This window comes from Ctenopharyngodon idella, chromosome 5 (genome assembly GCF_019924925.1).
Source record: "Ctenopharyngodon idella isolate HZGC_01 chromosome 5, HZGC01, whole genome shotgun sequence".
In the NCBI taxonomy this organism is placed as follows: domain Eukaryota; kingdom Metazoa; phylum Chordata; class Actinopteri; order Cypriniformes; family Xenocyprididae; genus Ctenopharyngodon; species Ctenopharyngodon idella.
The window spans coordinates 27689601-27760456 of NC_067224.1; the positions used below are offsets into that span (position 1 = coordinate 27689601).

Genomic DNA, 70856 nt, shown 5'->3' on the forward strand with positions numbered 1-70856 from the left:
CCTGTCCTGAGGCACACAGTGCAGTGTTTAACCTCCCTGGATGTTCCAGTGATTACAATTAAGCAGCTCTTATCCCTGGACATAATCAAGTCAGGGTTAATCCACACACACCATGACATCCACCGCAGGACAAGTCCCACCAGCCTGCTTGGACGGTGTCACTGGAACAGGGTCAAGTATGACAGGAAGCGTCTCCTCAGCCAAGTAGGATGTGGAGCGAGTGACGGGAGACAGGGTTGGGAAATGAGAAGGGCATTGGGAATTGACTGGAAATTTCCACCAGATCACATTTTCATAAATCAAGCGCTTGTCCCAGCACAGTGCAGAGCAGAAGGGATTGGGAAAAGAGGATTAGTTGGGTGCAGCCCAAACACAGGAGTTAAAATGTTATCCAATATCATTCATACGAGAACGTGAGGACAGATGGACGGATACTTTGCTGTGCAAGAGCAGAACTGTGAACCTGGGAAAGTCTAAAATGAAAATGCTATTCAGAACAGTATTCTTTTGAATAGAAAGTTACCTGCAATATCAAATATATGATGCATTTTTAAAGAATGCATTTTTAAAGAATCTCTCTGTATTATCTTATAGCTTAACAGCAAGACACCACTGAGTCAATAAATTACATAATCAGATTATGTCCACCATCATATCTAGTTCAGGAGAGGTAAAGGCAAATTTTGTGCTATCGAGGGAAGGTCTATGGTGAAAAACAACAATCTGAATACATGTAACATCCCATGTTCATTGGTAACACACAAGTGCATCATCTCAACGGTTAACGAGGATAGTTTATTTGTATTTGTTCAGAATGAAGAATCTGAACATTTTAACTCCCAGCAAACACATCACTGTGCCACAGATTAAAGATAAAGTGTGTAATTTTTCAATATTTTCTCCTGTACCAGCTTAAAATTCAGAAACAACTGTAAGTATGCTATTTGTATGTTGATTTCACTCCTGTCCTGTCCAGTGCCAACATTATAGCTCCAATGCTGTGTGTTTGTGTCTAATTATTTGCTTGACCAACAGAAAATGGGGGAGTGTTGGGAAACTTGTTTAAAAAGAATCATAATTTTTCGTGACATTACTTGCAATAAAATTACACAATTTGGCTTTAAACAGTGTAAATAGCTGCATCGCTGCTCTACACACTACAAAGGAAACAGTACAGTTAACCATCTGTACAAAGGTAATTTATAACATAATTCTTGTGTAAGGTGAATTCTCGTAAGCTAAAATGTCACTAATGTGACTAAGAAACTAATGTGGGACATCTTTTTCAAATCAACTTTGGCAGAGGACTGAAGGAAGCCAATGCCCTTTTAGCAAAGGATACAAATAATTTTACAACAAATTACTAAGACTAGTACCACAATGGGGGTCGACCTGATGACATTCGAGCTGAAAACTAAGCTCAGGCCTATTTTCTGATGCATTGTGATGCTGATGACATAAAATCTTAAAATAGCTTACCTTTGACCATTGCATGAGCAATGAAAACTCTCAATTTGAAGACATAGAAGCAAAATTTATGCCCGCACCAGTCCTCAAACTGAAGTGGGCCTGACATTTCTTAGACCTTCTCAATCAAACAAACAGTCCCACAGCAGCACAAACAAAAGAAATGTGTGCTCTACATACTAATTTCCTGTTCCCTGAAAATGTGTACAAACTCTTACATGATTTATGAGTTGATAAATCTAGATTAATGCTATTTAGGACAATGAAACATCGATTCTCTGCTCTGAAATGTCACCAAAAAAGGCTATTTTTCAGGAAGGATTATTCAGAGCAGGTGCCACAAACTGTGCCAAGGAGAGTCAGTATCGCCCAGTCGTGGATTTTTGCAGCATACCAAATGGCTTGGGAGAGACGGGGCAAGCAAAGCTATCAAGCAGGTGTGTGGCCATAAAGAGTCATTCACCCTCACAGGGAAACCTCTCACTGTCCCTTCTTTTCATCCTATGACTGTTTCACTCAAAGGTGGTCAAACAAACCGACAAAACTATTCACTGTTGTCATGCCGGATCACGATGTACGTATAACAATGAAGTCATTGTTAGGTACGATTATTGCCACAGCTACAATTTGCTTACGATTTGCTGCCATACAACAAAAGCTGATTGAAAAGAGTCAGATTTGAAATGACATTCATCTATTTTAGGAAATCCATTTTTTTTTTTAATTGTAAAATCTCGGTCTAAATAGCCGGATCAGTTTCAAGTAGCTGTTTTAGTGTCCAATATTGTTCATGGCTGTCCAAATACACTGATTCTTTGCTCACTGTGTAACAAACTATGTAGTGAATAGTCAATGACTGAACGAGTCAGTGGTTTTAGACACAGTATACACACGAGTGTGCAAAATGCCTCCGTCGCTTATGTTCTCTCATGCATCTTGGTTCAGCACTGAGGTGAAATGGCATGATAAGCAGAGCAGTTTTCTCTTTGCACACTCTCGGCATCGCGACACTTACATCATACTATAGCAACCAATGTAGACACACCAGATATTAACTAGTATACTGTCTAAACAAGCGGATCAGATCACATGTAAAATGACAGTGAGGACCATCAGACCTGAAGATCAAATTTGAAAACCTAAAATTAAGGCCCTATGATTTCCGTTATGCAGATGGATTTGTGGAATCCAGTCACAAAAACAGAATTTACTGTATAATGCGAAATGTCACGGAATTTGTCAAATTTTTGATGAATAAATAAAAAGTAGGTCAGTCAGTACACTTAAATCAAATTGTGATATAGACTAGTGTCTGTGAATATTAAACCACAAAAAGACTATTTAAATATGAATCCTGCATGTTATGTGTGTCTCTGTGTGAATGAATGGCGAAGACATGCGATTTCATTTACCACGCACACACACACTGAAGCACGTGTGACACTGGTGGTGTTTTCAGCCTCTGCCATCTCACTATGAGGACATGAATGCATGAACTTCATCTCCAGAGCCGCTCTGAGGGTCACTTCATGAGCATTTTACCATTTTGAGAAAAGCTATCTTCATATAATAAACACACAGAAACTCATGGCAACCCATTAAAAAATAAAAGTTTAACTTAAAGTAATAGTGACAGAAATATATTACTGTTGTACAGTAGAATTTAGCTACGTCTCAATATAATAATAATAATACTAACATTATTATTAATAATAATAATAATAATAATAATAATAATAAATTGTTACTAAAACTTTATTTTTTTTTTAAGGAATAGTCATTCATTTTCATAGTCATTATTTTTTCTTCCATGTTTTAATTTTAACAGTAAAGCTCTGCTGTGCAGCACTTTGTTTGACAAAAAAAAAGTTTGTTTAATTTCATATGATTAAAAGATAAATTAATGTTTTATGCCTTCATTTGATTGCCAGAAAAATTAAAATACACAACACAGAATTTCTGAAAAAACAAAAAATTTCATAGAAATGAACTAAAAAAAAAGAAAGTGAATACATTTTGTTGTTTTTATGAATTCAATTAATTAGACATTCTTTTTATTACAATTTAATTAAACTATCAAAATGGAATCCAGACAACTTAAAACAGAAAACAGAGCATTTGGTAAAAAACATATTTTACATATCGTAAAATATGTAATTTTTGTTAAACTTTTAATAAATTGTTGTTAAATTGTATACGTTTCATGATTTCAATTAATTAGACATGCTTTTTGATTACTAAAATTTAATTTAACCATTAAAATGGAGTCCAAAAAAGTTAAATGGAATCCCAAAAAACAGAATTTGGGAAAAAATAAAACATTTCACAGGGCCCTATAAAATGAATTTGTGTGCACTGTGAACAAAGCCTTAGTGTACGAGTGTACAACACAGAACCAGGCCTGAAATGAGATTCAGTAAGAGAAAAGCTTACATAATGAAGACACTTCATTAACATATGAAATGAGATCCAGGCAGCAGGCACTGAGGAACTTACATTCCATAGTTATTGTTCCAAAGAACAGGGGCCTGACAGTCAAGCCCAAGACAATGATGAAAAAGATATGGCGAGAGAAAAAGAGAAGCTTTAGAGACTACCCATCAAAGTAGCTCAAACTCTAAAACTTCACAATGATTTCCATAGTCTAAAAGTGAGATACGAAAAGTTGATTAAAAAAAAAAAAAAAAAAACACTTTATTAACAGATCTTTCACACAATCCCTCTCATGCATCCCAAAGGCAACTGACCACCCAGGCAAAATAAAATATATAGAAGTCTCTGCAACATAGATATAGATATAGAAGTCCCAATCCATATGACTCAACTCTTTATCACTTTTAATTTTATCCAAATTCCATGTCTTCTGGTGGTCTAAAATGACTGATTACGTCCAATAATGCAATATAATATATTGTTCACTTGATCCCCAAACACTTTACGCTGCCCTTCAGACTGAGAATATACACTCCCTAATATGGAATCTCACTTATGATGGACGAATAACCCTGTGAAGTCCACTTTGCAGGGAGCTACCAGCCAATGGGAACGCACCCTGAGGCTTCTTCTCTGTACCAGAGTCCTTTTTGCAGACTCAAGCTCAGCTCTGTCAGCTCTCATCCATCTGACTGAAGCAACTTCACAATGTGATGAACTGCAAAATGCTGAAGAGCAATAAAAACACAAGCATATGTTCCCCACTGGCCTGCTTTGCAACACGGTTTTGTTGCTTTTATGAATCTCTATAAACACACCAAAGTCTCTCCTCCTGATGCAAGAAGCAACAAAATGACTTTGACAACAACCATCTTTGAATCACATTAAACAAAGTTTTCAAAAACATGTACGACTTATTTAAATTATAAAATGGAACAAAGGGTAGCTCTTTGCATAGATCTTAAATTCTCCTGACAAGCAAAGCTGCTCAGTGTGCCATGAATGACAGCACTGCCTAATTTAACAAGCTCCCCATCTCAACTGGGGTAAAAGAGTTTTTAAAGAAACAGAAAAACTTAAATAGATCACAGAATTGTGTTAACATGTTATCAATATGACACTGAGCCTTGCCAATAAAACAGTACAGCTAGTAAAGTTAAAGTCAAGTAAAGTTGAGTATTAATTAGCCAACATGCAAAGTTTGTACAGTTATACATCACATCAAGCCTGACGAAAGGATGAAAGGATAATGAAACTTGCTCATGCACCTACTAGTCTGATTTGCACATTGATTAATAAATGAAAGCATCTCCTTAAAGGTAGGGTAGGCAATTTTTTATAAACACTTTTTGTTATGGTGGTTGAAACTCTCTTCTATATTTGGAATCAGCAATTTTCAGCTGATGAACGATTAAATAATATTGACAGCCAATCAAAATTCACCCGACTTTAACACGCGCGCGCTGCAATTGTATTCACACAGAATATTCACGCGCGTGTTTATTATAAACATAATTTTATCATTCTTTGGCGTGGACACTATACTTATCATTATAGTTATCATATCGTTCTTGTTGTGAACAACAGGCCATACCTTAACAATGGGTTACGAGGTAGCATCGAATTGCAGGGTCAAAGGTATATAGCGTGAAATATTCCGGTTACAGTGACTTGTATAACATCAGCCACCCAATCATAAACTAAACATGGCTTACCTCATTAAAAATGCATGCGTTTTGTACATTAGCAGAAACTTCTAAACGCTGTTTAGATTCAGCGTCTACATTTCGCATTCTACCAAACAAGCGGTTACCAAAACAGGTCGCGTGCACGTTGTACGCTGCGTTCGTCCAATCAACGTCACCGACCTCATGAATATGCAAATAAAACGTTATTTTACTGTTTACAAATATTCAGTACAGTGTGAAATTTTAAAACTTGACTGCCCATGATTTATTAATAATGCAGGCTAAAGTGTGGAAAACCCCCGTGATTAGGCCTACGTAAACACAGGGTTACAGCCCTGGGTTACAATGTCACAAGTGAAAAGTCCTTAAATGTAAGAAAAAAGCAATGTCGGTAATTTCAATCAAACAGGGCGATCCCCAAGAAAACACTTGCCCAGACAAGTCCCAATAATTTATAATTTATTTTAATAATGATTTAGGCCTATTTTAATACATTAATACAAAAAGCAGTTCTAAAAGCATAAAACAGAACAAAAACAACTCTTCTAGTAGAATGGTATCTTTGCTACACCTGAAATCGCGCCATATGCATTGACACCAGGAATCCCCTTTCTGACAGATGCAAAGCCTTAAAATGCAATTCAGTTCTCATAACCAAACCAAAAACACTTTATTCATATCTGTTCGCATAATTCCAAATAATTCCCTTTAATTTGATGCTCTGGGTGTGAGAACACTGATAAACGATTCCTCGTGCATCATAATCATAATCAAAAACGATCACGGTCAAATTAAAGGGCTGCATTTCACTAGCGCGCGTGTTACTATCAAGCATGACGCGCTGCCTCAAAACAACAAAGATAAATACCGAGTGATACATCTTCAAATGCTTGAAAGTAAGCTATCAAGAATTCATGATGAGATATCTACAAACGCACAAAAACAAAAAAAAATGTATGTAATGTAACTGTAATTAGAGCTGAGCAACTGCTCTCAATTGATAGACAGTAAATACGCGAATCGCTCGATCAGTTGAGATACACATACACGCGAATTGAGCAGTACACAGATATAACCTATTGGGTTTGTGAAGTAAGTTTCTAAATGTCGAGCTTAAATGGTCATAGATAAAGAATATAGCGGAGCAAAAGAACTAATCTTACCTGTCTCCTCTCTGTGAGTGAGTTGTGTAGGGACAGCAGCAGCAGCAGCAGCAGCACACTCGTTCAACTTGTCAACAGTATCAGCGGATGATTCCACGATTAGCTTCACGCATCTCCGCGAGAAAACTCCCTGCTTACTTTTTCGAATTAATCGTGTTGTTATTATTCAAAGGATATGTCTCATCGTATATGTAAATAGTGGACGTGTAAAATGCCACGATGCTTTCCATCTAGACAACAAAAACCCTGTCAGTGTTATTGGATTCTTCCGAGGCTGGCTTTGCACACTACTACAAGTGCGCTGAGTACAGACCTATCTCTTTCTGATGCAGACTCTACAGAGATAATGCAACGTTTTTAAAAAGACAGATCCGTGTATTATGAAGGACTAAACCTGCAAAGATAAATAAATGTATATAAATAAACGAAAAATAATAAAATGTGATATTGTAAAAATAAATAGCTAAATCTAATAGGGCAAACGTAATCTAGAGCTGAACTGTGATTTTATATATATATATATATATATATATATATATATATATATATATATATATATATAATCAACTCATTTATTTGTTAATTGCTATTATCTAAAATAATTATTCTTTAATTTATTTCGACTTCCAGTATGATAATGAGGGGGGTGGTCAGTTAACTCCTATTGGTTGGTTTGGTTTGGCGTTCCGTATGTTTTGCCAGCCTTACTGCTGATTGCGCCACCAATACACGTGACCACACCTGAGAGTCAGTTTTAATAGCAACATAATAAAGAGTTTCATTACTATTTGAAATGTTCTAATTCAATCTCGCTTTCAGTATGTCTTTGGGGAAAACATTTAAGTTGTCCCTATTTATTGGTGAATTCCTACGATTGTTAATAATCACATTTAATTAATAATCGATTTGAATTTTGGAATTCAAATCGATGGCCAAAAACAATGCAAACTTACTATTTGTAATACATTTTATACTTTTAACATAATATTTTATAATTATATTATTTAATATTATGAGAATATTTAATAAACAATTTCATATGGTAAATTAAATTCACTGAATTAAAGTAGTCCAACAGAGCGCGATAAAGATTCTGATCTGGGTTCAGTTAGGGTTAGGGTTCTTTTAAACTCTAAATGTGATTACATTTTAAAGGCCACCTAAACGCTGTTCCCTAAACAGTTGCGATGCTGTGGGCGGTCCAGTTATCCAGTTTCAGCCAATCAGAGACAGATTTCTCGGCAGACGTCAAAGCGGAGGTTGGTTTAGCCCTTTGTACAGTGAAGAATTAGCCTGTGCTCAAAGTTAGCTTTCACAGTAGCGGCACAATGAATTGTGATCATTGACAATACATGGATCCGTAAGTGACATATCATATCTGTTATAAACTAAAGAGAAAACAAATTCAAATGTTTATTCGTTATTGTTCGCTGTCTTCAAGTTATCCGACCAGTTAGCAAGCTTGTTATGCTACTGCTAGCCTGCTGTCAGTTCAGCTTCTCTCACTTGACACAAGCCTGACATTAAACCTACTGGAGCGTTCTCAATGAATAAAGCACACAAAGACAGCAGTTTAAAGGTGTCTGTGTCTAGCGGAATACATTTACACACCTAATAATAATATCTTAAAACGCTTATTGTTACTTACTCTGAACTCAAACTGTCAGAATATACCAGAAAGTGTAAGATTCGATTTGTGAAGTGATTGTTTATGGCAGTTTTCATGTATAGATGGATGCAGATGTGTTCAAGATAAAGGGTCTGGATTGTACTATGTTGTACTAATGATGATTACTTTCACATTAAAACAAATGTGTATTTCATGTCTTGATTGCTGTTCAGCACAATGTCTTGTAAAGCAAGTAACATAGGAGACCATGGTTGTAGTGTTATCCTGTGGTCTTAAATATTTATAGCTGCACTGTCTGTCTAATCGATACCTACTTATTTTATTTATCTTCAGAGTGAGGTTTGGTCGATTTAAGTGAGAATTGTTGCTAGAATAATGTTTGACTGTTACCCTCCAAGGCTTTCCTCTGGCTTACTAGCACAGCTTTTTGTCTCCTCTTATCCAAAATTCATTGTCTCATACTTTTATCCATCTCTTCCTCTAGCACATAGCACTTTCCAGCTCTGACCCCTGACCTCACTGTGATTGAAAACTCTTGCCATCAGTGACCTCCTCATGTGCATCATCTTCTTGAAGTTTGACCCTCGGCCTGCATCCAAAAATGCCTACAGGTAGTGTACCTGTTCCCATAAGCTTTATTGTGTAATGTGTATGTGTTAAATGCAAGTAGGGATATGAAAAGTTCTTGCACATGTGTGTGAGAACAAGGTGTTATTTGATACTGATATTTACATTTTGAAAATAGTATGAAGTGTTCAAGTACATCTAAACCAAAACACAATCTTTGGCCCATATTTCAGATTTTAAAGGTGCACTTATCACCCTCCATTGGATGCTGTATCATGCAAAGCAAACATTTTCAGTTACCCATGACATTGTATAAATGCTCGCAGTGAGCTATGATTAACTTTTCACAGGCAAATGTTAAATTTATTCCACAGGCAAAAGTGTCCACGAAAAGAGGGGGTATTATACAGCATGTATACATGTAATCTCAACATGTCGGTCCCGCTCCATGTACAATAAAACAGCTTTTATTATTACATTTGTCATAAATAATGTTCATTTCTGTGATGTGTAAAACTTTCTAACATTTTATTTTGCTGTTTATACACGTTCAAAAGTTGGGGTCGGTGAGATTTTTTTCAAATGTTTTTGAAAGAAGTCTCTTATAATCATCATTCTGTGTTTATTTAATCACAAAACAGTAATACTGTGAAATATTATAACAATTAATTGTTTAAATATATATTGAAATGTAATTGATTCCTGTGATGGCAAAGCTGGATTTTCAGCAGTCATTTATCCAGTCTTCAGTTCCACATGATCCTTTAGAAATCATTTTAATATGCTGATTTGGTGCTCAAGAAACATTTCTTATTATGATCAATGTTGAAAACAGTTGTGCTGATTAATATTTTTGTGGAAACCTTGATAACATTTTTCAGGATTCTTTGATAAATAGAAAGTTCAAAAGAACAGCATTTATTTGAAATAAATCTCTTTGGTAAAAATAAAAATCTTACTGACAAACTTTTGAACGGTAGTGTACATTTTTTTTTTTTTACATTAAATCCCATTTTACTTTTACATTAAAACTTCATTTTATCATGCATATTTATTTAGTCTAAATCTCTAATTTATGGTGTGTGCTCAACGTACAATGCCATAAAAGCAGTGAATGTGCAGGACTACAGTAGTGTGGATCAAGCTGGTCCTGCCGACCACTACCACTGTTTTAAGCTCTCAGTCCCAAAAGGAAATGTCCCTAGGTCAGGGTTTGCTGAATGTGAGGAGTCTCTAAAGAGGTAGAGAGAGCCAAGTCAGTTTTTTTTTTTTTTTTTATAAAGTTATTGCCTGGTGAGCTCTGAATCGTGTGCATGGTATCAGTTTGCATGTTCTGCATGTCTTCATTCCCCTTCACTACAGAGAGGTTACCACCGTTAATACTGTCAGATTGTAACATGCTACGCTAATCAGGATTATTGCCCAGCAAGCTGTAATTTGATTATCTAATATTGAGTCAGTCACAGTGGTTCAGCGTCACAGATGACTCAACCCAGGATGTACAGTCTAATCAATGATGCTGTGTCTTGAAGGTTGTCTTGCGCTGCATTGGTTCCTCTGATTTAGGGTAGCATCACCTTGTTTACAAAACAGCACCGGTATGTACTATAATTAAGATCGGGTAAATGTGTAAACAGTATTACAGAATAAACAGATGTTTATAGAGTGCACTTCTGCTTGTTTTGCATCCTGTAACCTAGCAACATTGCAACTTGCTTGGATCCGTTTAGCGATGATTCCCAACAAGGGGTATGCATACCCTAGAGCAGGGCTATTCAATTGGCGGCCTGTGGACCAAATCCGGCCCCCCAGTCATCTCCATCCGGCCAGAGGGCGCCCCCACCTCCCTCCCCCTCTTTTCCTGGCGGCGCGGCTAAATTTGGTTAGATACGTGGCCGCAGTGGCACCTGCAGCTGTACGGCTGTACGCACTGTGCATACCATGAGCGCTCCGGCTAACCTGAGAAACTTTTTCCATTTAAATATTTCAAGCAGTTATTGCGTGTGTGACCCTTATTTCTGTTGACTGATCCGATTCCAATCATTTGTGAATTAATTCTTTTGAGTCGATAGAAAGTTCAAAAGAACAGCATTTATTATTGTAGCACTGTAAATATATTCACTGTAACTTTTTATCTATTTAATGCATCATTGCTTGATAAAAGTATTATTTTCTTTGAAAAAATCTTACTGACCCCAAACTTCTGAATGGTGGTTTTTTTTTTTATCTTTTTAGTACTTTTAGCAACAGTGCTCTTTTGCACAGTAAAACCCTCTCTTGATAGTCTTTAAAGTCATCCTCTGGTACATCCATACACATTCAGCCATACATCTTTGGCCAACAAATTACATCTCACACTGTTTTTTGAGTGTCCCGCCTGCATCTATAATATGCCATGTCAATTCATTAAAAGTTCATCTTAATAGACCAAAATGCATCTTGCGACACTGCATTCTGCCTGTTCTGTTGCGCTTTGTATGTTTTTGAACCCAAGAATGCATCTTGTGTAAAATCTCTCTAAGAATCGTGTCCATTTCTGGTCAGGTGAGCCAAAACCATCCTAATTATATACAGGGTTTTCATGACCAATTGGTCACCACGTTGCTCAAGCAACCAACTGACTACTTGATTTTGAAAATATGTAGTTTTACATATCCCTATCCCTAATATCAAATTTGATATTGATGATGGTACTGGAGCCTTACTGATGGGGTATATATGTGGGTACTTAAGATAAAAAGATTGGAAAAACACTGACATACTGTAGCTATATCAGTAATGTCATATCATTAGCACTGACCTGCGAGTGTATTTTACTGACAGAGGATACAATTTGGCTTAAAAAAAAAAAAACTATCATTAGCCCTCTTGCTCTATGATTCACCCCATTCAGGTCAGTTGCATTAATCCAGCGTAAAAACAGAAATGCCTTTAAGATTAATGAGGGTTTCTGCCTTAATACCCAGAAAAGGTGTTCAGTTATTGCAAAGTTCATTACAGTTCAAAACCAACCTGCCTCCCATCGCACACGGCTTGTGGGAATAAACGCCTCTTTTTGGAGCCATTTAATCTTCTTTATGTTAACTTCTGACCTCACATTCCCAACCAGCAGCTCTGAAATCCCTTTGAGAGAAAACAGGCCGGAGGTCTGTGTCAGTTTACTTGTATGTGGCCATGATGACTTTGATGTCACTGAAATGGATCCACTTAGCGCTAATATTTTATATTTGGAACAGATGGAACCTGTCAGAGATGCTGCAAGTCTCTGAAATACAGCGTTGTCTAAAATTTAAGCTAGAAATAATTTGGATAAAACGAAACTACTTGTAAATTTTGTTTCTGCTAGTATTGAGCTGTTAGAGACAGTATAACCTACAGCTGACATACAGCATTCAGTTTTAAATCATCTAAAACTCCCACCTTTGACATTTTAGCAGTGCCATAGTACCCATTCCTTGATGACTTGGATGTAAAAAAATATTATTTGTTGATGACCTGCTGCCTCCAAACTGACATGAAATATAGGACAAACACTGAACTTGATAAGGACATCAGTGTATGTGTGTGTGTAAAGGAAGATGTGTGTGAGTGTGCAATGCAATTCATGACATGAAAAGATTAATTTGAAATACAGTATACTTGGCCTTTACCACTAAAATGTGGTGTGTCTTTTTTTTATGTTAAAATGCCTATGTCTGCTAAAAATCAGCATTAATTACTGTTCTTAATCCATTTTACTTACATAATGTAACAACATACACTACCTTTCAAAAGTTTGGAGTCAGTAAAATAAAAAAATTAAAAAGTTAATACTTATAATTAGCAAGGTTGCATGAAATTTATCAAAAGTGACAGTAAAGACTTTTACACTGTTACCAAAAAAAAAACATTGAACTTTCTATTCATCAAAAAATCTTGCATTACAGTTTCTACCAAAATATACGATTATACGATAGAAAAGTTGTTTTAAATTGTAATAGCATTTCACAATATTCATGTTTTTACTATATTTTTGAACAAGTAAATGCAGCCTTGTGAGCAAAAAAGACTTCTTTCAAAAACAGTTTAAAAATCTTACTGACCCCAAACCGTAGTGTATTTCAGAATGAAATAAGATATTCACTGAGAAAAAATTTAGGGAGGGAGTCGAGACTTGATTTTATCCAAAAGGGATTTGAACGTCCAACACAACACTAATTTTTTGTCACTCTCCATATCTGTCACATACAGAAAGAGTTTGTTTGTCTGTCTGTATCACTCAGACACTGCACTCTGCTCTCCCAAAACTGCCTCTTGATCTACCCTTGACTTCTTTTCAGCTTCCTCTTTGTCCAGTCATCTTTTTGCCATTTTTCTGTTTCAGCGAGAATGAATATCTCTCCATTTGGGCTGACAAAGAGGGTGATAACCTTGCCCAAGGTCTGGCGTAATTGACATTGTCAAGCCAGTAAGTTGTTTTGAGATTGAGAGGAGCTTTTCTGCTTTGCAAGCTGTCTCCAGTACAGAGCACATATTCCTGGGGTGCATCAACCATTGCAGATCAATCTGTGAAGCCCTCAGGATATTGCATCACTTTTTGTCTCTCTGCTTTTCTTCTTCTCTGTCAGCCCATCAGTTCCCACAAGCTGGAAGTCCAGTGGACGTGTGACTCTCCATGCTGTTGTTAAGCAGTTAGTGCAAGTTTTATCTTTGCTGTAAGCATGGCCAAGAAGGCAGAAAAAAACCTGTGCACACTGAAAAATGAATTTTGCAGTAAAATATCCAAAAACCACTAGGCCAGTGTTATATATTTTGTTCACTTGAGTACTTACAATATCCCAAATGTTTCCATCTATTTGTAAATCTTGAAAAAAATTGCAGTTTTAACCAAGGCTGCGGGACATGTGAGGAGTCGCCTGTCAATTGCGTCATATCTGCATTACCCTCGGTTTCCGGTTTTATTTTGTAGAAACCATGGAAACACCAAAGATGCTTTAATATATTACGTTTTAATAGACAAGGGAACAACTGTTTTGACATATTTAGACAGAAAACTAATTGTTATATAGCTCAACATGTTTAGTCTTATTGTTTAAATCTAATTTTCTTGATTTTTTTTTTTTTTTTTTTTTTTTGAGAGTACCATGCTTTACCATGCCTCAGAGAAAAACACTATTTTGTCAAGTAGCTAACATAGCATAATCAGATGCAGCTTTATTTTTAGTAACAGTAATACAGCATTTTCTCAATCATACAAAATGTTTTAAAATGAATTCCATGCCATTTATCAACACAAGCCATCCAACATTTATTATTATGATATTCTAAAGTCGATCTAGTTTACTGCAGTGTGTAACAATGTCTCACAGCAGCCACCGAGCGAACGCACAGAGTAATGTTATAACATAATTTTTAACACACTCAAATGTATCTAATATGATAAACAGAGCTGTGATACCTCGTACTCATGACCGGAAAAGCGGAAGCGGCGCTGGCGACTGCGGCATAATGAAAGTTCCGCTGCTTGCGAGACATGTTGCTCCAGCAGCCTCGTTCAGCTCCCACAACACTCGGTCCTGCTCTGCTTCATACTACAGTAATGTTAATAATCGCATCCATGAACATGATTTCTCCCCAAGTCCTATCCTGATTATTTTCCACCGGCTTGTGAGTTGAAGACCACATGTCCCAAGATTCTGCGCTCAAACTTGGCGTCATCAAGCTTCGCCTTTGTTTTGAATAGGTCTCTAGCGACCTCTAGCGGACAGAAAATTTTACATATTGCACCTTTTAATGCACAGATCTTTTGACTCATGTTTTTCTATGTCCTGAAAGTTTATTTCTCTCAACCAACTGTGTTTGGTTAATGACTCAACGAGATGAGTTTGACAGAACTTTGAAGGAGACATTGTTGAGAGAGTTTTGGGCGAGTGCTGCTTCATCACTGAAAATTTGACATTCATTGATCTTGTACATGCATATTTATGCTTTGCAAACTTAAACATTTTTTTTCTGTGATGTTTTCTGCATTGTCATTGCAAATTCAGCTGATTTGTCATTAAGATAATGTAATCTAGCGGGATAACATAAATGATTTGTGATAGCCTTGAAAGTAACATTACGATGATGTTTAAAGCTACAAACAGTAATATTCTGCATCATATGCCAATAATTTTCCAGTAAAGGTTTATGAATTTATTAGGTTTATATTAGAACTGTTTTATTAGGAGTGTCACAAAAGACTGTATTGATCATAACTGTGATATATAAAAAATGAAATATTTACATCATGTAAATAATATATACTACACATATACGATAATATTGAAATTATCCAGCAACTATCAGGTTGACACTACAATTGACAATCCAGTTTGCCGCTATGGCATATTTGTGTCATCCTGTTTATTTTATAGGTTTATTTTTTTTATTATAAAATTAAAAAAAAAAAAAAAATTCATATTGATTCATTTAAAAATATCCTTAATCCTCCAAGGTTTATAATGGTTGTGAATGGGTGGCCACATTTTGAAGACAAAAAAAAATGCATCCATCCATAAAAAAAAAAAGAATCCAGGGGGTTAATTAAGTCCTTCTGAAGCGAATCAATGTGTTTGTGTAAGACAAATATCCTTATTTAAAATTTTATAAAGTAAAATAACAAGTTTCCGGCGCGACAGCCATATGCATTCGATGTACGTCCAAAAACAAACGTTCTACACTACGCCATTATTTACTTTATTTAAATTAAATATTATGATATCATGGTAACACTTTATAATGAAAAATACAACTAACTGTTCATTGTTAGTTCAAGTCCATTAAATAATATTAACAAAGACAACTTTAAATTTTAATAATGTATTAGTAAATTGTTGAAAGTAACATTAAGATTAATAAATGCTGTAGAAGTATTGTTCATTGTTAGTTCATGTTAACTAATGTAATTAACTAATGTTAACAAATGAAATCTTACTGTAATGCGTTACCACCTGTCTAAAATATTGGCCATCAAAAAAATCAATATTGATTGACCACTACTGAAAAGTTTTTACCTGAAACTTACAGTCCTTTCACCTGGTTTCCTGTTGATTTATTCTTTTAATGTTTGTTTAAAAAATTGCAGAATGTGTGGTTGACATATCACAGCTTCCTGACATCTCATAGACCCCAAATTACTTTAACATGCTAAGATATAAACGAATATTCCATAACACTGGATATTAATTGCAGAGAGGCATCTACTGAGCATCAGGCCCAAGCAGGGACAATAAAGCCACACACAGCAGCTTTAAGCATCACAGCTGAGCCTTCTCTGGGCCTTAGGTGTGTAGCTGGCACAGCAGTCAGCACTCTCCTGGGATCAGCGCGAGATAAACACATTTAGGTGCACATGTGACCTCTGAGCCCATTTAGTGCCAGCCTCCATCTCTCTCTCTCTAACAGAAGGTCTGGCTGAAAATCAGCCCTTTATTGGTTAACACAATGCCCATTATCCATGAGTAGCAAATTACAAAGCACAGCATGACATTTATGAGACTTTATGGTTGATTCTAAAGGTGGTCTGTTATAGAGATGTTTAATATAGAAATGATATGTTATTAGTATGATTGTATAGTAAGGATACTGTGAAAGAGATTGTGTGTCACCTTTTTTTTATCTTTTTATGCAGGCTTATTCTGGCTGCTAACAGAGATGAGGTCTACAGCAGACCGTCCAAGGCTGCAGACTTCTGGGGCAGCAACAGTGAGATCCTCAGCGGTAAAGATCATTCTTATTATTCAAATAATAGCGAAATATTTAATATCCAAAGTCCAGCTTTATCTCACCAATATTTGAGACTTTGTTGACTTTGCTGTGTCACTTAGAAATTCAGTTGTTTTCAATTTCAACAGAGTTTGTCTGAACTGAATTGAGAAGTTTTTGAGGTCCTACATTTTAGGATGAAAAAGAGTTTCTTCAAGAGTCTCTTGCTTGGAGTCAACCTCTTTTTTTCATATAGCGAGACATTTGACTATCTTCTTTCAGGCGAACATAATCGGAGATATATTTAAAAATATCCTTAGTCCTCCAATTTTTATAATGGTTGTGAATGGGTGGCCACATTTTGAAGACAAAAATGCAGCCATCCATAAATAAAGGTTAATAAAGTCCTTCTGAAGCGAAATAATGTGTTTGTGTAAGACAAATATCCTTATCTAAAATTTTATAAAGTAAAATAACGAGCTTCCGGCGCAACAGCCATACGCATTCGATGTACATCCAAAAAGCGTTAACTTCCGCCACATAGTACACAGTGCCATGACGTTCTACACTACACCATGACGTACTACACTATGTCCTACGCTATAACGTGGGATATCATGGGATAATTTTCATTTTTGGGTGAACTATCCCTTTAAGTAACTAAGCACAGATTTTTTATGTGCCATTTAGGGGCAGGGATGGATTAGCATGAGTATTTGTCCACTATCCAACTAGTTGAGCAGCTTGTTTGGCTTGTTTATAGTTTGGCTCATTTTTTTATTTAATTTTAGCTTTAATACTTTGACTATTTTTCAACTAACCAGCTAGTCAAGTAGTGTGGTTGACATGTTTATCTAGAATTTTTTCCTATTTTTTTATTTTAGCTTTTTGAACCATTTTTGAACTCAAGAGGCAGATCTTGCACTATTTAGCCTTATTTAGAGGCTAACTATTAATTCAGAAAATATGAGAAAATTCTGCTTGTGGATATCTAGATTTACTACTATATGTTTTACATTTCAAAGATTTGATGCCACCGGAAAATGGCAAAATCCCATTCCTCAAACTACTTCATGCTAGTTTAAACTGCATCATCCAGTGTGTCAGTGATTGTTACATGTCAGAATGTTCAGTGTAGAGAGAAACATTGAAGATTAATTTCCTGAGGAAACCACTGCTTGAGTCTCTTGCATCATGCCTCAGTAGTTGGAATTCAGTCATAATCAAACATGAATGATTACCTTTTCCTCTCTTAATGTCACATTGATTAAGTGTCCATTGTCAGGATCCAACTGACCACCCTCAAAGAGAGAACTGTTCAATTGACTGATGACCCACAGTCTTTAAAACAATACATCTCAGAACAGAAATCATTCATTCCCCTATAGCTACAGAAGATCATGAAGCTTTTTTGTTTGTATGTTTGTTTTTCCTGTCCATTTACTCCCCCTTAAATAGCTCCAAACCTGTATAAATTTCTTTGTTCTGCTGAACACAAAGGAAGATATTTGGAAGAATGTCAGTAACCAAACAGATCTCTTCCCCCATTGACTACCATAGTATTTATTTTTCCTACTATGGTAGTAAATGGGGGGTGAGATCTGTTTGGTTACTGACATTCTTCCAAATATCTTCCTTTGTGTTCAGCAGAACAACGAAGTTCATACAGGTTTGGAACTACTTGAGGGTGAGTAAATGATGACAGAATTTTCATTTTTGGATGAGCTATCCCTTTATGTCTTTGGGTGATGATGACAAGGCCAGGCATTTCTGAGGAGGCTTTGGGGGTTGTTGTCCTATGAATTGATGCTAATAGTTACCAAATATGAATCAGTCTGTGGTATTTGTTGAATTTCTGAGAATTCATTTTTTAATTTCTCATTTTTTCAAAGCACTAGTCTGTTCTAGACAGATCAGTATGCTTGGGCCTATAAAGTTCAGTTTTCTTTCAGTATCAAGATGAAAAATATTTTGTACCTTCAGTCTAGGTCATTCTCACTGAACATTCCTGAGCTGTTCATTACATCAAAATCTTATTTCTGCTGGTTTTATTATTATAGCCAGCAGACAAGATTTAATGTCACTTTGACATTAAATAACAATGTGAGTTTTTGTTTTCTGTCCTTAGGTCTGGACATGGAAGAGGGGAAGGAAGGTGGTTCATGGCTGGGAATTAGCAAACGAGGAAAACTGGCAGCACTGACCAATTACCTGGAAGCCCGGCAAAATCCAGATGCCCAGGGGAGAGGTAGTGCAGATCTTTCACCCATTTGTATTAATGTACTGCTATTACTGAGCAGTTGACTAGGCACACTTAATCAATGTATTATTCTGACAAATGACTCTTAATAGTAAGATAATTCACCTTTAAAAAGCCTTCATCATCCATGTACTTTCTCTTCAAATAAGCAGGCATCCAGAAATTGTTTTTCTGTATTTTTATATAAAAAGAGCTCAAGTAGATCATGTCTCTCAAAACTTTTGCTATGTGCAAAAATATATCATAGACTAACATTCTGAACAGGGAGTCTTATGATGGCAGGATACATCTCAGTACCTCTATACATGTACAGTGTAAAGCTGAAACTAATTTTTACCTAAAACAGAAGTGCTGAGAAAGTAAAAACACCTCCAAGGAGCTTGTAAAAACTACTTTTCCACAAATAAAAAATAAATTAGATTTTCAAATCAGCAGAAGAAATAATACCAGTAACTAGATTTTTACATTTTTCTCAAGAAAATGTGAGTGGTGCTTGCCTGTGCAAAACACATGCACAATGCTAGAAATGGCCACACTCATCACATTTTCCTATAATAGTCTTACAATATCTCTGTAACATTCTAGATATGGCTGGAGACTGGACTGCAATTTTTGTCTGTCTTATCAAGGTGTTGCTATGCATTGCTAAGGCCTTCTGAATTGTTTTTAGCTTGTTGCTATGTGGTAATTAGGGAATTCTGTGTGATTGGACATTGCTAAGTGGTTCTAGTGTCTTCTGGGTGGTTGCTAGATGGTCTAATTCAAAAGTCTCTGGTCCCTAGATAGACTCAGTTTCGTATGTATGTCTGTAGGGACTTTTTAAGTCATGGCACACTTCACTGTTCAATTAAAACTGTTATTTGAGGTATCATTCATCAGAGGTTTAGAGCAAACTTCTAACCCAGAGCAATACTTGTTTTTGCAACTGTAACATGTATGCTCTGTGTTTTCTATGTTTTGGTTCTATCATGTTTGTCTGTGTGCCCTGCTGTCTGACTCAGTTTCCCAATGTGTTTGATTAGTTATCCCATTCACCAGTTCAGTTAAAGGTAGGGTAGGTAATTTTTAGAGAGGCAAGCAATAGCAAACTAGCTTTGAAAGCATAAGATCCCACCCTCCCTTCAGAGCGCTCTACAAAGCCACGCCTCTTCCAAAACACATGAACGCGTACAGCAAGGAGCAAACAAAAGCGTCACGAGAGACAGCGTTAAACTACCTCATGTCCCAAAGCACATAACATTACAATAATAATGAATGTAAGCAACTTAAACATCACTGACCTGTACCACCTGACTGCTGCAGATTCATTTTGGTGTTGATAGTGCCATTGAAGCGCATAAATTCGAGTCACTAACTGCTACAAGTATAATGTCACAGGTTTCCATCTTTTCCAAATTACTGTAGTTATGGCGTGAAAGCAGCATAAGCTTGTTGTTTTGGTTCAGGAGGAACTGTAAAAGGTGGCTGCTGTATAGGTTGTGGTGCTTGGTGACTGACATCTGCATAGTATGAACTCTGCATAGTATGAAATGCGCTGATGACGTGTGATGTCTGCACAAGCAGGGAGTGTGGAGGCATGGAAATACATACGCTGGCAGGCAGGTAGGACATCAAATGTTTGTACAAACATTTTATGGTCCTACGCCTTCCACAGACGATATATATAAAATATAAATACATTTAGACCACTTGACATAGTGACTGCTATCAGGATCAGACTTTCAACCAGCATAACAAAAAATGTTTTTGGAACAAATCACCTACCCTGCCTTTAATTATCTTTTTGGTTCTCCTGATTATTTAAGCTCTGAGTTCTCCTCTATTCTAGTCCATTCACATTTGAGATAGTTTGGTAGTATTTCTCTGTTCTTCTGAGCATTCGTTATTAAACACTGTTTATCTGATTCTCCTTCGTTGTGTGATTTATATATTGCAACCAACCGTAAGTGAAGAACAGAACAATACCAAAAATGGACTTGCCCTCAGTCCAGCTGCTATGCCTGGAGTAGAGGCTGCAGAGCCTTCGAGGATCACACTCATGGATTTCTTCATCTGGCGAGCCTTATAGAATATCCAGATTGCTCCCTGTGCGTGTTTTATTATGCCAGCCTCATTGAGCACACAAAGGCTCGACTGCCTGGTGTCAGTTCTCAGGGGTCTTTTGCCGAATTTGTTGAGTGGGTGTTGGTGAGCAACGACTTCCTGTACACCATCTGCCCTTCCGAAGAGGAAGCCACCAGCCCCACTCTGAACACACATCCAAAGACCAGCCATCCACCACATCCACCACAATATGCCTGCGAGCTGCAAGATGGATTCGCTAAAGCCCACCGCTGACTATGGAGTTCGGCCTGCCGCGATGGACAAGCCTGAGCCTGCAGTGAGGACAGGAAAGGACATCGCCCTGGAGCCTGAACCCTACGGAAAGTCTAAGCAGGTGTGTGAGCTGGCAGCACCGTGCATCGCTGAGGGAGTGTTAGTGGAGTTCGAGGGCATGGAGGCCCACAACCCCGCCACTGTGGATATTAATAACATGGCCTCTGGAAATTATTTGGAGGATTTGTTGGAGGTATTTGAGGAGGCAATACCTTTTTAATCTCCAGTTTCCACTGGTCCCACCCAGTTCAGAGCTTCCTGTGTCTCCCGAGTTTCCTGTATCGCCAGTGTGCCCACTCAGCCTCCCTCTCCCACCTCCTCTAACATCCAGTTCCTCAGCCCCACCTCTGCTGGTTACCTTCAGCCCCTCTGCATCTCCTACACCATTCAGCTTCAGATCACCAGCTCTGCCCAGTATGAAGGATCCCCTGGCTCCACCTCCAGCCTCAAGACCCATCACTCCACCTCAGCCTGTTGACCCATCATCTCTGCCTTGGCTCCTCCCCCCTCCCCCAGAAATCATCGTCCTGTCTGGCTCCCTGGTTACATCTCAGAAGCTTGTCACCACTGCTCTACCTAGGTCTCCAGTGCCATCAATGTCACCTGGCCCCTCCTGCTCCTGGCTCCCCCTTGGCTCCTTCCAGCCTCCACTCCTACATGGACTTATTTGTCTGACCTAGTTTTGTCTTGCCCTCCTCCAGATCCCCCGCCTCCCTCCTCAGTTGGACTATTTACGGTGCGAGGACACACCTTTTTGGGAGGGGACGTACTGTAATGTATGCTCTGTGTTTACACCTACATTTTAAAGGTTCTATCATGTTTGCCTGTGTGCCCTGCCGTCTGACCAAGTTTCCCAATGTGTTTGATTAGTTATCCCATTCATCTGTTCAGTTAATTATCTTATTAGTTCTGATAATTTAAGCCCTGAGTTCTCCTCTATTCTTTGTTTGTTCTCATTTAAGATAGTTTGGTTGTATTTCTCTGTTCTCCTGAGTGTTCATTATTATTAGACTGTTTATCTGATTCTCCATTATCTTCTATATTTTTTATATATGATTATCAAGAATCTTCTTGAAAAGAAGAAAGTTCTATTCACATGTGCCCCCAGAGTACTTTGATGTTTAATAGATATTTCTTTGGATCAGTTGAGATTAAAATGACCCGTTTCAACACATCATTGCAGATTATATATATATATACTGCAGTGGTTGGCAATAGGCGGCCTGCGGGCCAGAACTGGTAAATATATCTGGCCCGCGCCAGATAGCGGCTGGTTCTGAAATAGATCTGTCTGCAGAGTGCAGTTCATGGTTGCATAGCAACGACAGACGCCACGGGAGCGCAAGCGCCCTTGGAAAGGAGGAGAAAGAGGCGCGGGTGCGCTTTCCACGCATTTTTAGACGCGACATGTGAACGGCCCTTAATATTATATTCTTTGCAAACAGCGACAACTTCGTTGCAGATAAAACACACCGGCTTTGCATTCACAAAACCAGGTAGGATGAACGCATAGTTGTCTTTCCATTCTTCTTTGTATGCCCTATTTTCGCTGTCAACTCTCCTCTTTAGACTCTTTGATAGTGCCATTTTCTCTCACCAGAGCTTAAATGTTAACATCACTCTGCACACGATGTAATAGCGTACCTACAGCACGCAAACAATTTTTAAAAATGCAGTTTAGTACGTGAGGATGCCAAGGAATAATTCTGAGTGTAAAAGTAGGCTAGGTCAAATAATTATTATAATTATAATAAGTTAGGCTCCATTGTGTAACAAGCAAATTAAAATGATACACATTTATTATTCACAATATGGAAAGAGGAAATAAAACATAGTTCTTTAAGAGCATGACTCAAACATGCCATTAATGGGCTTATTCAAGTCTCCTTTGACTATGTTCTGGCCTGCCACTTAGTGGCAACATTTTTTTTTTTTTTTTTGGCCCAATGCCAAACTTAATTGCCGACCCCCAATATACTGTATATATATTCACCCACCGTTTCAGTGCTCTAAGATGAACCTTATTCTAATTATATAGTTTTTGTCTGTATACTGTGTTAAAATTCTTGCTGGAAGGTCTTATAACCCACAATGCTGATGAAGTTAATCTGAATATTAAGTAGGGATGGCTAAATTGTGTGATTCTTAATGATTGCTGATATGTTCACATAAACACGTGCATATTGTTGGGAAGGCCGGAGACGCGAGCAGCTGTTCATTGCAGACCTACACTCAGCTGAACTAGACTCTTCACTGTCATCACTCCAATGTCTGTTTAGGTTCTTCAAGGCCTCTTTATAGGCTGACACCTCACTAGTACTTACCATCAAAAGCATGTATAACACACCCCACCCCTCTGTTCCCAAGCCATGTCACTAAATATAATGCATATATCTCAGCTGTTGTGTGGATGGTTGTACACAACAGCTGTTTGTAAGACCTGGAGTAATATGGCTCAGTACATGTTGTTCAACAAGTTGTATTAATTTACATTTACATTTTTTTTTGTTTACACTTAATCATTTAGCGTACGCTTTTATCCACTTACAAATGAGGAGAACAATAGAAGCAATCAAATCAACGATAGGGCAACAATATGCAAGTGCTGTGACAAGTCCCTGTTAGTCTAGCACAGTACATGTTGTTTTTTTTTTTTTTTTTTTTATTAAAAAAATAAATAGATAGATTAGAATTATAATAGAATAGTTAGTGTTAGTATTAACGGGTCAAGTGTTGATGAAAATGATGCGTCTTAAGCCGTTTCTTCAAAGTGACTAAAGACTCAGTTTGCTCAGGTTTAGTTAGGCAGGTCATTCCACCAGCAGGGAACAACAGTCCAGGTAAAGGTCAGTGAAAAGTGATTTTGTGCCTCTTTGGGATGGCACCACAAGGTGCCGTTCACTTGCAAAAGCAAGCTTCTGGAGGGCAGTAGTGAAGAAGTGAGTTTAGGTATGGGGGTGCAGAGCCAGTGGTTGTTCCGTAAGCAAACATCAGTGCCTTGAATTTGATGCGAGCAGCTATTGGCAACCAGTGCAAATTGATGAAGAGAGGTGTGATGTGCGCTCTCTTTGGCTCGTTAAAGACGATAGGAAGGGCCTCATCTTCCTAATGTTGCATAAGGCAAATATAAAGGACTGGGCCGTTCTAGCAATGTGGTCTGTGAATTTTCACTGATTACCAATCACAACTCCAAGGCTCCTGGCTGTCCAGGAAGCAGTTTTGGATGATGAACCTAGCTGAATGGAGAAGTTGTGATGAAGTGTTAGGTTGGCCGAGAACACAAGCAGTTCTGTCTTTGCAAGTTTGAGTTGAAGGTGGTCCTTCATTCAGTCCAAAATGTCTGTCAGGGAGGCTGAGTTGCGAGCAGCTACCATCAGATGATCTGGCTGAAATGAGAGGTAGAGTTGTGTGTCTTCATCATAGCAGTGTTAGGAAAAGCCATGTTTCTGAATGACAGATCCTAGTGATGTCATGTAGATGGAGAAGAGAAGTGGTCCAAGCACTAAGCCCTGAGGCACCCCAGTAGCTAAACGTTGTGACTTAGACTCCTCATCTATCCAAGACACCCTGAAGAACCTACCTGAAAGGTATGACTTCAACCACTGGAGTGCGGTTCCTGAGATGCCCATTGTCATGAGGGTTGACAGGAGGATCTGGTGGTTAACCGTGTCAAAAGCAGCAGACAGATCCAGCAAGATGAGTACTGATGATTTGTAAGCTGCTCTTGCCAGTCTGAGCTTCAAAAACAGAGAACAAGGCAGTATCGGTTGACCCTGACTGGTTGTTGTCCAGGAGGTTGTTCTGTGTGAGAAAGGTAGAGACTTGGTTAAACACAACTCGCTCAAGTGTCTTAGCAACAGAGCATGTGAGCGAAGCGGAGCGGTTTGACGTGGTTGTTTGTGGAGTGGAGAATTGGCCGCTGATGTTTGTTGTTTCATCCTCAGCTCTTCATCGTCAGTCGTCAGCTGTTGGAGTTTAGGAAGGAGGGGGTGGACAAAGAAGAGAGGAAAAGGTTTTTAAAAGTGTGCAAGGGTCAGAAGAATTGTTTATTTTGTTGTGGTTGAATGTTGTTTTAGCAGCGGAGACATTTTCAGAGAAGGAAGAGAGAAGTGACTGATTCAAACTAAGGTCAGTGGGATCTTTCGATTTGCGCCACTTCCTTTCTGCTGCCCTGAGCTTAGAATGATGCTCGCGGAGAACATCAAATAGCCAGGGAGTGGCACAGGCTGACCTAAATAAAAGGGGACAAAAGTTGTCTAAACAAGCTGTTAGAGTGGAGCAAAGAGCATCAGTAGCACTGTTAGAGGATAGGCGGGAGGGTGAGAGTGAACGTAGGTTACGCCGAAAGGTGACCTGTGGAGGAGTGTGTGTTATGTCAGGAGCCAGGTTGAGGTTAAGTGTGAGGAGGAATTTCAGCAATTAGTTCTCAAACTCTGACAAAAATCTAAAACATTTTATGCACATATTTCAGCGGACAAATTTAAATTAACTCTACAAGCAGTTCTCAACTGATTCCTTATCTTTCACAATCCATTATTGTATTATTAATACATGCTTGTCTTCATTTATCATTTTTAACTCAGGTTTCCTGGTGTCCAACTATTTGACGGATAACCTGGACAGTTTTGCGTACCTCCGTAAAGTGTCTTCAGAAGCTCATTTATTTAATGGCTTCAATCTCCTCACTGCTGATTTCAGGTAAATGGTGGAAGGCAAATCTTGATTGGTTCTTTTTGTATACATAACCTTGCTTAAATGGTGAAAACGTACTGAATCTTAAATGGTTTACTGTTAGAGATTTCCTTAAAGTTTTCTTTTGTTTTTCTGAGCTGAACTTGTTATATTTAAGGTTTTTGGTGGAAAATACAGCCATAATTATGTTTACATAGTACAGCAAACTCTATTTAAAAAGATTATTTAAATTAGATATTTCATTATACAGTCTTGTTTAAAATCAGCATATTCATAGTTACATCTAAACACAATGCTGTCAAATAAAACCTGAATTACCTTTGTTCCTACTGTTGTAAAGAAAAGAAAAAAATGATAATGTGACAAATTCTTACAGAATCTTTCAGTTAAATCCAATTAAGTCATGTACCTCACAGCTGTCAGTTCACTGATTAAAACCACTTGTCACTAATTATAACCACTTGGTGCTGACATCACACATTAAGCCTGTTTAGAAGTAACTCTAAAATTTAAAAGAGTGAAGAGTGAAGAGCCTCTCTTTAATAATCTCACTTTCTTTATAATTTGTTATGAGGATGGCATGACAGTGATGATACTGTCTAATCTCTGGAGTCCTTGAAAGGGACACCAGGCTCTGGTGCCACCACCTGCTCTCCATATACCGAAGCTTAAGAAATCTGTTTAGAATTTAGTCCGAACAGATGGCGTGTTTCCAGCTGCGTGACTTTCTCAGAGCATAGTAATTTGAGGTTATTTAAGAAGATGAGGTTTCACGATTCCACATATTAAAGGTCAAAAATAATGACGTTCATTGAAATAATTCATGTTTTTTGTATGTGTAATACCATATTGGCGGTTCAGTCTAGAAGATGCCTATGCTTATTTTACGTTAGCAAACTTGTAGCCTGAGGAGACATTCACAATGACAGTGACTCGAGCAACAGCAATAAGAGTGAACACATTGGAGCTCATGTAACCTGTCTCCTGATGGACACTTTAGCCGAATAGTAAGTGCTCAGCGAATTGCCAACCTGCAGCGATTTAATTGACGCTGCCGTGTGTATTTAGCTAGATGTACTTAAAACAGCGAACTCTGTGATTGTCTTTTTCTCTTGTCCTTAAATTAATCAACTCCTACCCTTTATCCAATGTTACTAATATATTTTTGATGCTCTATATTGTGACCATTATCATATAAGGAGAACTGTTCTCTTTATTTCTTTTAATTTTTCCAGATACATTAATCACAGCAGTTAGCCGTGCACTAGAGACTTGGGGCAAGACATCATCACCCCATCCTTTAGCTTGCTGAAAGGCTGTCTCCTAATGTAGTGATGTATTACTTAAGTCCGTGCTGTCATCTGAGGGGCTGGAGGAATAATATTTGTCTATTCGTCTCTGTGTTTATAAACGGAAAATACATTGGAACGCATCTCGGACTCCCAAACTCAGTAATGGAACAGAAAGCAATAGCCATGGGGAGTGTTATTCATTTGTTTACCCTTTTAATAAACAAGATCATTATTGAGCTTATCATATTCTCCCTTTCTTTCCTCAGCCACAAAGAACGAAATGATACATGTCCAGATAAACTCTAAGGAATTACAATGGGTATTTTGTGCTGAAATCAATACAGCTGTCTTCTGTAAATAGAGACAGCCTTTCCAAAAGAATAAAGAGATTTTGTTTGTTCCTCTACAGGGATGTGACTGACAACGCTGATAATAGCCTTATGTTTTATGTGATATTTCAGCATATTGAAACACTTCCCTGCTTGTTTTATCAGGTTTGGTATTCAAACTTCACTTTGAGAGTGTTGCTCACAGCTTTCACATGGATCATTCTGTACTTCAGCAACTTTCTTTTGGGGTCAGTAAGAAATTTTTTTTTTTTTTTGAAAGAAGTCTCTTATGGTGCGTTCACACCAGACGCGAATGAAGCGTTAAGCGTGAGTGATTTACATGTTAAGTCAATGCAAAGACACGAATAGACATCCTGCGGTGTGATTCACGCGAATTGAGCGTTTTGGGCGAATCACGCGAGTTGAAAAATCTGAACTTTGGCGAATATTCGCGCCGCATTAACCAATAAGGAGCTTGCTCTAGTAGTGACATGATTACGACGTAGCGAGCGGAGGCAGAAATCCGAAACAACAATGGAGGACAAAATCATCGTTGCTGTACGATACATCTTTGTACTTATAGAAACAGGAATAAAAAGGAGATTGCTTGGAAGAAAGTGAGTGAGGAGGTCGGACAATCTGGTAAGTTGTAAAAAACGCTCTTTACTCAATTTGAGATATATATACATATTGAGACTACAAGACTGGCAAATTGAGCTTATTCGCCATATTTTACAACTACTTTGCCGCTGACGAGTTGATGTGTTTATTCAGAGGAAGTGTGCAGAAACGAGACTGGAGCCGCCTGGCAGAAGCCCCTCTCATGACGCGAATTCGCGTCTGTTGTGAAGTGAATTTCACGCGCGAATGAAGCGAGTAAACTCAAAATGTTCAAGCGTCCAACTACGTGTGAATAGCGCGATTTATTTGCGCAAGTCACGTCTGGTGTGAACGCCCCATTATGGTGCGTTCACACCAGACGCGAATGAAGCATTAAGCGGGACTGATTTACATGTTCATTAAATGCAAAGACGCGAATAGACATCCTGCGGTGCGATTCGCGCGAATGAGGCTGCGCGAATTGAGCGTTTTGTGCAATTTATTTGCGCAAGTCACGTCTGGTGTGAACGCCCCATTATGCTCATCAAGGCTGCATTTATTTGATCAAAAATACAGTAAAACAGCAATATTGTGAAAATATTACAAATTAAAATAGTTGAAAATGTAATTTAATTCTGTGATGGCAAAGCTGAATTTTCAGTATCATTACTCCAGTCTTTAGAGTCACATGATTATTCTAATATGCTGATTTGGTACTCAAGCCATTTCTTATCATCATCAATGTTGAAAACAGTTGTGCCGCTTAATTCTTTTTTGGAAACTGTGTTTCATTTTTTCAGGACTCTTTGATGAATAGAAAGTTCATAAAATAGATTTCTTTTGTAACAATGTAAAAGACTTTAATGTAACTTTTGATCAAATTAATGCATTCCTGCTGAATAAAAGTATATTTGTTAAAAAAAAAAAAAACTAAATCTTACAGACCCTAAACTTTTAAATGGTAGTGTAGATTTTTTTTTCAAGTGCTCATATTATGAGGAATTCAATTTTCCTTGATCTTTGGAGATGAAAGTTCATTTTGTTAATTTCAGAACTTCCTCCCCAGTGAGAAAAGACCATTTACTAAAACAGAACTGCAAAAATGGCTTCTTCTGTATTTCTGCACCTTTCTGGTGTCTGGCAGATTAGTTCATTTGTACAGATCCACATGTGACCAGCATCATTTACATGTCAACAATGCCTTTTCAATCACGGTAGGGTAATACAGAGGAAGTAGGATAGGTACTGTCTGTCAAACCTTGTGCTCTTGCTGGCTGTCTGTATCCTTCTGACGGATCTCAACTTAGGAAAGAGCAGCTGATGTAACTATCGTCGATCATTTTAGTCCAATTTCACTTCACAGTTTGAGTGGCACATTTCAGAGTGGATTGTGCAAAGCCGGAATTACATTCTGACAGGATCAAAACATAGGCTACTTCAAAGGATGGAGCTGTTAAAAACTGTATTGGAGTAGACAAACCTGAAGTTCACCAATATATGTTGTCTCATTTCATGTGCGGGTAGGGCATTTACATTGAAGGCACAGCAGTAACCACTTTATTATAAAATTTATAAAATATATAAAATATATATAAAAATGTATAAACATTCTAACAACTGGACATAAGGAGGGAAATGGGAAGAAATAAAAATAAATATTAAAAAAATCATAATATGTAATATGACCTGATCATATTACATCATTAAATTGATGTTTAAACCTTAACTTGAATTTTTTTTCTGTATATAACAAGACTTGAGGTCATTTTATGTGTGGCATTTATGGGTGTAGTTGGATAGTGTTACTGTTATGGGTGTAGTTAAAATTAGATTCTTGATACATAGATGGGAAATCTGTCTGATCCAAATTTCAAAGCAAAATCATGTTGGTATAGTGGTTAAAACTGGTAAACAAAAAGTTCACTATTTGAGTTTATTTTGCAAGATAATATAAGTCAAAATATTCAGCATATGTCCCAACTGTACCAAAGTCTCCAGTACAAAAATAATTTGTAACTTGAGCTGATTGTTGGTTTTCTAGCAATTATTATTCTTCATTAATGCATAATTTGAAGGCTATTTGGCTGTTATGCCCCCGTGTTTAGCATCTTTCCATGAAATTTATGCATTAGTGGAAACAGATAAGGCCATTATTAAAAGATATTTTGTTTGTTCCAGTGTAGTTTGGTCAAAATAAATTCTTTTTATATGACATGACAGGGGAGTTGTGTATATTTTAACAATAAAGGTACAAGATACTATATACAGTTGCTACAGGTGTTTTGTTTCATAGCTTTTACTATATAGTGGGTTTTTTTTTTTTCATGTGTGTTGCTAGAATGTGGTATTGACCGATACGCATCCAGGACCAAAACTAACTAAATAAGTGTATAATATAAAAATATGTTGGGCTTGTAGATGAATGAAACTAAATACAGAGAGAAAATATACTTTGTAATCGCATCTCCTCAGTGCACTTACTCCTCCTAAAGAAAGTAATGTAGCTCAGCAAAATGCCATTAATAAACATTCATTTGAAGATTCCTAAAACAGATGTGGTTTTACTGAAAGTCAGCATTCTGCATACTTATTCTGCATACTTATTTTAGTACTTATACAATTCTGTCTATCATTCTATCTATCATACTGTTTATCATTCTATCGTTCTGTCTATCTGTCTGACTCTTATTTTATATATCATTATATCTATCTATCATTCTATTTATTGTCCTATACCGTTCTGTCTTTTTATCTAACAGATAAAATTGTTCTAACTCATTCTATCTATCTATCTATCTATCTATCTATCTATCTATCTATCTTTATGTCTATTTATCTGTCTATCTATCTATTGTTCTATTTATTGTTCTATCTTTCTGTCTATCGTTCTATCAATCTATTGTTCTGTCTGTATCTGTTCTATCTTATCAATTGTTAAATCCCTCTTTCTTTCTGTCTGTCGTTCTATAGTTAAATCAATTTCTCTCTCTCTCTCTACCTATATATATATATATATATATATATATATATATATATATAAAAACAAAAAATGTGAAAAATGTTTATATAATGTAGCTATAAATGTGTTTGGTTGTGTTTTAGCATTGAGCACTAACTCATTTTTTTCTCACTATGTTGTTGAATACAGGGCCAATGAAGACACATTGTGTTACTATGGAAACAAGGGCAGTTCAGAGCCCATTCATCTCAAAGCAGGTTTGTTCAGTCCCTCAGTTAGCGCTCTGTGTTCAGACGCTAGTGGTCTTCCATAAAGCACTGCCGTTTGCAGCGTTACACCTACCGTCTGCATTACAGACCTCTTTCACTCGTTCAGCACCAGATTGGTGGGTGTGTCCCAAAACTCACAGGAAGTGATGGATGATTGTGTTTGTCTCAGCAGGAATCTATGGGTTGAGTAACTCACTTCTGGAAACTCCATGGAGAAAACTGCAGCATGGCAAACGGCTGTTCTCCAGTGTAGTGAGCAAAACACTGCCCTCTGATGGCTTAGTGCAAGAACTGCTCCATATCCTCAATAATGAGGAGCTGTAAGTGTGCATGCTGCTTCATTAGGAAAATCACTATTCTCTTGTTTTTTCTTCTGTTTCTCTTTATCTTCCATCTACTTTTATCTTTCTTAAACAATCAAACCAACATCCTTCCTTTTTGATCCTCTAGAAGCACTTGAGACACAAAACAAATAGGTTTTTTTGATGGTTACTTTATAGAATTTTTGAAGCACCAGCAGCATGATTTTTGAAGCCTTTTTTATTTCATAAGGTAAATGCAGGCAGCATATCAAAATGAAATTAGATATTAAAAAGCAATCCTTCAGAGACACATCAGATGAATCCAGGATTTACATCCACGTTAAGCATTGTTGTTTTTCACTGTTGCATTAAGCATTTCCTTTTTATTTTAGCACTTTAACTTATCAGAGACAGACAGTTAGCTTTCCCATGCCAGCAATGACCTTTTAGAATATATTACTGACAAATATTACTGACCCCAAAGTCTTGAACAGTATTGTATTATTTTTCAGTATTTCCTGTAAAAGTGTGAATACTTTATGCTTCTAGCATTTCTCTACCTTCTTCAATTCAGGGTTCCCACAGGTCCTTGAAATCCTTGAAAGTTTGTAAATCTGAAAAATGTTTTTCAAGACCCTGGAAAGTTTTTGAAAATAAACATACATAGATACAGGTCCTTGAAAGTGCTTGCATTTATTTTGTGCAAGAAGTGTTCTGGAAAAAAAGCCATATTATTCCCTCCGGTCCGCTAATGTGTTATTTTGCCAACACTTTGTGGCCTGTGCATACTAGCTTGCTTGATTTACGTTAGTTACGCTCATTTACACATTACGTTATGTGTTTCCCGCGTGAGGTACTTTGTGTTGTACGCTGCCACGACGTTCACGCACACACTACTACGATGGTATCTCAACGTTTGTAAACCCATGAGACAAGAAAAACTTTAAAGCGAATTTATATATCTTAAAACTTCTGGTTACATGAGCCTAAGCTCTTTTCAATAAAATCCATGCAAAAGTTAATATCAGATCATTTTAGAATACAGTATAGGATGTACCGAATATTCTTCAGTTTTATGCAAAACAGAAATATGACAAATAGAAAATATCAGATCTCTGTCATATGGCCAAAAATAAATGCAAAAAAAAAAAAAAAAAAGCTTTTTTGCATAGTTGTTTGACACATGAAAACTGTAACAATATATCTTACAAGGTAACACAATGTAACCTTGATCTCACTTGAAATGTGTCCCCACATTAAGTCCTTGAATTTGATGGTATTGGACCTGGAAAGTCCTTGAATTTGAAGTTAACCAAGGTGTGGGAACCCTGTCATTTACTCAGATCTCAATCAAAACACCAGGAAGATTTGGCACACAAAAGAAGTCATAAGAATCTCACCTCTGCCTTTTCCAGAAACACCCCCGACCCCGAGCAGGAGAGTCAAGGTGTGGGCTACAGTAAGGCCATGCTCCGAGCCCTGTCTGCAGTATGTGTGCGCTCACCGGGATACGGCACAAGGTTCCATTATGCTCTTCTTATTCTCACCTCTCTCTCTCTCTCCATAGAAAGTGCAGCATGAACTGGTTGAGTGTCACCCTGTTCAGTTCTGATGTTTAACCAGTGTCGTATTTGTGTCTTTCCATCACAGGACCAATACAGTTATCCTCATCGACCGAGATGGAAACGTGAGCTTTACAGAGCGCACCATGCTAAACTGTGACATCACCCAGTGGAGCACAAATAGCTTCCACTTCAAACTGCAGGAATGAGGGCTAGATGCCAGTCCAAGGGAAGAAGACCCTCATGCAGTGCCTTTATCCAGCTCAAGCCATGCAGCGCCACTGTTTCTACCGATATGAACACCAAGACTTTCCTGTTGAAACAGGAAAGCTGTTAATTATTACTACAGCTCTGTTCTGAGAGGAAGCTTGATTGCACTTTTCCTTTTTTCTTTCTAATTTAGCTCAATAACCTCACAAGGCTCACAAGGAGGCTCACACGGAAGTTACAACCGCAGACCTCAGATTTCCATACAGGTTACAATATTTAAAGTCCATCCACAGAATTCCACAGATTTTCCCTCAAATCAGTGCACAAAGCTCAGCATATTCCGTCTGGATCTACTGTACTCATGAGGTGTGATTTTGAGTGCATGTGATTCTCTCTTCATTTGTTAATGATTATAGAAGTAGATAAGTATAAAGAATGTGAAAGTGTTATTTATCTACTGAATCCCATTTTATCACAAACTATCATTGGCATGAAATGCTGTTGGACAGAATCGTTTGATGAGCAAGATGTCTACTGCCAAAGAAAAATTGTGTCCATCACAATCATTATGAACACAAGAAAATAAATCGTCTTCATAATCTTGCACAATGTAAAATTTGCTTGCTATTCGGTGCGGTAGTGATCCACTGTAATAACTTTAACTCAGGAACACACTGAAAGCTACTGCCAAAAAAAAAAGGTTTCTTTTTTTAACATTAAACAGCATTTTCAATCATTAGTTTAAAACAGATTCTTTTTAAATTTAAATGAAATTTTTTTGTGATACTAAATGAAACCATTTTGATTTAACTTTGTAAGTGTTCAAATTTTGAAGTCTGTATGGTTTGATATTTCCATTGCGGCTTTATTAATGTTATCTGAATTTTAAGGTTAACGCATCAATGCGTTTTATGTCAGCTGTCAGGAATCCGATATAAACATGTCATTTGATGTCACGTCTTTAGTTGATAAGTGTGCCTGAAATTTAGTATTCAGCTTTTAAATGACAATTGCGTCCAAATGCCTCCTTGTCTGAATCTGATAATATGCTACTTGGAAAAAGTTGTTTTACTTGCCCTAGATTAGACCGTAAGTACCGTTCAAAACTAGTCCCTGATTAGTGTGTCTGTGTGTGTCTCTGTGTGTGTTTTGTCTCTTCAGTTAGTGAAAAACAGATACATTTTAGCCAGACACACTTATCTTGTCTGAACTGCAACAACATTTTACTACCAAGGTAACTGAAATCAAGCGTGGGAGCTCTGTTATTCTGCTCAGTGCAGTGACCTGTGTTAGTTTCTCTTGTCTTCATGTGTGTGAAGAATAAAGTATTTACAGTTCTCCTTAATAGAGAAGCGAGTTACTGCACAACATAAAAACAAGCATGTTGTAATAGCTATCTGTCATCTAATATAGGGATGTGACTGATTGAGGTCTGCTGCCATCTAGGGACATGTAACATTTTTATGCCCGGATGGTGAAGCTGATCCTAAATTAAAATCCAACAAATTATTTTATTTGTGAAAATTGTCTTCAATTATTTAATCAAGGAAAATGTCCTTCATTATTACACATAAAATGAATGAGAACCATAAGAACAAAGAAGGAAAGCCACTGAAATTGTATGTAGTCCAATAACACACTTTTACAACCCAAATATTTTAAAATAAATTAGATCATTAAAGTTTTAGGTCAGAATCATATTTCCTTCATCCTGTGCATTCTTATTATTTTCAGATTTCATCTAAGTTAATTCAGTTCATTCATGGCCATGGTAATAAATTAATAGGATTTAATCTTCTCAATAATAACACGTTATAAATCGAAAAACAAAACCTCTTATATGAAAAGGTAAAATATGAAATCTTAAGAAATGAATGATTAAAATATAGCTAATATTAGCTGAGTTTTTCATACCTGGTGGACTTATTTAAATGCACTCTCAATATAACTTATTTTAAATACATCATACCAAAGTTCAGCTTGACAGAGAATGACAAGGAATAATTCTTACAGCAACATGACAGCTAAGATAGACGGGAATGTTATCACTGTTATATCCTTTTTGTACCATGGCAACAACAAGGAAAATGACCTCACTCTCTGCTACAGCACTGTGATAGAAGTCATGCAAGTACTCCAGACAATGTACCCAATCTCCTAGTGCACAATTTGTGGACACAGTATGAATAATAATATTTATTTATTTATTTTTTACGAATGTACAAAGTGAATAATACCCTTTTTAGCTCATTTTAAACAGTATTCATGGAACAGCCAACAAACACGTTCTGGCTAATAAATATTATATGACTAATAAACGATACATTTCTAACATAAAAAAACACATGCAACGACTAAAATGTAGTGCAGTTTAAAATGTCTAAATGCTGATTAAAAATGTGACATTCTCATCTGACATTTATAAAATAAATAAATAAAAAAATAACCTTGGAGCACAGTTTAACCTGTTGGTGGAAAATCCGCCTTTAGTAGGCTATTAATGTTTTCTCAAAGAATCACCCGCTATAATGCAATTTCACGTTAGTCCGGAATATCAATATAATATATATAATTTTATTTTATGTATATTATTTAACTATAAAATACATAAAATCAAGGCATGTCTTGCTTTTTATAATGAACCACTACATTACGCTGTTGTGCTTTTGAACGTTGCTGTATTACCAATCTTGACGGTTTGGAGCCCCTCGGCCGCCGTACATTGGCATTGTGGGTAAAGTAGTCATCTGACAATTATGACACCTTGTAAAGCATTTTTTCCAAATAGACAAAAAACTACAATTACAGTGAGGCGCGAGGAACAGGTTTAGTAACAGTGCCTTATCTTAAAGCAACAACCACGGTTGAGTGAGGTTGGAAGCAGGGAGTAGCAGGACTTGAGGTATGTAAAAATGAATGTCTTATTTGCTTGTTAAACACAAAAAAATTCACGAATATTTCCAGCAGAACTCTGTATCATCTCTTGAACTCACTTACAAGCAGTAAGGCATTTGCTTCTATGGCGCTAGCAATCGTTTCAAGGTTTTGGTGGACTCTGTGGCTGGCTCAAAACGGAGTGAGCAGCCTACCTAGACAACATTTTGGGACATCTCTGTCGCGTTCGAATGTTTTGCGAAAATGCTGTCTGAGAAGGCAGCGCACTGGGTTTCGAGACACAACCTATGGTTAGCTTCACTGCTAGTGAACACGGAATTGCTACCTGAGACTCGTAGAATAGAGACAGTCGGTCAATATATTTAGAAACGAACCAGAACAGATACATTGTACAAAAGATGCCGTGAGATCAACGAAAGCCACCTTTATAACACTTTAGTTTGTAATGCAAATGAGTGACATGAAGTCAGCCGCATATTCACCTGCCTGTCAACATTTATGTGCTGATGCTTGTAGTCTATATCCTAAAGTAAGGTTTAGATTTTCTGATTACACATATGCTTGAAAACCTAGTGGGTCGACTGTCTAGACTGCATTGTAGTCATCACACCGCAGCTTATTAGTGGTCTACCGCTTATCAGTATTGCTTTCCAGCCAGGTTTTCAGACAGCATCATGTAGCAGTCATGTGCTGAATTCCAGTACAGCTTAAGTTGTTACAACAAAGTTCACTGCAGCATAGACACTCAGACTGCAAGATATGACTTTGGACTAGAAGTGCTCTTGGTTACCTAATCAATGGGTCAAAGGGGCAAATTGCAAGTGGAAACAAGCTCTAAAACCCCTGAGTTTGACACTAATATTTGTCCTTAGTGTTCTTAGATTATTGTTCTTAAATTCTCTGTCCTTTCTTAAAGTCAACATGAAATGAAATTTCATTCAATTATTTTTCTTTTTTTAATTTGACCTCGTAATTTTAAAGGGTTAGTTCACCCCAAAATGAAAATTCTGTCATTAATTATTCACCCTCATGTCGTTCCACACCCGTAAGACCTTCATTCATCTTCGGAACGCAAATTAAGTTATTTTTCATAAAATCCGATTGCTCAGTGAGGCCTGCATTGCCAGCAAAACAATTAACACTTTCAGTGCCCAGAAAGCTACTAAAGACATATTTAAAACAGTTCATGTGACTACAGTGGTTCAACCTTAATGTTATAAAGCGACAAGAATACTTTTTGTGTGCCAAAAAAACAAAATAATGACTTTATTCAACAATATCTAGTGATGGGCAATTTCAAAACACTGCTTCATGAAGCTTCGAAGCTTTACAAATCTTTTGTTTCAAATCAGTGGTTCGGAGCGTGTATCAAACTGGAACGACATTAGGGTAAGTAATTAATGACAGAATTTTCATTTTTGGGTGAACCCTTTAAATCAAAATGTCACAACCTAATCTTCCAGTGAAAGGACAGACATCTCTCTGGTGACATATGCTGGACTTCTCCCATCATTTAGTCTGCTTGAACCCCGTCACTTTCTTACAATCCACTGCAAGCTCGCAATCAGATCTGTTATCCATCCAATCAACAACCAGATTGAACCAAGACCCCGCCCTACACTCTGTTGCACTCACAATTAAAGATCTGTGGCTACTTCCATTTCATCACAACTTTAAATTTAACATTCCTGGTCATATTGCTAATGATTTATTGCTGCACATCATTCTATTGTTTTAGTAATATTTAATCAAATTGTACTTGCTCCAACCTGAAAGTACTTTTCCACTTACTTTTTTGTCTTATTGAATATTCTGTCTCCGCAAAATGTCACATTATGGAAGTGAAGTGAAATGAATTACGAATTCTGTCATGACTTTTAAAGTTGGCTGTTGCAGTGTTTGTTTTAATGAAAGAATTTTTCATTTGATCTGTCTAAGTCTCTCTCCTCAATTTACCTCCTTTGTTTCCAAAAAACCTGATCAGGCCTGGATTTGGCAGCTGGAAGGCAGCGTGGCATCCCTCTCCTCCTCTCATGTCCCCTCCCTGTGTGCCCTTGCATGTCAGTGCCCCCTCGTCATCCCCCCTTTGTCTCACCCCTCCAGCCCACTGTGTTCCTCTCCCTCATGCTTGGGACAGTCTGGCCTCACCGTCAGACCAATGACTGCCTGGATCATACTGCCTGTCAGCCTGGCTGCCTTCTCTATCACTGGGATATGGATAGTGTGAGTTTCAATATGCTGCCACCCTTAAAACCTGTTCGTTATTGTTTGTCACATCAAATACTTTCTAAAAGTTGAATCAGAGCTTTTCCTTCCAATTATACAGATTTAAATTGCAAACATACACAATATAGTGACGTTTTGCTCTGTCCTCAGATATGCTATGGCTGTAATGAACCACCATGTATGTCCTGTTGAAAACTGGTAAGTTGGGCTTATTTCGGTCAGTTTATTTAGAGTATGTTATGTTTATGTCATTTGATCGTCAATGCTGTTTGAAAGGTCATACAACGTGACATGCACAGAGGAAACAGCTAAGCCGGGCTTCCAGAAAACATGCTGCACCATTCAAGACATCCCCCTCATTAGGTAGTCTTTATTTTGAACTCTTCCTCTTTATTTTGAGTCTGTGTTTATTTCCAGTGTGATCTGATGATGTCTTTGTCTTCACTTTGATTCAGTAAATGTGGATCTTACCCTCCCGAGAGCTGTCTGTTCAGTCTCATTGGTAATGTCGGAGCTTTTATGGGTAAGGCCACTTGTTCTCATATTTCCGCATATTCTACACCAGCAGTGACATATCCAATAACAAAGAACAAAGCATGAATGGAAGCATTCAGCACCCTTGCATTCGATGCTTGTGGCAGAGGTGTTGCAAACACAGATACCCGCATGAGAGGACATGCTACTTATTGCATCATCACTAATGAATGTTTTCCTGTGTTGATAAGTGGATATGATTAGGGGTTTGATTGTCCTTATCTTGTTGAAGGTTGGCTGTCATCTGCTTCTATTTGTGTTGTTGTGATATGAAATCAGAGGTGTGTTATTACACACTTTTTACACACCACACTATAACACGTAAGATATCAAGACCTTCTAAATAGAGATTAAGATCTATAAGAATTGTGTGGGCGAGTACAGCTAAAAAGTGATATATAATATAAATAAAGTGGTTCCCAAAAAGTATTTGGATCCTAAAGTCATGCTTAAAGGGTTAGATCACCCAAAAATGAAAATTCTGTCATTAATTACTCACCCTTATGTCATTGCACACTCGTAAGACCTACGTTCATCTTCAGATCACAAATTAAGATATTTTTGATAAAATCCGATGGCTCAGTAAGGCCTGAATTGCCAGCAAGACAATTAACACTTTCAATGCCCAGAAAGTTACAAAAGACATATTTAAAACAGTTTATGTGACTGCAGTGGTTCAACCTTAATGTTATGAAGCGACGAGAATACTTTTTGTGCGGCAAAAAAAAAAAAAAAAAACGACTTTATTCAACAATATCTAGTGATGGGCGATTTCAAAATACAGCTTCATGAAGCTTCGAAGGTTTATGAATATTTTGTTTCAAATCAGTGGTTCGGAGCGCATATCAAACTGCCAAAGTCACGTGATTTTAGTAAACAAGGCTTAGTTACATCATAAGTGTTTCGATATTTCAATGGTTCACCACTGGGGGGCGTGACTTTGGCAGTTTGATATGCGCTCCGAACCACTGATTCGAAACAAAAGATTCGTTAAACTCAACTCGAAGCTTCATGAAGCAGTGTTTTAAAATCACCCTTCACTAGATATTGTTAAATAAAGTCGTTATTTTGTTTTTTTTTTGGCGCACAAAAAGTATTCTTGTCGCTTCATAACGTTAGGGTTGAACCACTGTAGTCACATGAACTGTTTTAAATATGTCTTTAGTAGCTTTCTGGGCATTGAAAATGTTAATTATCTTGCTGGCAATGCATATAAATATCTTAATTTGTGTTCAGAAGATGAACAAAGGTCTTACGGGTCTGGAACGGCATGAGGGTGAGTAATTAATGACAGAATTTTCATTTTTGGGTGAACTAACCCTTTAAAAATGTATGTCTTTGTATTATATAATAAAATATCAAATCAAGTAACATCTATTTTAAATATATAGCACACACTTCAGGTTTTAAATTTGATTAAAAATACAGTAAAAAACTGTAAATGATTACAATTTAAAATAACTGTTTACTCCTTTGTTTTCTTATTTAATATTTCTAACGCAGTGATATTTTAAATGTCCAAACAGTATAAAAAATTTATACTGAAAATATTGGCAGAGCAAATAGAAAAACAACCCAAAAACTATGGAAGAACACTATGGAAGAAAATAAACAAAATAAAAGTGTGAAGTGGTCTGATTGCTTTACTTGTGTTTCTGTTTTCTTTTTATGTGAAGTGGTGTTGGTTTGTTTGCTACGGTATGCTCAGATCATCGAGCACAGGAGCCATTGCTGGCTCAACACCAGCGGACTTGTATCTGGATGTACCAATGCTGTGGGACTAGTCATGGTGGGCAACTTCCAGGTCAGTCACACAATTCTTCCTAAACATTGTTTTGTGGAGGATTATTGTCTGATTGTCTGACACATTTATCTCATAGCAGACTGATAGTAGAGTACTATTAAATTATGACTTTATTGTCATGCCCCAGTCTCCATTCACATCACTGAAACTAAAAATGGTAAGATGCTTTTGGACTTCTGTTAGTGCTATATGAGAAGATATTAAGGGCTGGCTCTTCACCTTAGTCTTTTCATGGGCCATAAATTCAGTACATCAGATTGATGCGTTGATCAGCATCAGAGTGTTTGAGAGAGGCTGATGTTCTCAAAGTGATTAGTATTGATCCATGCATGCAGCAGTCTCATTCTTCAAGATGGATTTTAGAGGGCATTTCACTCCCTCATCCTTAACAGCACTTCCATCCGTATGCTGAGTATGCAATAGGCAAGTTTCTTGTTGCAGGAAGACATATTTGTCAATGTTTTTTAGTCCACCTTTTCGAAGTTAGATGTCTAAGTGTGTCCGTTTTCAAGTTTCAATGTCCTGGTCTTATTACTTATCAGTGCTTTGATTTTATTAATATTTGAATAACGCTGTACTGCTTTTCGACCAGGTGGACCATGCAAAAACACTTCACTATGTAGGTGCGGGTGCTGCCTTCCCAGCAGGCATTCTGTTTGTGTGTTTGCAATGTTTGCTGACCTACCGGGTGGCTGTCACCGCTCTGGACTACTGGATGGCTCATGTGCGTGTGGCACTGGCTACTGGTGCTCTCATCACACTGGTTCTTAGTATCCTTTGTTGAGTGTTGAGTGTGAATGGAAAATAAGTTGTGTGTGTTCGTTATTTTTCTTGACATGGATTGCTTATTTAGCTTGTTTATTTAGACAATATTATCTGTATAATTTAAAGGCATTGTTCACTCAAAATGAAAATTCTGTCACCATTTCCTCTTTCTCATGTCATTCTAAACCTGAATGACCGACATGCTTCTGAGGAATTGTACTGGTTGCCCTATTCCATGCAAATGAGTGCATGGTGAGGATAGTTGGCTGGGGATAGTTCGCCAAAAATGTAAATTCTGTCATCATTTACTCACCCTCATGTCATTCTTAATGTCTATGACTTTATTTCTTCTGTGGAAAAGAAGATATTTTGAGAAAAGTATTTTAAAGTCATACAATAGCTTTTTGTGAGGAACAGACCTATATGAAATTATTTACTGATAATATTTTCCTCTAGTGAGCTATTGTCCTCTGCGAGTCAGTGAGTTGAACTCGAGAAACAGCAGTTTGTTTTGTCAGTGAAACACTGAGTCTAGTTTTATGAACTGGATCAGCAGATTAATTGAAAAGATCTCAAAGAACGACTCCTTTCATTTCCTCATAATTTTTAACCATGTCATAACTCGATCTTCGTGTGAAATGACAGACTTCCCTCTGGTCACGTATGCTGGACTTCTCCAATCGTTCCACATCCTTAAACTCCACCTTTTTCTTACAATTGCAAGCTTGCATTCATATCTGCCTCCATCCAGTCAACAACCGGACAGAACCAAGACCCTATTTTTTTTATATAATTTGGACATTAAAAATGTCATTGCAAAAGAAATATCAAATCAAGTAGTAGCAACTACAAGCAAATTATGCTAGAACCTTTTTCGATAATCAGTTGCACTTGGATGTATGTCATAATATAAAATGTACTACTTCCATTTCATCACGAGTTTAATTTCGCCCTGTTGCTCACACAAAGCTCTTATAGCTTCAGAGGACTTGCAGTATAGTGCACAAGTTATATGGACTAGTTTTATGATACTTTTATAGTTTGCAAAATTCTCATTCATTGTAATTGCATGGAAAAGAACAACATTGTTCAAAAATACACCTTTTGTGTTCTTCAAATAAGTTATAGAGGTAAGCAACAACATGAGGGTGAGTAAATGATTTCAGAAATGCCATTTTTGAACTATACCATTTAGCATCAGTTGTTTAAATAATTTGTGCTGCGCTCAGGGCAAGGAAAGCCCTAGTACTGAGCTTTTATCTGTTTGTCTTCCTGCTGAGGTTCTGGCCACGATCATGAAGCCCCAGACTCATATTATAGTGGAGGTGTAATCTAATTGCTTCGGTGTAAATGTCGGTATGGAGACTGATGAGCCCAGCTGGAGTCTCCCGGCCTTCCTGCTTTATTGCTGCTGTGTTCGTCAATGATTTATGAATAGTTTTTTCCCCAACTAGAGGAAAAAAGGGGGGCTAAAGGGTTGCTGGGTGATGTAACTACGAGAGCAGCTAATTAACCAGTCTCTCCATAAATAATCCATGGCTTTCCTCACTAAAGTTATTTCCATAGAGGCCAGCTGTGCCTTCAGCTCACATAAATATAGCTGCCATTTTAGAAACTGTTTGAATCCTTGACGGTCCTCCCTCTCAGGTGGGATATTCTTCATCCACGAGAGCTTTGTTTTACAACATGCAGCGGCCATCTGTGAGTGGGTCTTCACTGTAATCATCCTCGTGTTCTATGGGACTTTCACCTACGAGTTCGGCACGGTCACAACTGAGACTATGATGGCCGGCCTCCAGCGGAACCTCTCGCATGGGCCCGGCATCATGATCGGAGATGACGTCCAAGCAGGTGCCCTGGGAAGCAGCAAGGGTTTGAAATCTCCAGGAGGAAGCAGCACGTCCACTCATATGAACTGCACTCCTGAGAACATCGCAATGCTTTAAACACATCGACACAAACGCAGTCACCACATACTGCCAGATGGGATGCCTCACGATGGTGCTCCCTACATTAAAGACCATGCTTGGGCTGAGATTAAAGTGATTTAGAGGAACCGTCCAGTCTGAGTCAAGGCAGGTTAAGAGTTGATCGGGTTTACATGTGTGACTGTTCTGTATTACCATTTCAGATTTGAGTTTTGTCTGATAGATTTGTCTTTTTTTCGTCCTGTTTTGACTCGCGAGAAGCTTCTGTTGGGTTGTTTGTGGATGAGAAGGACAGAATGAGCATTATTCAGAAGGGGGGATTTTAGCTCCACTTTAAAGTTATTGTTAGCACAGATCCAATGGTTTGTCAGGTTACTTTGCTGTTGCTTGAACTGTTGCACTGGGTGATGGGGTCAATTTTTACTGTCACGTTTGCACAAATGTTTCAGGGCTATCTCTTTTAGAGCTTGCTACTATTTGCCCACCCTTACTGTTGCAAATGGATGATTTGCACGTAACACAATGAATGAACTTGTAGATTTAAGTTCTTTTCACTTTTATTTGGTATTGCAGACTATCAGGAACCAAGTATTATTATCATCATTTTTGAAATCGTGAATGTTTAAGATACGGATTGAACTATAGTCTTTTGAGCACATGTTATTTTGGAATTAGTAGAACAATACATTTAAATTGAAATCTAATTTGTTACATTTAAGTCATAATCACCCATTTTTGTAATGGTGGCCTTTTTAATGATGCAGTGGGTAGGATAAATGTTTTGTCATGCTGGGTTGCTTTTGTCCTGTTTCATTCCTGTTTTTATTCTCTGACGAGGTGGGTTGTTTTTCATTTTGAGCAAGAGGAAGTGATGTAAGGTGACACCAGCTTTAGCCTTGCCTTCCTGATCAGTTGAGTTGTAGAATAAGTATATTCGCATTGACTTTATGTTTTATATAGCCTATATATATTTTTAAAATCAAATTTCTTTATATATTTTTTCTTTGTCAAGGGTCATGAAAACCACTCCAAAAAATACCACATCCATTCAGTGCTTTACATTGTGATTTTGGTTACATATATTTGCTGATTGTTTTGTGAATCACAGTGGCATAACTAATCAAACTGGTGTGAAAAGTGATATTATACATTATCAGCACATCTTTTTTTGTTTTCCTCTATTGCCAAAGGATTCATTTTATTTTGCTAAATATGTACCATATGCCTTTTATTCATTTAACCTTCATTGTTTTTGTGTAGCAGGACACATAGCCACTGAGAGAATGACAGTAATGCAATATTATCACATTTTGAAGCGATTATATGAATGAAATCAACTGGTCTCCAGGCTGGAACCTAGGAAACCATGTTTGAACTTTCTGAGGGTTGAGTGGTTATGGTGGCCTTAATGTTACTGTAGTATTTGTGTGATGTTTCCAATTCAGACTGTCAATCAAAGGGTCTGTATTGTTTTTAAAGTGACTCCAGATTTATTGTGCTTTAACATTTAAATTTTACACAGAAATGTGCCAGTTTGTTTGCTGCCATTCAATGGGACAGATAAGTTTCATGCCAATGATTAGACTGTAAAGTTAGATGTGGTCTCTAGGTGTCATACATGTTTATCTCTGTTGACTCTATTATTGGAGAGCTATTTGAAATATTGTTTCTCACTCTTCTCATGCAAGGAAAGATTCGCAGGGCTGCTCTGTACAACTGAAACCATCCATTAAATATCATTTTGAAAGATTTCTTTTTTTCATTGCTACATTCACAATTTATTATTTTGTCATTACACAATTTACTTAACTCAAACCAAACTTCATATAGAGGTAGTTACATAACGGGTCAAACGTAATTTAAACAAAAACAAAAGTGCATACATTCTAGAGTAATATAAAGCATGTTTATATGAGCTTATGAACCTAAAGTGAATGTTGATGTCATTTTTCATTGCCTCTTTTTTTTTTTTTTTTTTGCCATATTATTTGGTATAAATTACATGCAATACTTGTCAATGCATATAGTGCATAATATATTATCTGAATAATAGGTCAGTCATTTATAGGTCACCTAAGAGCAAAAGATGTGTAAGAATTGTTTGTTTCTTAGACTTGGTCAGATACTTTAAAAGTCACATGGGGAAAATTGTTGGATATTTTCATTTAATTTTGTTGCCAACTTTTGCTTGTGCTTGTGAGACGTTTGTAAGAGCCTACACATATTGTTTCCTTATATATAGGATTGAGGATCCCCCACACTTAAATCTGAGGACTATCTGAATCTCCTCACATGAAAATGATTGAAATATGTGTTTTTGGTTGATGATGTTTATTTCTTGGATGTTTCATGAATTGCAGCTGTTCTCTAGATAGAAGTTATTTTTCTGATGCCTTTAAATGATGTAATAAAAGTATTTTTTATCAACACATTGCATCTGTTGAAAGCAGAACAAAGACATGAGGATCACACTCCAAAATCCAAATAAAAACAATGCAGAGAATATTTTTATTTTATAAATTACTTATATAAATAAATAAGACTTATGTATAATTTCAATGATTTTCTTTGACAAGAGATTTATATTGAATAATTACCTAAACATATGATGGAAAATAAACAAGTGTATCTGTACCTCTGTCTGTGATCATTCAAAGATAAATTCTTCTACACACTTGAACTAATAACACAATGTTTAGAGAAGCTCACTTTTTATTTTAAAAATATGGAAAAGACAATTTGACTTTTTATGAATTCAGACAATTTTTCTGCTCCAACATTAGTAAATTACAATAGTCATTACAACAAGTCTCTCAGCAAAGTTGAGTCATTACCATAATTTTACATAAACACCTAAAATTCACACATTTTCCATGAGGTAGAGTTCTACCATATTATACAAGGAGGGTTTCATTTACTAAATGGAAAGAGGACAATGTAAAGTCCACTGATAAAGTCATGGCTACATTGTTATTAACTATGGCATTCATTGCTTATTAGTAGTACAATAAAGATTTATCCAGCACTTTATTCTGTAGGAAATCTCTTCAGGAAGCAAAATCAATGAATATGAGATCATGAAGCAAACAAATCAAATTCACAATAAAAAAAATTGCTTTAAAACATTTAATAAAATCAGAAATCTGTTTATAAGGCTACATTAGAGTTTCATACAAACAGTTTTCAGTGCATAGCCATACAAAAGCAACCTTAAAAGGGATAACAATAAAATATTTTTTTCAAGTACAAGCAAACAAAATAATTTCAAAGCCTGGTCCCTGCACAGTAAACTCTCTTCCAACAAACTGAAAGCTAAATTTATATATTTGGAGTTGTATCAAGGTTTTTGAGATGGTGAGGTCATGTATACATGGCTCCATGTAGATCCTCTAATCTGTGCTCTCTTTGTCTTCTCCGTTCCTGTAAATACATTCAAACGCACTAAGTGCTTAGGTATATACCTAAGGTGTTCATTCATTGTAAAGAAAAACACAATGAATAAGTTACAGAAATAACAATAACTGTGCATGACTTTAAACAGAAAACATCTCCGGTTACTGGCGTAACCTCGGTTCCCTAAATCCTATATAATCCCCCCTATATAACGCGGTGCTGAATGGCATTTCTTTAGTATCTTTTGACTGAATAAGCCTGTGATGTAAAACCCTGAGTATAAGTAACACGGCATGAACACAACGTCTCGTTCCCTCATTTCAGGGAACCAAGGTTACGTCAGGAAATATGGCACAGTCTTACCTTATCTTTTTTGAACTCCTCATAGTCTGGATTGTCAGTGGGTAGTTCAAGTCGACACAAGGGACATGAATTGGTCTGTAATGTTATGTAGAAACATTAAATATTATCCATGTAAATTACGGTTCAAAAGTTTGGGGTCAGTATGATTTTTTCATGCTTTTCCATGAAAAAAAAAATCTCTGCTCATTAAGGCTGTAAAAACACTACAGTAAAAACTGTAATATTGTAAAATATTGTTACAACTGTTTTCTGTTTTTAAATATTTTAAAATGCAATTCATTCCTGGCAAAGCTAAATTTTCAGCAGCCATTACTCCAGTCTTCAGTGCCACATGATCCTTCAGAAATCATTCTAATATGTTGATTTCTTAGCTTTGTCAATGCTGAAAACAGCTGAGCTGCTTAATATTTTTGTGGATGTGATGCATTTTCTTCAAGATTCTTTGATTGATATAGAGATTTTTAAAGGGTTAGTTTATCCAAAAATGAAAGTTCTGTCATCATTTACTCACCCTCATGTCATTCCAAACTCGTAAGACTTTCATTCATCTTCGGAACACAAATGAAGATCTTTTTGATGAAATCTGAGCGATTTCTGTCCCTCCATTGACAGATACTCAACTACCACTTTGATGCTTCAAAAAGTTCATAAAGGGATTGTAAAACTAATCCATATGAATTGAGTGGTTTAGTTCAAATTTTCTGAAGAGACATGATTGCTTTATATGATGAACAGATTCAATTTAGGTTTTTATTTACATATAAACATTCATCAACTCAAATCAGGTATGGTAAATTGAAGCTCAAGCATGTTTGCTTGATGTGCGAGAATCAGTGAGGTTAATTCTTGTGTGTAACGCAGCACGTTTGAGCTTCCAGAAGAGGTTTGTTCCCGCGCATCAAGCAAGTTCGGTCGAGTTTCTGTTTATGTTCGCTAATTAATGTTTATATGTGAAAAAAAAGCCTAAATTGGATCTGTTCATCATAAAAAGTGATCGTGCCTCTTTTTTGAAATTTGAAAACCACTCAATACATATGGATTAATTTTACCATCTCTTTATGAACTTTTTGAAGCATCAAAGTGTCAGTTGCATAGCTGTCAATGAACTATCCCTTTAAAACAATATTTATTTGAAATACAAATTTTTTGTAACAATGTAAATGTTTTTACTGTCACTTTTAAATCTTTCTGGCCCCAAACCTTTGAACGGTAGTGTATTTACTTCTGGATCATGCAGAAGATTGAACCACTAAACATACCTTACTGAGCCAAGGCAGGATGCATCCTGTGTGGAATAGATGTTTACAGGGCATCTCTCTCACGGTCTCTTCCTCCTCGAACTCCAATAAACACACCGGGCACTTCAGTCCTTTATCTGTCAAGTGAAGAAAGAGCTTGAGGTAAGTTCAAGAAGAATGACATCAAGGATTTAGGCATTCAATCAAGCCACAACACAAGGAAACATCTATCTAAAGTTATTATCAATGTTATTATCAATTATCTTCACTACCAGTTGCTAATGTTCCTTTGTCCAATAATGTCTGCTTTTAATGTGATTAAGTTTGCACATGATAATGAATGAGCAGTCTGTTACCTGCTTGTTCAGGAGAGATGATGACCACAGGAAGACTCTGAACCACAGCTTTTGCTGCAGGAGGGGGGAGACGCTGGTCCCAATCCGACAAATCAAATGAACCGGAGTCTATGTCAAGACCCTGCATCAGAGACCTATAGCCGCAAAGCGTTTGAAATGGTTAGCTTTATCATTACATTCTCATCCACATTACTATTAATGTCAATACTATTAAACAAGGGTACACAAATTAGTATCTAAAATAATAATAATCTGTTACATTTATATAGCGCTTTTCTGGGTACTCAAAGCGCTTTACATATGGAATGGGGAATATCCTCATCCACCACCAATGTGCAGCATCCACCTGGATGATGCAACGGCAGCCATATTGCGCCAGAACACCCACACCACACCAGCTGATTGATGGAGAGGAGACAGAATGATGAAGCCAATCAGTATATGGGGGATGATCAGGATGCCATGATGATGGACAGAGGCCAATGGGCAAATTTGGCCAGGATGCTGGGGTTACACCCCTACTCTCATTTTTATGACCACAGAGAGTCAGGACCTCGGTTTAATGTCTTATCCGAAGGGTGCTTGTTACAGTAAAGTGTCCCCGTCACTATACTGGGGCGTTAGGACCCACACAGACCCCAGGATGAGCACCCCTGCTGGTCTCACTGTAATCCAGCAGCAACCTAGTTTTCCCCAGGAGATCTCCCATCCAGGTACTGACCAGGCTCAACCCTGCTTAGCTTCAGTGGGCAACCAGTCTTGGGCTACAAGGTTATACAGTACCATTCAAAAGTCTGGGGTCGGTAAGGTTTTTTTTAATGTTTTAGAAAGTCCATTTACACACCAAGGCTGCATATATTGTGAAATATTATTACAACTTAAAATAACTATTTTCTGTATATTTAAAGCTGCTGTCCGTAACAGTTTGTTTGTGTTCAAAATTTACAAAATCATATAATGAGCAAGTACATCATGAATCCATTTTCCAAGCCGTGTTTTGTCTTATCCTGCCTGAATCACTATGGTACACCTTTAATAAGTGTTTATATTCGGACTATTTTAGACTGGTTCAAGTCGTACCACTGCGGAGTAGCCCAGTACCTGCTTGACTTGTCATAGACATAAACAGAGTACATCGACATAAACATAGACATAAACATAAGTAGCTCTGGCTACAATGTTCTTCCGCCAGACATGCAGTTGTTTATTAACCGCTAGAGCACCAAAAGTTACAGACTGCAGCTTTAAAAATGTAATTATTCCTTTGATGGCAAAGCTGTATTTCTATCAGCCATTTCTCCAATCTTCAGTGTCACATGATCCTTCAGAAATCATTCTAATATGGTGGTTTGGTGTTGTGCTACATTTGTTTCAGATTCCTTTGATGAATAGAAAGTTCAAAAGAACAGCAATTATTTGAAATCATATGTAACAGTATAAATGTATTTACTGTCACTTTTGATCAATTTAGTGCAACGTTGTGAAATAAAAATATTAATTTCTTTTAAAAAAATCTTACTGACTGCTAACTTTTGAATGGTAATGTATATGTACAACTATAGACCGAAAATAAACTTTTTTTTATTTATTTATTTACACAATATTGACTTAATTTTAATAAAAATGTTTAACAAACTTTGCATTGTCCATTGGCGAGCCGTCTGGGGCAAAATATTGGTCTAAATACTAGTTTATAACGTGATAGCCATAGGGTGTTAGCCAAACGTGTTTTTAGATGTTTTTAGTTCCTCTAGATGGCACTGTCGTGCTAGTTACCTCGCAAGCTCCAGCAGGGCGTTCTGTCGGTACTGTTCTTCTGGATTCGTGGGCTCACAGTCATGCTCATCAAAATACGAGGCCATTTTCTGCTTCACCTGATAAACACATAGACCGTTTGAATGACATTTAACGGTTAAGTTGGTGGTTACTTTAAAAATCAGGATTTCCAGAGTCTTACATTGAGGTTGCTAGTTCACATAGAGTAGCAGTAGCCCAGGAACTGGAAAGTGGAGAATTTATATAACTATTCTTACAACAAATGTTGATATTTTTGAAACCAATGTTACACTGGTCCATCTCTGGTAATGAGAATTATTTTAAGATGATCTTACTATATTTACAACATTTAAACTGGTTACTATGCGAGAACAACCATGGTAAATTGCAAGATAGCCTCTCTCTCTTTTCAGACTAACAGACAAAGAGACAACATATTAGGTGGACATAAAGTACTGTTTGGATTTAATCATTTCAGAGATCCAAATGTTTCTAAAGATACAAGCTTCACAATAATACTCTGCTAGCTGGTTAGCATAATAATTCGAAGTAAAAATAATTTATCAAACATTATTGAATCTTTAAAAAAAAAAAGAAAAAAAAGTATGTACTAACCTTATTCGTTTAAAAGGGAAAAATAATAAATGAAATTCGACCTACTGTTTTGTAATCATCAGGGATGGAAACTTGTTTCACTGCACTGTCAGCGCGAAGACAACAACGCTATCGCGATATTTGTGAGATGACGTGTGTTGCCAGATTGTGATTAAAAAATCCCCAAACTGTTTCATTTTATTTAGTGTAAATTAAGTCGATGTATGTGTCTGGTAATTATATACATGTTTCTTTTTCTATTTAAAAACATAGCAATATAGATCTGATAAAAAAAATTCTATGCATTGCAAACAAACAAAAAATAAATCTCAAGTTTCTAGTCCGACAGGCAGTTAGTGGGTGTGTGTGGTTGCCATGACACTGAGGCGCATGGATGTATACATGTAAACCAATTTCTGCTGTACAGACCAGTTTCTAGAGAAAACTTGGAGTGGAAATACGTTGACGTAAGTGTATCACAAACAATGCCTGCGTAAAGATATTTTTTGAGAGTTCTGAAACAAAGCTAAATCTGCTTAAATTACTAATAATTCAGTGAGAGCTATGAATAAATGTGTATGTTGCAATATGTGTATAATTTTTCTTCCCAGACAGCAAAAGTATTTATTGTGGATTTTTCTGTTAAAATACAACTATAAATCAACCTAGCTATTTTTTTAGCATAAGTAAAAATACACATACATGAGATCCGCAGCTTTGCATTATCCTAGTGTGAAATTTTGGTTCTTAGTAGACTTTATGATGTTCTTTGTGTGCAAGAGGCCCTAGTGTTTGTTGGGGACCCTTTCTGCTGTGTTTCCTAGGCAACCACAAAACCAACAACGCCCCCCTTTAAACCACCTGCCTCCATTCTAGCTCAAATGCTCTGGATTCCAAAGAGTTATGTTAGTTTTTACACCTTAAGCATAAGTGATTTTTCTGTCTTTTTTAGAACAACCATGCAAAATGATGGATCTGGAGAAAACACTGATGAGCTGCTCTCTGCAGGTCAGAACAATTGATATTCCCATTCTTGCTTATACTGTATCTACTTTAGTACAAAATGCTATATATCTCTTTTTCTCTCAGATGTGGATGAGGGGGTTGATGTTTATGGGCTTATACCCGTGGCATTGTCCCATGACCACTGCGATGTACTACTGGATGCAATAGATGCACAGCTGAGTCATCTACAGGTCAAGCACTTATAGTTTGATGAAATATTGATAACCATGGTGTATTAATTTTGTCATAGTAATGGTAAAATTCAGGCCTGATTTTGTGTTTCCTCAATAGTTCCACAGCCAAAGCCAAATGCATGCCGGAAACTCCAAGAGATATGACTTTCCTTTCTCAGGTAAGCATAAACCATTTTTGTGCAAAATAATTACATCTTGTTTATTTATTATTTTGAAGTGCAGTTATTTTCCTAATACTTTCTAAATTCCAGGCTATCTAGATCGGAGTCAGTCTGTAAGTAAAGACACAGGCTTGGGAAGCACTGTTCCAACCAACGATAAAACACCATCCAACCCTGACTGGACTCCTTTAGGTAATCCATACAAAATTTAATCCCATAAAGACTTGAATATATAATCAAATCATACCCAAAACATTGTCCAAAATAACACAATTATGAATATTACGACTGGCTGCTATATACTACTACGTACATCATTGAAACATTTTGTTCTGAACAGTGACTCATTTTTTATACCTGCTTACACCAAGACAAACAAATATAAATATATATGAAAAAAGACAGCAGTATAATGCCATGTTAAAATCCATCATTATCATTTTCTCTTGCAAATATCAGGAGGCAAAGATGACCAAACAGAACACCAGACAATGGAGATTATGAAGGTTGGAGCCTCAGTTCCAGATGTGTGGCATCCTGAGGGAGATGGCAGCTTGAGCTCAGTGTCCAGGGTAGAGCAGTGTCGTTGGAGGCTGGAGAGGCTTCTTGGGAGAAGCGCTGAGATTAAAGGGATAGGAAACGAGGAGGATGAATTCACTATGGACAGCGTCTGCACTGAGGACTTCTCAACACGCTTCAGAGAGGAAATGCTGATCCTGCCAGCCTCAGGTACTCAGACTGAGCAAGAAGACGTAAATACTCATAATGATGGAAATGATGTAAACAAGCACTGAAACTTATAACTTCAACTATATTATATATAAATATATATCATTTGGAGGTTGAAGTTGTCATCCAGGTCTTTAGAAGCTGTTTTGAGGTGGTCCCACCTTCAGGGGATTTTCATCCTCCTGTCAACATACTCACTAGTCTTCCTTGGCCAGCCACAGCACTTTACATTCTGCATGGTTGTGGTCTCATGGTGCTTTGAAATAATTCTGTGGACGTTGTGACCATTCACATCCTGCACCTGAGCAATATCTAAAAGTGACCAGATTGACCAGATTTAGCCATTTCTACAATACTGTATCCTCCTTGGTTACAACTCTTTCCATCTGGCTGTTTTCACTAAAACCCACAAAATAACATGTAATAATATAGCTAATACTTGACACATAGTGATTTATTGAATTATAGACTGGCTCTTGGAATAATGAGTGCAAAGCTTGGTATGACCACTTGGCCAAAAATGACATCTGCGCAATTCGGTATGTTTCATCGCGTCATGTAAAATTGAAACGTGGAATGCGTACATTCGTTTTACACTCCAGGCACAACGTTACAACATGCAAACAAAATATTTATTAAATACTTACATTTGTATAAAGTGCAAAGAAACCAATTTTCTTAAGTCAGAAGTCTTTGGTGAATGAAAAGTTCAAAAGAACAGCATTTTATTTGAAATAGAAATCTTTTGCAAAACGTCTTTACTGTCACGTTTGATCAATTTTAATGTGTACTTGCTGGATATAAGTAGTAATTTCTTCTCTAGCCCCAGGTGCTCCCATTAACACTGCAGAACTCACTGAGGAACGATCGAAAAATCAATCACAGCATTTATCCAGAACACCAATAAAACACCTGGCAGGTACAGCTGTGCTGTGCTGTTTCTTTTTAGATTTTTTGCATATCTTCCTTGTGATCTACATTTAAATAAGAAGTTGTTTTAACAGAAAACTTTTAATATTCCACCTTGTCCTCTGACAGGAATGCCCATGCAGAGTTTTGATTCAGTCACCATAGACACTGATCTGGACACAGTGTGCTCAGAACAGGTTCGACAGCACCTGAAGTCTGCACTCAGCAACAGGACAGGTACAGGCACCATATTAACTTAAGTGTTTCAAAAGTCATGTGTTCTTTTCGTGTGCTGAATGCATGTGCAGTTTTATTGGTGCTATAAAGCTTTTTTATTTTGTATGTATGTCACAGTCACACACTTTGCAGAATATGCTGACAGAGTAAACTCTGACCAGGAATATAATCCAAAATATGGTATGTTATCTTACTTTACATTCCTTGTAAGCTACAACCTGGTGATTTTATTTTGAATTCACTCTTATCCATATTTTACACAGTGAAACCGCATTGTTTTGATGTGCAGTGATGCAATCTATCAATCTATTAAATCTTTAAAAATGTAAATTTTAAGTTATTTAGATATAGTAATTGGTCCATAACATATTAACATAACTGTATTTGAAAACGTTTTTCTGTTCTTATGTGTGCCACTATAGCCTTACATCTGAGCAAAGAAAATGGATTCTGTACAGGACAAACCATCCAAAACAATATCCAGTCCTTCAGGTACTTCTCAAAGTTTTAACAATTGCAGTTCAATTAGATGATCTTAGGAAGATCATCTTAGGTGTTTTGTGGTGGTGTTTAATTCATGCTACTCACTGGCACTCAGAAATGGAACTTTAGTGATCTGTGGGTAAAACCCTGCATTACTGCCATCTTTACATAGTTTCATTGGGAGTTTTTATGTGCCTTCCTGTCACTAAAGTTGCATTTGAATCATCTTTATGTGAAAAATACATTTAAAAAAAAAAGAACAGTACAACTGAACAGTAGAATAGCTTATGTTAATTTGAACCATTATGCAGATATTTCTAATTCAGACATCTCTGGGAGAAATCTGGGGATTAATTTATTACTGGGTTAATTGTCTACTACTGATAGAGCTATACTATTTATATATTTAAAGGGTTAGTTCACCCAAAAATTTAATTTCTGTCATTAATCACTCACCCTCATGTCGTTCCAAACCCGTAAGACTTATGTTCATCTTCAGAACACAAATTTTACATACTTCATACTCCATATACAGCATTTTAATTACCACTTTCAAGGCCCAGAAAGGTAGAAAAGACATTGTTAAAATAGTCCACGTGACTACATAGTAAATACAGTGCAGTGCTTCCGGGTTCTGCATCAGAACGCCGACTCATTATTGGCATTCGGACGTAGAACCCAAAAACGCTGCACTTTGTGTACTACGTCAATAACGTAGGAGACTGACAGAGAAGAAATTGTTGAATAAAGTCGTTATTTTTGTTTTGTTTTTGCGCACAAAAAGTATTCTCGTCGCTTCATAACATTAAAGCTGAACCACTGTAGTCACATGGACTATTTTAATGATGTCTTTACTATCTTTCTTGACCTTGAAAGTTGTAATTAAATTGCTGTCTATGGAGGGGTCAGAGAGCTCTCGGATTTCATCAAAAATATCTTAATTTGTGTTCCGAAGATGAACAAAGATCTTACGGGTGTGGAACGACATGAGGGTGAGTAATTAATGACAGAATTTTCATTTTTGGGTGAACTAACCCTTTAATATATATTCCACATTTATTATACATGACCGTTCCTTACTATTACTCTTTGTGTGTTGTAGCTCTGATGATGAGAGAACTGTTGAGGAGTCGAGCAGTGAAGGTGCTGTGTCTAAACTTTACTACAGAAGCAGGAGACATTCATCTGGCAAGAAGGGGAAGAGGAGGAGTTCATACCAGAGCAGAAGGAATGGCTTCCACATTGTGAGAGACCTCAGTGCATTCTTTAAACAATTAACATGCAATTATGTTTTTAGTTAGTAATGATGCAGAACGTTTTTTGATACTCTTCTCAGGTTTGTAGTATTTTTGTTTTCAGAGCACAGAAAGGGCTCGGGACAAGAGCAGAATAGATGGAGATCAACTCAAAGAGCTGAGGATGTCACTTACTCAGCTTCAACAACAAAAAACAGTATGAATACTATATGATCACTCTGTAATTCCCTTAATTATCTGTTTAAAATGTTACTAAGCTTATTTATTAACCAAAAGTGGTGTTATTTCCTTAGGCTACACTTCATACTCTGAAGAAGCTGAGAGAGGAAATGGATCAAGCTAAGAGAGAGCAGCTTTCTCTACAGCTCAGTGTGAGGGACAGCAGAGCACAGGCCCAGAACATCACGTATGGTCTACTCACAGGAACCTGCATCCCATTTGCTTTAATTGACACTTTTTTTCTTAAATTCCATAGTAATGATCCATATATACATGTAACAATTTTTTTTAAAAGCACTGTGTGTGTGTGTCTTAAAGGTATGAGCTACACAGACTGCAGGCCCAGAGGGAATTATGTTTGAAGGAGGTCAGGGTTCTGCAGGAACAACAGGTCACTCTAGATAAGAAAAGTCACATTAGCTCTTGTATATAAAATACCTATTAGTATAAAATGCCTGTTAGGATTTCATTAAACATCTGCATGGTTCTTTTTTGATTCAATGTAATTTGATAACATATAACAGATAACATATGCACTGTTTTCTATACCAGTCAATTTGCTGAATGAATATATTATAGATATGCTGCTTAACATTCATTGTGTTTTGATGTCTGTCCCTGTCAGTGTGTAAGCCGCAGTGTGTCTGTTTTGGAAAGAGAGGAGATGGACAGACTACTGGGTAATGCTAAATCTGACCTGTTCTCAGAACAGAGGCGTTTCAGACACACACTAGACTCTATTCAGGAGGTACTGTAGATCACTTACATGTGCTTATATATATATATGTAACGTGTACATTCTGTTATGTTCTGTTTTGGTTTAGTTTCATTGTGTTTTAGTTCTGTTTTCCCTGTTTGCCTGTTTAGTTTGACCTAGTTTCCTATGTTTCCGCTCCTTATTGATTGTCATAGTTACTGATTTAATTTTTTCTCTTTATTGATTCCCTTCACCTGTGTGCCATCTAGTTTCTTTTGTTTGCTCCGTGTATTTAAAGGGTTAGTTCACCCAGAAAATGAAATTTCTGTCATTAATACTTACCCTCATGTCGTTCTAAACCCGTAAGACCTTCGTTCATCTTCGGAACACAAATTAAAGTCCCCCTGTGGTGAAAATCAAGTTTTTAATGGTGTTCATTTGTATATCTTGTGTTTTTAACATGCTTTAAGACAAACCATGTGCAAATTCATAAGTCAACACCATTGCTGAGTATTTTCTCTTTAAAACTGCAGCGATCTTAAGACAGTCTCAAACCCGCGGTTTAAAATTGCTGGTGTTTCTGACGTCACAAACTACCTTGTAACCAATCACGTCAACGTGCCAGCAGATTTAGCATATCATTAACTGACCGCGCAAGGGAGTCTCAAAAGAAGGTTATCCCGGTATATTTTTCTGTTGATATAAAAAATCGTGTAGGTTTAGCAATATGACGGGTGTACGATGCATATTACTATGTTATGATGAACTATATGCCTTTCTCCACTGACGTTCTGAGTTGTTCAAAGCGTTTCTAAAGATACTGATTGTTAGAAGGCAGCTGTCTGACTCGTGAAGGGGAACATGGTTTGTGTAACATTAGCAACACATTATAAGCTGTTTGGTAACACAGTCAAGCAAAACGCTAATCATATTAATTACCATTATGCATCTGACGTTGTAAAAAGTGATACCATTGTGCAGCATTTACCTCAGTAAGTTGACCAAGTGGATCTTGTCTGAGCTTGTGTGAGTGGGTGGAGGTGGGGCTAATTATCATATTCATAGATCCGTGTATATTAAATGAGGCAAGGGTGTAGAGTTACATTTAAGCTATTTTATGGCATTAAGAATTTTTTTCAAAGGAAAAAAAACGTTTAAATATGTAATTTTGGTGATCAAAAATTAGTTTTAAGAGATAAAATTATTGAGTACAGGGGGACTTTAAGATATTTTTGATGGAATCCGAGAGGTTTCTGATCTCCCTATACACATCAATGTCATTCCAAATTTAACACTCTTATGTTCACAAGTAAAGGCACAATGACTGGGCATAATCTTTAGGAAACCAAATAAAAAGCACATTAATATGTTGCTTAATTTTATATTTCCAACAAAATACTCAAAAATATATATTGTGAATATTCACACAGCCTTTAATATGTACACCTTCTCATTGTCTCACTCAGAGGCTGGATGAGGTGAATCAGGAACTGGAGCAGAAGGAGGAGGACTGCAGGGCTCTCCAACAGAAATGCAGTGAGCTAGAGGAGCAGCTGGCTGATACGATCCGAGAAAAAGAACAAACAAAAGAGGTTCTCACTCTTGTTTTTTCTTCTTAATCTACAATAACCATGTTTTCAGTATCTGATACACAGATATATTGCAAACACTATCAATGTCAGTAACTGTATAATATGTGTGCAGTCTACCCAGAAAGACCTAGAGCAGCAAGTGAAGCGTTTTGGAGCAATGGAGCGAATTGTTGCCCAGAAGGAGCTTCTTTTGCAGGGTGCCGAAGAAGCAAAGGAAGCCCTTCTTCTGGAGCTCTGTTCACTGAGAGAGGAGCACAGCTTAAAGCTGAGAGAAATACAGACCAGGACAAAAAAGGATATGGTATGGAAGATATAGTCATATATTTTCAAACACTACCATTCAAAAGTTTGGGGTCAGTAAGATGTCAGTAAGATTATATTGATCAAAAGTGACAGTAAAAACTTTCACATTGTTACAATAGGTTTCTATTTCAAATAAATGCTTTTCTATTGAACTTTCTATTTTCTATTTCTATTAAAAAAAAAATAATAATAATAATAATATTTTTGTGGAAATCATGTTTAAGTAGCACAACTGTTTTCAACACTGATAATAATAATGATTTCTGAAGGATCATGCGAAGACTGGAGGAATGGCTGCTGAAAATTCAGCCTTCATCACAGGAATAAATTTCATTTTAAAATATAATAAAATAGAAGTTATTTTAAATTTCTAATAATATTTCACAAATTACTGTATTTACTGTATTTTTGTTTAAATAAATGCAGCCTTGTTGCACATGAGACTTTTTAAAAACATTAAACACTTTTGAATGTCAGTGTATATAAGCCTTCCACATAATATTTGAATTGAATGATCTAACATCATTGTAACAACATGGATATGCTGGTTCACCAGCTAGACCAGCATCAAATTATCACTAGTCAGCATAAACTAGTCTGAACGATATGTGCTTGTCTTTTCATTAGGGTAAAGTATTTTTTTTTTTGATTACATATGATTATTAATTTCTTCTCAGGAGGAAGAGATTGAACAACTGAAATTACAGTTAACCAAAAGCCACAAAGAGGAGCTTCAAAAGGTGAGATGATTTATTCACTGTAAGACTTATCACAGATTATTCAGACATAATGTGAAACCCTGAAACCCTGAGTTTGGTTGGAATGTGTGAATCCAGGTGCGTCAGCAGGCGGATGAGTTGAGATCAGCTGCTCTCAGTGAACAAGCTCAAACCCACAAACAGAGCCTGGACTCCTTACACAACTGCATCCAGGTCAGCTGTCATAGCGTGTGCCCTTTGTATCTCACAACACTGCAATTCAGTCTTATATACACATTCACCTCTCTCTCTCTCTTTCAGGTGAAAGATGAGGAGGTAAAGAGGCTAAAAGAGGCTCTAGAGCAACATGAAGAGAAGATGAGGAGGCAAGCAGAGGAACTCAGAAGACAAACTCAGGAAAAGGTTTCCTCCCTGTTATTCTGTTTTACAAAGCTGCGTCTCATTTCAGAGGCTGCGTCCTCTGGAGGTCACATTTGTAGGCTGCATACGTCATCAAGGATGTCTTATTTAAGAAAAGTAACCGTAATAAAATTGACTGTTATTTCTCGTGAGGTGTAAAATACTGTAATTTCTTTCTTACTTTGCAATCTAATGGTTATTTTTCTTAAATGAGACTGCCTCAATGACGTATGCGGCCTTCAAATGCGACTTCCGGAGGACGCTGCCTTCTAAATGAGACGCAGCTAATGACTCTGAAGTGCTGATGACAGATTTATCAAGGAAATTAACTTTGGCATTAACTTTGACGTGGTTCTCCGCTATTCAAATTCTTGTTCCCCCAAAAGAACCAGTGCATTTCTTGTCATCTGAACTAACAGATTCACAAGTCTGTGAAGCGAGAGGAAAGGAAGTGGGAGGAACAGCGAGAGAAGGCTCTGAAAGAGCAGCGTGGGACTCTGGAGCAGCAAATAGAGGAGGCAGTGAAGAGAGGGAGCGCAGAAGTAGAAAAAGAGAGAAGGAACGCACTGGCCTTACAGAGTAAAGTGATTGAGCTTCAGAGAGTAAGTAAAACATGCAAAATTTGAAAATGGGTAAATATATAATAATATGGGATTCTGGGTACACCGTTGATCTTTCTGGAGACATTGTGGGCTTCAATCAACGAAATGTTGATGAAGCAGGGTGCCCACCTGATGACCCCAATGACATACCTTACCCCCTTTGTTTTTTGTTGTTTTTTTTGTTTTTTTCACCACTCCATACCGACTGCTACTATCAAGAGTTTCCTACTAAAGGGATTGAAACATCTAGTTCTATTAGCTTTACTATATTGCCAAAAGTATTGGGACACCCCTCCTAATCATTGAAATTAGGTGTTCCAATCACTTCCATGGCCACAGGTGTATAAAATCAAGCACCTAGGCATGCAGACTGCTTCTACAAACATGCGTGGTACCGTGATAGGTTGCCACCTGTGCAATAAGTCCATTCGTGAAATGTCCTCACTACTAAATATTCCACGGTCAGCTGTTAGTGATATCATAACAAAGTTGAAGCAATTGGGAACAACAGCAACTCAGCCATGAAGTGGTAGGCCACGTAAAATCACAGAGTGGGGTCAGCGCGTGCTGAGGCGCACAGTGCGCAGAAGTCGCCAACTTCAATAGCTACAGACCTCCAAACTTCGTGTGGCCTTCAGATTAGCTCAAGAACAGTGCGTAGAGAGCTTCATGGAATGGGTTTCCATGGCCGAGCAGCTGCATCCAAGCCTTACATCACCAAGTGCAATGCAAAGCGTCGGATGCAGTGGTGTAAAGCACGCCGCCACTGGACTCTAGAGCAGTGGAGACGTGTTCTCTGGAGTGACGAATCACGCTTCTCTGTCTGGCAATCCGATGGACGAGTCTGGGTTTGGCGGTTGCCAGGAGAACGGTACTTGCCTGGCTGCATTGTGCCAAGTGTAAAGTTTGGTGGAGAAGGGATTATGGTGTGGGGTTGTTTTTCAGGGGTTGGGCTTGGCCCCTTAGTTCCAGTGAAAGAAACTCTTAATGCTTCAGTATACCAAGTCATTTTGGATAATTTCATGCTCCCACCTTTGTGGGAACAGTTTGGGGATGGCCCCTTCCTGTTCTAACATGACTGCGCACCAGTGCACAAAGCAAGGTCCATAAAGACATGGATGAGTGAGTTTGGTGTGGAGGAATTTGACTGGCCTGCACAGAGTCCTGACCTCAACCCAATAGAACACCTTTGGGATGAATTAGAGCGGAGACTGCGAGCCAGGCCTTCTCGTCCAACATCACTGCCTGACCTCACAAATGCACTTCTAGAAGAATGGTCCAAAATTCCCATGAACACACTCCTAAACCTTGTGGAAAGCCTTCCCAGAAGAGTTGAGGCTGTTATAGCTGCAAAGGGTGGGCCAACTCTATATTAAACCCTACGGATTAAGAATGGGATGTCATTAAAGTTCATGTGCATGTAAAGGCAGGCATCCCAAAACTTTTGCCAATATAGTGTATGTGTATATCTTACACATTACAATAATGAGAATTTGTGGAGAGATGCTTAACTGCCATGAGAGTAATTACACAATGCAAAAAACTCTGTGGTTATAAACAATCTTAATGTTAAATTAATCTCAAGTTTCTTTTGATTCTAGAGTGACTTGTGCAAATTTATCAAAGCTGTCCTCAGCCTTTTACTTACTGCTGGTTTCTTGTTACAGGAGGCAGAGAAGGAGGCGGTACGTCTGAAAAAAACTTTGCAGCGCTCTGAAAAGGAGCTTCAGGAGCTGAGGACAGCCGTCACCGAGAAAGACCAAAAACACCAGAGAAGAGCAGCCAGACACGAGCAGCAGAACAGACGCTGGGCGCAGGACATACACGTTGAGTGCGTATGCCTGCAGGAGTTGCTAAAACAAAATGGCCTGACTGTTGAAAACAAGCACTCGTCAGAGAGGTGCGCTCACTTGTGGTATATACAATTATATTATATACAGTGACACTGTATTGTATTTTATAAATGTGCATTTTTTTTCTGGTTCAGTCCTATAGTGAGTGAAACTCTTCAGACCCTGCAGTCCCTCACAAAGGCCCTACAACAGCTTATTAATGATCTAAAAAATGAGCTCAACTCACAGAGACGTGCTGCACTGCAACTCAGCCGAGAAAAGGTACAAGAAAAGTTACAAACAAAACACACTTCAACTCACAGCAACTCATCGGTTATGAGCAGACACTGCTTATGTGTTTCAGGAGCAAGAGCTAAATCTGCAGAAACAGCAGTTGACGCAGGAAAAGGAACGAGCACTGGCTGCTCTAAAAGAGAAACTCATACAGGTATACTGACACACACATACAATGTACGATTTATTATAAATTGCTTCAAAAGCATCTAAATGTAAAACTAACACTGAGCAAAATTTCTATAAATGTATTAAAATCTTGGTTTATGTCTTGTTTTGTTCATTGATGTGTGTAAACTTAAGGAGCACATTGAGGAAATGAGCAGCCTATCTCGAGCCCAGCTGCACATGAACAATGATGATACAGACAGACTGTGTGTCCATCTGCGCAGGCAGCTGCGGGCTAAAGATGATGAGCTCAGACAGGTGCAGAACAACATGGCACAGTGGAAAGACAAAACCACTACAAGACTCGCACACAAATTTGAGCTGGAGCTTAACGCAGAGTTGGAGAGGTGCGTCATACGAGCCTAGTGGATCTTGAGTGTTTTTGTCATTTACACGACACCATTTTCAACTAAAAATGAAAACTTTTTATGCGTTTTGGCCATTCATTTACACAACAATGGCATTTTGGGGGCCTGAAACCTCAAACTTTTGAAAACGGGTTTCAAATTGCATGTTTTTGAAAACGATACTATTAGTGTCTCTGTGTAAACTACAAAAACGCGAATTTGTGAAAACGGTGACGTCATGTGGATGCATATTACGTGTTCTGTCTATAGGTGCATAGTGTCACCAACTACTGGTCTGGCATGCATGATACAGTGTTTTTCGCAGATCCGTATGAACGGGGAACGTTTTGACAATGGTGTAATCTGTACGTGAAAAATGCAAAGGAAAAACTTTTCCATTTTTAGTACATCATTGTCTTGTAAGCGTGCCCTTAGTTAACTAATTTTCATGTACATTAAGTTGAATGATTAGGTCAGGATTTAAACAAAAAACTACCACAAGACAAACACATATTATACATATGTAGTAGAACAAGACTACATTTTTAAAACGGTTTTTTTCTTAAAGTTTTAGTTCACCCAAAAATGAAAATTTTGTCATTAATTACTCACCCTCGTGCCGTTTTACACCCGTAAGACCTTCGTTGATCTTCGGAACACAAATTAAGATATTTTTGTTTAAATCCGATGGCTCCGTGAGGCCTACATAGGGAGCAATGACATTTACTCTCTCAAGATCCATAAAAGTACTAAAAACATATTTAAATCAGTTCATGTGAGTACAGTGGTTCAATATTAATATTATAAAGCGACGAGAATATTTTTGGTGCGCCACAAAAAAAAACAAAATAACGACTTATTTAGTGATGGCCGATTTCAAAACACTGCTTCAGGAAGATTCGGAGCGTTATGAATCAGCGTGTCGAATCATGATTCGGATCGTGTGTCAAACCGCCAAACTGCTGAAATCACGTGATTTTGGCGCTCCGCACTGCGGATTCGACACGCTGATTCATTATGCTCTGAAGCTTCCTGAAGCAGTGTTTTGAAATCAGCCATCACTAAATAATTCGTTATTTTGTTTTGTTTTTTGGCGCACCAAAAATATTCTCATCGCTTTATAATATTAATATTGAACCACTGTACTCATATGAATTGATTTAAATATGTTTTAGTACCTTTATGGATTTTGAGAGAGGAAATGTCATTGCTCCCTATGTAGGCCTCACGGAGCCATCGGATTTAAACAAAAATTTTTTTTTTTTTTTTATTGAAACAACAGTAGGGGAATACAAAGACATTTGAATATATAAAACAATTAAATCAAAATTCTGTATCTTATATCACAAAACAGTCACGTTTCTATTACATTAAGTATCCTTTTCAACAGCTTAGATGTCTTAACAGCTTTTCGATTGTTCTGTATTGATGTTAGAGAGTCATAAAAAATCTTCAAATCAGTGGAAAATAGTCTACCATTTGGTACAGTCGATATACATTTTGCTTTATGTATATGATATTTCCCTAGTAGTATAAGAAGTTTAATTATATTATCCAATTCCAATAAACCAGTATCACAATCCATAAACAAGACCATTACATCAGTTATAGTGACAAACTTGTAAAACAAGTCAAAAAGAAACATAGAAACTTAGGACCAAAATAATTTGGTATAATTACAACTGAAGAATAAGTGTACAATTGTTTCTGTTTCTTCTTTACAAAAACTACATAATGGCGAAAACCCTTCTTTAAATTTACTAATAAAATTGTTACATGGATAGTATCTGTTTATTATTTTAAAGTGAGTTTCTTTGACTTTATTAGGAATTACAAATTTATTTATATCTGACCACAAATTCTGAAAAACAAGGGAGTGATAATCCTGTTTCCACTTCACCATTGCTTCAGGTGAAACACTTTTTTCTCTGGTTAATATTCTTCTAATATACATATTATTAAATTTTTTATCCCTAATGGAAAGGCCCTCAACAGTCAGAGCAGGAAGAGAACCAATTACAGGATTATACATCTTTTCGTTTTTTATAAGATAGAGTAGTTTCGAAGAGATACAATGAATGAGTTTTAAATATTCTTTAAAAGATACATTTGTCCCAAGATAATTAATAAAATCAGTATAATTATATAAGTCACCTGACTGATTTATCAAGTCTGTAGGATTTAAACAAAAATATCTCAATTTGCATTCCGAAGATTAACGAAGGTCTTACGGGTGTGGAACGGCATGAGGGTGAGTAATAAATGACAGAATTTTCATTTTTGGGTGAACTAACCCTTTAAGTCATGTCTCATTGCGCCTATAGCCAAATCCACTCCATAAATAAATGAATAAATTAATGACACCACTGTAGGTCATTAGCTACCATGACTTGGACAAAAATGACATTCATAACCTGTTGGATTGTCCACCATAACCTTTACTGTATAAAACAGGAGGGTTCCAAAGCCCAGAGCAGAGCAGCAGAAGAGACTGGAGAGACTGGAGAATGAGATGAGACATCTGACTGGGGTAAATGCCAGTAATTAGTATTATTAATATTATTTATATACTGTTATAGTATTTATTAATATTTTGAATTAGCTTTTATTTTTATATTTTCAGTTTTTTATTTTAGGTTTTAGTAAATGTGTGTGTTTTTGGTATTAGTTTAGCTCTAAACTAAGGTTTTTGTAATTTTCATACTTCAGTTTAAACAAATTTTATTTTAGTTAGTTGCCAAGTAAACATTTCTTATTTTCATCCAACATTTATGTTTTATTTTATTTAAATTTTTGTTTTTTAATTAACAAAAACTATTTTTTAATAATTTTTATTAATAGTTTTAATAATTAAAAAGCAATGTTGCTATCAGAATATCAACACGATCACTCATTTTTGAACAGATCCTTTGTGTTATATTGATTAAATATAAACCAAAAACATACTTGAATTTATCTTTATTGTAGAACACATGGGTAGTAAGTACATCTCTCTGATTCTCTGTCTCTCTGCAGCAGTGCCAAGACTACAACGAATCCCAGTTGACCTCTACTGCTCTTCAGGGTGGCACGGACTTCCAAAACTCCAGAGTCACCCAAGACCTGACCTCATATAAACTGCTGCGGCACCTCCAGAGTCGAATCCGCCAGCTCCAAGCAGAGAGCCAGACCGACTGCCCCAGCCCAGTGAAGTGGGACAGGGATCCCAGGGACTTGGGCGGCTCTTATTTGGACACGGTACATCAACTAATCTCAAATTATTATCATAGTTTAAAGTATATTGCAGTTTTATTTTAGTATTATTCATATACTATTATAGTTTTAATTCACATTTTGAATTAACTCATTTTAATTTTACTTTAATTTTTAGACATTTTATGTGCCTTTGTCCTTTCTTTTTTACTTTTTTTTTTTTTTTAATATTTCTAAATCATTTAAAAAAAAATTGTTTAAGATTTTTGTTTTAGTTCTATTTTTTTTTTTTTTTTTTTTTTTTTTTTAGTAATTTTAATAATTTAGAACTTTTTCCAAGACAACGTATCTAATTTTCATTGTTGTTTTTTTTTTATTTATTTTTTTTATTGTTTTTTAATTTTATTTACCAATAACAAGACTGGTATTTTGATGCTGTATGTGTGTGTATGTATTTATGTATGTGTATGAAATCAAATTTTATATTATTTTAACAAATTTTCAAATATTTGAAAGTATGTTTCAAAGCTTCTCGTTATCTTGACAGATCGCTCCAGCCCAGGAAAGCTATAAGACAGAGGATCACTTACCAGCAAAGACCATTTCCAGTTAACATTTACTTTCAACTTAATCCTAGAATTTGTCCATTAAATTGTTGATTTTATAGGGAAACCATGTATAAGAAAATTACTTAATACCACCTCTGTGGAGCTCATAAGCAATGTTCTTGGTCTGGATGGACAGAACTTAGCACTTTATTGTAGGTGAATGTTTAATTCAGGTGTGTTAAAGATCAAAGGATGAACTTTGACATGAAATGAACGGAATTCTCGGACTCAGAATTCTGCTTGAGTTTACTACGAAATAGTGAATAAATCTAGTATGTAGCTAACAGAATTTACAACTGGACATAACTATTACACTGTTACAAATAACTGTTTCACTTGTTATACTTTGCAGGATATGAATTTCTTTGTGATTTTTTATAGAACTAATTATTGTACTTGATCAACATTCCTGAAATCAGTGACAATTCATGATGTTGTACAAATGTTGTTTTCTGCATAAATAAAAAGTCACAAGCAAAGAATTATGTGTCAAACTGATTTTATTGAAATACAAGTCTGCCTTTGTCAGTGTGATACGGTCAATATTTACAAATTTTATATTTTGACATCTGCCAAAATGTATAAATCTCAAAAAGGTCAAATTAAACATTTAAACAACAATTTAGGCCAATGGTTAAACCAACTGCAAAATGGATTTCCAGCTTATTTTACTGTTGTTTAAGAATTACAGCCAGACTAATAAGTGCTATTTGTTCTTTACCTAGATAAACTGAGCCAGGTAATATGATCGACTGAAATCAATAGGTTGATTTTATATATGTATATCCATGCATCCCTTCGAATAATCATTTTTCTGTCTGTATAGAAGGTTAAACCGGCTGCTGTCTCTTCAAGAGCACATGACGATCCTTCCTCACTCAAACTAGAATTCCCTACATGAAATGCATCAATCATTACTTTCCATAACAACAGCATCTAGAAAAAACAATATGGACACCATGAATAACAAATTAAAAGGAGTCTCAAGTTTTGACCAGTTGGATGTCTGCTAAAAAGAAAATATTACATGTACTGTGGCAGATTTGAATCTGTACACAGACTACTAGTACACCGCAATAATACTAACTGCATAAAAGACAAAACTAAAATATTCTTGCATTGTTAACCAGTACATGTTTGAATGTGTACGGCGCAGAGCTATCGACAGCAAACAGAGTGAATATTAATTTGCAACTGTACTGCAGGAAAAAACAAAAATCACTGACCACATTCACTTAGGATACTTCTCATTTCATCTAGTGCAAATATGGTCCCACCTACAAAAAAAGTGCAGGTTGAAACAAACAAACAAAAAAAATATATGGCACAAGACAAATTTCATGAGAGCACTGTAAAGTGCTTGCTCTCTCCACCCCTTATAGCAATTCCTCATTTGCACTGATGAAGTTCAAAGCTTATTTCACACAAAGGGTCAGATAAAGTACTCATGGATTTTCCTCTATAACTCCATGTCTTCCTCTCCAGAGTTGAGGAGCGCAGGGCTGCTGAACAGGGGGCTGAAAGTCTGTTCATTGGTTGCTGTGACCTGGGGCTGGGATGGGGGGCTGCTGATAGATGGTACAGGGGTGGGAGTCTGTCTGTTCACTGCCAGCTGCTTGCGCTGCTGTCTTTGTAAAGAGTCCTTCAGCCTCTGGGTGAGAGGGTCCTCTGGGGGGCGCCACACCACCAGTTCCATACAAGAGCGGCCCCTGCAGAGGTGAGTGAAGAAGAGTGAGGTAAGTGCTGGATTCCTGTACAATGAGCTCAGTGCTGTTGGGGGAGACTGATGTTCTACTGCTGGTTTAAGAACATTTTTGCTTGGGGTTATTTTCAAAAAATTATCCATACAATTTCATATAATTTACTTTGACTTGTTTCAGTTATTCTTAATAACACTTCTGAAAAATATATTTTTTGAAACATTACTTATTTAGATGTTTTAAAAGAACTTTTTCAGAAGTGTTCAGTACACCAAAAATTCATAATTTAAATAAAATAATAATTATTTGAATTTACACTACCGTTCAAAAGTTTGGGGTCGTAAGATTTTGTTTTTGAAAGAAAACTCAAAAATACAGTAAAACTGTAATATAGTGGTTTTTGTATTTTAATAAATTTTGAAATATAATTTACTCCTGTGATGGCAAAGCTGAATGTTTAGTCTTAGTATCACATGATCCTTCAGAAATCATTCAAATATCCTGATTTGGTGCTCAGTAAACATATATTATTATTATCAATGCTGAAACAGTTGTGCTGCTTAATATTTTTGTAGAAACTGATACATTTTTCAGAAATCTAATAGTACGTTCAAAAAACAGCATTCACTTGAAATAGGTTTTTTGTAACATTATAAATGTCTTTACAGTCACTAATGCATCCTTGCTAAATCAAAGTACTAACTTCTTTTAAAAAAAAAAAAAAAAAAATGGTGGTTGCAGCTATGGAAACCTGAAAATAAAATACCCACACTGACTGCGCTACCATATGTGGTAGAATGTCATCAATCCCACGCTGCAGCCCCTCCCTTAGGCTGTCAGACATCACCAGCACTGGCCTGCGCTGAGCCGGTTCTACATCCAGCTCTTCTTCATCGCTATCATCCTCCAAGGTTATCCTGTAACACATACAATATATCAGGAAGACTGCCTATAAAAATCTACAATCTTTAAATAGAGAAAATCTAATTTCTGAACAATGACTCTGTAAACACAAGCAGAGACACAACTTTCACATGTACAGTTTGAAATCAAGTTAATGACCTCTTTATTTCTGTCTCACCTCTCTTCTATCTCCTGCAGTCTCCTCTGAGCGGCCTCTACCTCCATGCCTGAGCCTTCTGTGGGTACTCTGGGTAGTGGAGACGGAGCAGCATTGAAGGACAGACCCATCTCATCTGTCCTGGGTCCAGTCTGCAGTTGAACCGGGCTGGTCTCAGATGAAGAAGAACAGGTGGTAGAGTCCGCAGACCATCTGTGGCTCGCTTTAGGACTTGGATACTCACCTGCTCCTCCTTCTCCCATCAGTTTTCGCCGTTTGGGGCTGCAGCTTCTGTAGGGGAAAAAGATCATGAAAACTCCACCACCACATATAGCAAGTATCATGTATGAAAAATGTACTCACTCATCATCTGTCCTTCTCCTCTGTTTCCTCATGCATCTTCTTTCCCAGCTTCTAAGTTTAAACATGCAGATAAATAAGATGAGCGGCTGTCTTCATTTGATTGCATAAACAAGGACTGCATAAAAGCACAACAAGACACTTAATACTTACGTATTTGGCATAGATCCACCAGTCAGATGATGCAAGCCTCTGGTTGGCCTGCTGATTGTGACCGAATCAGGTTTACTGAACTGTGCATGGGGGGAAAACATGATGAACTCCAGCTCGCTGCTTCCTGAACTGGTGCTCTGCATCAGCCTCCAGGTGAGAACAAGCTAAAGACATCAGAATTAAATGACAACTGCAATCAAGCAGTGTGGATAGAAAATGAAGAATCTGGAAAACAGAAAAA

At 37.0% G+C, this 70856-nt stretch overlaps 5 protein-coding genes across 11 annotated transcripts in view; 3 read left to right on the forward strand and 2 right to left on the reverse strand.

Moving 5' to 3' along the window:
• Positions 1-7964: 7964 nt before the first annotated feature.
• Positions 7965-35038, forward strand: tango2 (transport and golgi organization 2 homolog (Drosophila)). Of its 2 annotated transcripts, none has more exons than XM_051894354.1 (9): positions 7965-8111; positions 8866-8992; positions 16600-16688; positions 18802-18921; positions 25893-26007; positions 31371-31438; positions 31620-31770; positions 33168-33272; positions 33403-35038. In XM_051894354.1, the coding sequence occupies exons 2-9, from the start codon at positions 8937-8939 to the stop codon at positions 33521-33523; spliced, it is 825 nt and encodes a 274-aa protein (XP_051750314.1). In that variant the 5' UTR covers positions 7965-8111; positions 8866-8936; the 3' UTR covers positions 33524-35038. The 2 variants fall into 2 exon arrangements, with proteins under 2 accessions (XP_051750314.1, XP_051750315.1); XM_051894355.1 differs by having other exon boundaries at positions 31623-31770.
• A 1220-nt stretch (positions 35039-36258) lies between these two features.
• tmem150aa (transmembrane protein 150Aa) lies at positions 36259-46105 on the forward strand. Its single transcript, XM_051894348.1, has 8 exons — positions 36259-36426; positions 38404-38642; positions 38796-38843; positions 38922-39008; positions 39101-39168; positions 40856-40983; positions 41576-41753; positions 43396-46105. The coding sequence occupies exons 2-8, from the start codon at positions 38578-38580 to the stop codon at positions 43692-43694; spliced, it is 873 nt and encodes a 290-aa protein (XP_051750308.1). The 5' UTR covers positions 36259-36426; positions 38404-38577; the 3' UTR covers positions 43695-46105.
• Positions 46106-46370: 265 nt separating this feature from the next.
• Positions 46371-51559, reverse strand: rnf181 (ring finger protein 181). Of its 4 annotated transcripts, none has more exons than XM_051894359.1 (7): positions 51463-51554; positions 50984-51025; positions 50803-50900; positions 49027-49160; positions 48692-48807; positions 47433-47507; positions 46371-47096 (listed from the first exon to the last, which is right to left on the reverse strand). In XM_051894359.1, the coding sequence occupies exons 3-7, from the start codon at positions 50886-50888 to the stop codon at positions 47037-47039; spliced, it is 471 nt and encodes a 156-aa protein (XP_051750319.1). In that variant the 5' UTR covers positions 50889-50900; positions 50984-51025; positions 51463-51554; the 3' UTR covers positions 46371-47036. The 4 variants fall into 4 exon arrangements, with proteins under 4 accessions (XP_051750319.1, XP_051750320.1, XP_051750318.1 ...); XM_051894360.1 differs by lacking the exon at positions 51463-51554 and adding an exon at positions 51418-51435; XM_051894358.1 differs by lacking the exon at positions 50984-51025 and having other exon boundaries at positions 51463-51559.
• A 143-nt stretch (positions 51560-51702) lies between these two features.
• si:ch211-102c2.8 (trichohyalin) lies at positions 51703-68589 on the forward strand. The gene is made up of 28 exons (XM_051894338.1): positions 51703-51863; positions 52349-52404; positions 52486-52592; positions 52693-52753; positions 52847-52948; positions 53216-53485; positions 54309-54404; positions 54524-54631; positions 54749-54811; positions 55054-55123; positions 56217-56358; positions 56474-56566; positions 56664-56776; positions 56908-56980; positions 57215-57337; positions 58753-58878; positions 58991-59179; positions 59859-59921; positions 60018-60113; positions 60201-60302; positions 60719-60901; positions 62569-62801; positions 62889-63015; positions 63098-63181; positions 63331-63542; positions 65997-66072; positions 66558-66779; positions 67282-68589. The coding sequence occupies exons 2-28, from the start codon at positions 52356-52358 to the stop codon at positions 67345-67347; spliced, it is 3249 nt and encodes a 1082-aa protein (XP_051750298.1). The 5' UTR covers positions 51703-51863; positions 52349-52355; the 3' UTR covers positions 67348-68589.
• Positions 67825-70856, reverse strand: part of ccdc117 (coiled-coil domain containing 117) — a 3711-nt gene continuing 679 nt past the window's right edge. Inside the window, exons 2-6 of one of the 3 annotated variants that reach the window (XM_051894351.1) lie at positions 70616-70840; positions 70466-70513; positions 70124-70393; positions 69813-69959; positions 67825-69051 (exon numbers count right to left, since the gene is read on the reverse strand). In XM_051894351.1, coding sequence (XP_051750311.1) covers positions 68802-69051; positions 69813-69959; positions 70124-70393; positions 70466-70513; positions 70616-70758 — 858 coding nt within the window. In that variant the 5' untranslated portion in view covers positions 70759-70840 and the 3' untranslated portion in view covers positions 67825-68801. Of the gene's footprint in view, positions 69052-69812; positions 69960-70123; positions 70394-70465; positions 70517-70615; positions 70841-70856 lie in introns of all 3 variants that reach the window. The other 2 variants (XM_051894349.1, XM_051894350.1) reach the window with 2 other exon arrangements.

Bases quoted from the DNA above. Each gene is read 5' to 3' on its own strand.
- tango2 (XM_051894354.1), top strand. From the start codon at position 8,937: ATGTGCATCATCTTCTTGAAGTTTGACCCTCGGCCTGCATCCAAAAAT. The intron at 8,993-16,599 runs GTAGTGTACCTG...CTTTTTATGCAG, and splicing joins GCATCCAAAAATGCCTACAG to GCTTATTCTGGCTGCTAACA. The intron at 26,008-31,370 runs GTAAATGGTGGA...TGTTGAATACAG, and splicing joins CTCCTCACTGCTGATTTCAG to GGCCAATGAAGACACATTGT.
- tmem150aa (XM_051894348.1), top strand. From the start codon at position 38,578: ATGACTGCCTGGATCATACTGCCTGTCAGCCTGGCTGCCTTCTCTATC. The intron at 38,643-38,795 runs GTGAGTTTCAAT...CTCTGTCCTCAG, and splicing joins ATCACTGGGATATGGATAGT to ATATGCTATGGCTGTAATGA. The intron at 38,844-38,921 runs GTAAGTTGGGCT...GCTGTTTGAAAG, and splicing joins GTATGTCCTGTTGAAAACTG to GTCATACAACGTGACATGCA.
- rnf181 (XM_051894358.1), bottom strand. From the start codon at position 50,888: ATGGCCTCGTATTTTGATGAGCATGACTGTGAGCCCACGAATCCAGAA. The intron at 49,161-50,802 runs GTAACTAGCACG...TTGCGGCTATAG, and splicing joins GCCCTGCTGGAGCTTGCGAG to GTCTCTGATGCAGGGTCTTG. The intron at 48,808-49,026 runs GTAACAGACTGC...TTCACTTGACAG, and splicing joins CATCTCTCCTGAACAAGCAG to ATAAAGGACTGAAGTGCCCG.
- si:ch211-102c2.8 (XM_051894338.1), top strand. From the start codon at position 52,356: ATGCAAAATGATGGATCTGGAGAAAACACTGATGAGCTGCTCTCTGCA. The intron at 56,777-56,907 runs GTATGGTCTACT...TGTGTCTTAAAG, and splicing joins GCACAGGCCCAGAACATCAC to GTATGAGCTACACAGACTGC. The intron at 66,780-67,281 runs GTACATCAACTA...TTATCTTGACAG, and splicing joins GCGGCTCTTATTTGGACACG to ATCGCTCCAGCCCAGGAAAG.